The sequence below is a fragment of the Ahaetulla prasina genome, chromosome 3, assembly GCF_028640845.1.
Source record: "Ahaetulla prasina isolate Xishuangbanna chromosome 3, ASM2864084v1, whole genome shotgun sequence".
NCBI lineage: Eukaryota > Metazoa > Chordata > Lepidosauria > Squamata > Colubridae > Ahaetulla > Ahaetulla prasina.
The window spans coordinates 92,163,426-92,235,514 of NC_080541.1; the positions used below are offsets into that span (position 1 = coordinate 92,163,426).

The 72,089-nt window shown below is 39.7% G+C and overlaps 1 long non-coding RNA gene across 1 annotated transcript; it reads right to left on the reverse strand.

The window, feature by feature from the left end:
• Positions 1-14,783: 14,783 nt before the first annotated feature.
• Positions 14,784-42,913, reverse strand: LOC131195755 (uncharacterized). Its single transcript, XR_009154537.1, has 3 exons — positions 42,832-42,913; positions 26,407-26,584; positions 14,784-16,251 (listed from the first exon to the last, which is right to left on the reverse strand). It is a non-coding gene; the product is annotated as an uncharacterized LOC131195755 (long non-coding RNA).
• Positions 42,914-72,089: the final 29,176 nt, after the last annotated feature.

Consider the following 72,089-nt stretch of genomic DNA (forward strand, 5'->3'; position numbering starts at 1 on the left):
CACAAGGCTCACAACACAACAGCGTCATCTGCGAACTTCAGTAGTTTAAGAGATGGATCGTTAGAAATGCAGTCATTGGTATATAGAGAGAAGTGGAGAGAGTACATAGCCTTGTGGGGGCCCTGTGCTAATTGTACAGGTATCTGATGTGATTCTGCTTAGCTTCACCTGATGCTTCCTGTCTGTCTCATTCGGTATCATTCAAGACAATGATGAATCTGCATACAAATGGGAGGTTGAACAACTAGCCTTGTGGTGCAACCAGAACAATCTGGAACTGAACACACTCAAAATCATAGAAGTGGTGGTAGACTTTAGGAGAAACCCTGCCATACTACCACCTCTTAAATACTAGACAACATGCGGTTTGCCTCTGGGGTTACGCCAACTCCCCGACCTCTGGGCCTTCAAACGTGAACTGAAGACTCTACTATTTCATCGTGTGGGACTAGCCAAAGAAATATTTTATTGTAATTTTTTTTTTTTATTGAAAGAGTTTTATAAAAAAACAAAAACATTTTTCCCCCTTTTTTCCCCCTCCCTCCCAAAAAAACAAAAAACAAAACATTTTTCCCCTTTTTCCCCTCCTCCCCACCCCGACTTCCCGGGTCAATCACAAGGTAAAGTTATACATAAACCAAACATGGAATAAAATATTCCCTTCCAATCCAAACAACCACATCCAAAGCTTTTCGTCTCCCAACCCCCTCCCCATTACATAAAATAACTTTCTAATTATTCAAAGGCAATCTGATATTTCTTAATCTGATATCTGTTTTGTAAATAATCAATCCATTTTTCCATTCAATTAAATATCTTTCCTGCGTATTGTCTTTTAAAACGCTGAGATTTTAGCCATCTCAGCCAAATTAATAACTTTCAATATCCATTCTTCTATTGTAGGTATCTCTTCTTCTTCCAGTATTGTCCAATCAATAGTCTTGCTGCTGTTATTAAGTTCAAAATCAATTTAGTCTCAATCCCTGTACAATCCGTTATAATTCCCAAAAGGAAAAATTGTGGCAGGAACTTTATCTTCTTCTTCAGTACATTTTGAATAATCCACCAAATTCTTATCCAAAAGACCTTAATTTTCTTGCAAGTCCACCAAATATGAAAATATGTAGCATCATCACAATCACATCTCCAACATTTCGCTTGGATATTAGGATACATACATGATAATTTTTTGGGATCTAAGTGCCATCTATAAAACATCTTATAAAAATTTTCCTTAAATTCTGTGCTTGTGTAAACTTAACATTTCTAACCCAGATTTTCTCCCATGTTTCCAACATTATTGGTTCCTGAATATTCTGTGCCCATTTTATCATACAATCCTTTACCAAATCCTTTTCGAATCTATTTCAAGCAACACATTATACAATCTCTTTATATGCTCCTGGGTCTGATTTCTAATTTGCTTTATTAAATTTTCCTCCTTTGCATTATACCAATTTTTGATCTTCTTTCCATCTAGCTCTTATTTGCCCATATTGAAACCAAGTATAATTCCTCCCTTCTTCATTTAATACCTGTAATGATTTTAATTGCAATCTACCTCCTTCAGCATACAAAAGTTCTTTATATGTAATCATTTCCTGTTTCTGTTCTATATTTATATTCTCTATTGCATGTCTAGGGCTCGCCCATATAGGAATCTTGTAATCTAATTTATAGGAATATTTATTCCAGACCATAAAGAGCACTTCTCAACACATGATTCTTAAAAGCCCTATCCACTTTTTCCATAAAATAAGTACGCATGCCATCCATATAACAAGTCATAACCTTCTATATTCAAAATTCTTTCCTCTGTTAAGTTAAACCAGTCACTTATTACTGAAAGGGTTACTGCTTCATAATATAGTTTAAAGTTAGGCATTCTTAAACCACCTCTTTCCCGTGAATCCTGTATTATTTTCATTTTAACCTCGCCTTTTACCCTGCCATATAAATTTATTAATCCCACTCTGCCAATCTTCCAAATTTTTATCCTTTTAATTATAGGTATCATCTGGAACAGAAACAAAATCTAGGTAACACATTCATTTTAATAGCAATCCTTCCCAATAGGGATAACTGCAATTTCTTCCAGCCACTCATATCATTCTGAACTTTTGCCATAGCAAGTCATAATTATTCTTATAAAGTTTCTTGTTCGATGAGCTAATATAGACCCTAAATATTTAACCTTTTTTACTACCTCAAATCCTGTCATTTCCTCTAGTTTTTGTTTCTGTTGTATAGACATATTTTTAATTATCACTTTTGTTTTATTCTGATTTATTTTAAATCCTGATACCTTTCCATATTTATCAATTACTTCCAACAAAATCTACTTGAATTTATAGGATTCATTAACGTAACCACTACATCATCTGCAAAAGCTCTAACTTTGTACTCATATTGTCTAATCTTAATTCCCTCTATTTTCATTAATTCTCGTATTTTATCTAATAATGGTTCCAGAGTCAAAACAAACAATAATGGTGATAAGGGACATCCCTGTCTTGTTCCTTTCGCAATCTTAATAACTTCTGTCAAACTACCATTTACTATAATCTGTGCTGTTTGCTCTCCATAAATCGCTTTAATTATTCTAATAAAACAGTCTCCAAATTGCATTTTCTCTATTAATTTAAATAAAAAATCCCAATGCAATCGATCAAAGGCTTTCTCTGCATCCAAAAAAATAAGTGCCGCTGAAGTATTCTTCTTTTCCAAATATTCCAATATATTAATAATCTGTCTAACATTATTCCTCATCTGCCTCCCTTTTATAAAACCAGATTGATCAGTATGAATTCTTTGTTGTAAAACTAACATTAATCTATTTGCTATTATTTTTACAAAAATCTTATAATCATTATTTAAAAGTGAAATCGGCCTATAGTTACCAGGTTTAGAGCAATCTTGCTCCTCTTTCGGTATCAGTGAAATAAAAGATGTTTTCCATGACGGGGGTATTCCCACTCCTAATTGTATCTGATTAAATAATTCTTTAAGTGGGCCTAATATTTCATCCTGTGTTTTTTTATAATAAGTTGCTGTAAGACCATCTGTACCAGGGGTTTTCCCCATTTTTAATTGTTTAATTGCCTCCACTATTTCTCCAGTAGCTATCGGCCGGTTCAGCTCCTCCCTCTGTTCTAATGTTAGAATATTCACCTTATAATCTTTCAAATAATCATAAATGTCCCTATCCAATATTTTGTCTTTTGCATATAGTGCAGTATAAAATTCTGAGAATGCCTTTTTAATTTTATCCTGTTGGTATATCTCTTTACCTTTATATTCTATTTTTTGTATAACACGTGCTTTCTGTTTCTTCCTTAAATTATATGCCAACCATCTCCCAGGTTTATTTGCATTACAAAAGGTATTATGTTTAGCATATTGTATATTCGTTGCCACCTGGTCTGCCATTAACATATTAAATTGACTCTGTAATATTTTTATAGCCTCTTAAGTTTATGATCTTGTGGGTTTTGAATTAATAACTGTTGCTTCCTTTGAATTTCTTCTTCCAAATATCTACGCTGCCTTTGTTTATTATTCCTTTGCCTGTTGTCCAAGTAAATCAATATCCTCTAATAAACGCTTTGCTCGCTTCCCACACAGTTCCTATAGGTGTCCTTTGTACATATTAAAAGCAAAAAATTCTTTTAAGTGTTTCTTACAATAAGTTAGATTATCCTCATAGCTAAACAGATTTTCATTCAACCTCCATGTTCTACCACCTTTTTTGCCTTGTAATAATTCCATCCATACTGGGCTATGGTCAGTTAAACACCTCGGAAATATCTTCGTTTTCTTCACCCTAGAAAGCAAGTCATTAGAAATTAAAATAAAATCAATGCGTGAAAAAGATTGATGCCTATCAGAAAAAAAAGTAAAATCTCTCTCATCTGGATTCCGTAACCTCCATATATCTCTAAACTCAAAGTCTTCCATCATTTCAAAAGGATTTTGGTAATTTTGCATGTATAGGTATCTTCTTGGAGGAGGTTCTCTTATCCTTCTTGTATCAATTACTCCATTCCAGTCTCCTAATAAAATAAACGAACTATAATCCCAGAGGGTCAACCTCTCATGTAACATTTTGTAAAACTTTTCTTGTTGCTGATTAGGTGCATAAATACCTATCAACAAAGTCTTTTTTGCATCTATCACCAGTTCAATAGCAATAAATCTTCCTTGAATATCTGCCTCAATTAGCTTAGCTGGTATATCCTTCCTGATATATACAACAATTCCATGCTTCTTTTCCAAAGCTGATGCAACAAAATGGTTACCCAATTTTGAATTAATTAAATATTTTTGGTCTGATAATTTTATATGTGTCTCTTGCAAACAAATCACATCATTTTTAAATTGTTTCAAGTAGTGAAATATTTTCCTTCTTTTCTGAGCTGAATTCAAGCCATTAACATTCCATGACAAGATTCTATTTGCCATTACTGGCCTCCTGAAGCTTTGAAGCAGACAACGGAAGCTCCTCCTCCGGTATCTTCCGTCTAGCTCCTCCCACAGCTTCCATAATGGGATCCTGACTTTTACTTTGAGACTGTTGCTCTTCTTTACGCTTAAGGGCTCCTCTTGTCACCCTTTGCTCTTGTGGTTCCTCTAATACTGGCAGCAATAAAGGCTCTTGGGTCCCCCTTCTTCCAGAAGGCTTTAAAGGTTTAGCTGCCATTCTGTCTTCAAAAGAATCAGGAATTCAAACTTAATAACTCTCCTTCCCTCCTTTCAGTATAAAAAAACTCCGTTTGTAACAATCCACAAGTAACGCTGCTTCATCGTACTAAAAAATTTTTACTTTCACTTTTAGACGCCATTTTAAAAGTCAATTAATCAAAGACAAAGAAAGGTTTCAAGTTTCAAAAAGGGAGTCGGTACTTGCCGTGCTGATTCTGCATCAAAGTTCGAACGCTTGTGAAATTCCCGTCTGCTTGGAATATCAATCAATTTAATAAGCCTTCTAGAGCAGAAGCGACATTCCTCTCCTTTTCCCTGATAAAAACAGGGGCGTGCTGAAGTTGGAAGGAGTGGAATTCGGTGGGGTCATAAATCCAGGAAAATTCGCTCTTGAGAGCAAACCCCCTGTCAGACCTGCCACTCTTCCACAATTCTGATAACCTCTTTCACCCAGAGATTATGCTAAGCTCAGTGAACAGTGATTTATTTTCTGTTTCACTGACTTTTACAATCTTCTAACACGGAGTGCTCTGTTAGAGCACCCAACAGGAGGGTGACGTCACTGGAGCCGCCTATTGTAATTTTAAATGGGTTTTAAATCGGTCTTTGACCATTTTAGTTGATTTGGCCATTAAATATTTGGTTTTAATTTGTTTTTAAAATTGCTATTTATATTTGTATTTTAATATGGCTGTAAACCACCCTGAGTCCTTCAGGAGAAGGGCGGTATAGAAATTAAATTATAAATAAATAAAATAAATAAACACAATATAAACAGTAGAGTCCTTCAAATTTCTAGGTTCTACCATATCTCAAGACCTAAAATGGACACCTAACATCAAAAACATCATCAAAAAAGCACAACAAAGAATGTTCTTTCTGTGCCAACTCAGAAAGATCAAACTGCCCAAGGAGCTGCTGATCCAGTTCTACAGAGGAATTATTGAGTCTGTCATCTGCACCTCTATAACTGTCAGTTGGTTCTGCAACCCAACAAGACAGACACAGACTTCAGAGGATAATTAGAACTGGAGAAAAAATAATTACTACCAACCTGCCTTCCATTGAGGACCTGTATACTACAAGAGTCAAAAAGAGGGCTGTGAAAATACTTACAGACCCCCTCACATCCTGGACATAACTTCAACTCCTACCCTCAAAACAACTCTATAGAGCAGGGGTCTCCAATCTTGGCAACTTTTAGACTTGTTTTAGACTTTTAGATTTAGCTTTGCTGGCTGAGGAACCCTGGGAGTTGAAGTCCACAAGTCCCAACTCTGGGAGTTGAAGTCCACAAGTCTTAAAGTTGACAAGGTTGGAGACCCCTGCTATAGAGCACTGCAAACCAGTACAACTAGACACAAGAACAGTTTTTTCCTGAATGCCATCACTCTGCTAAACGAATAGTTCCCTCAACACTGTCAAACTAGTTACTAAGTCTGCATTATTATTAATCTTCGCATCATTCCTATCACCCATCTCTTCCCACTTATGACTGTATGACTGTAACCTTGTTGCTGGTATCCTTAAGATTTATATTGACTGTTTTCTAATATGATTTGATTGCTTATTTGTTCCCTATGACTATCATTAAATGTTGTACCTTATGATTCTTGACAAATGTATCTTTTCTTTTATGTACACCAAGAGAGCATATGCACCAAGACAAATTCCTTGTGTGTCCACACTTGGCCAATAAAGAATTCTGTTCTGTTCTGTTCTGTTCTGTTCTATTTAACAAAATCATTGCTAAAATACAAATTAAACAACCGAATGGTGTCCAATGGCACTGTGAGTGACTCTTCTGATGAATTATCCCTGGAATTCCTTGGAAAACCAAGCAGCTCTATCAAAGACTGCATAGAGAATAATCTGATCTAAGGCCCTTGTCATATGGCCCTTACATGCAGCATCAAGGCCTTCAGTCTAACAACCCACCAGACCTTCATGGAAACCCTCAAGGTCACTTTGGGGAGTCTGTCAAGGTCCACCTGGGATAGGCAGGTGGGAAGTGGCATCACTGTTAGTCAAAATGCTATAAGTCCAATGTGGACTATGCCAAGTTTTCCATAATTGATAGGTGTGGTCTTATTACACACCACTTGGCACTCAATAGCAGTAACTGGAACCCAGAGGACCCTGGGACCTTGTCACCTAGCATGGGGAATAAATACTGAAATCTGAAAGGTGGGACCCATTTCAGCTATTATTCACATTTAACCTGGGATAATCTACTTCAGATAAGGGTGACCCACTTCAGATTTCTGTAATTTCCCTTCTCTGTCTATCATGCATTTCTTTAAAACTTTAACATTTCACTTAAAAATTCATCACTGATAACTGAGCGATTACATTCAGGCAGTATATTGTATATTTAAAACCCTGGTTGAAACAATCTTTCATTTTTCAACTTAAAAAGCCTTAGGATTATGATTTTAATTTCCCCTCCAAAATATAGTATAGGGCCATGATGACGAACCTATTGCTCTGCGGGCATGCGAGCCATTGCCCCAGCTCAGCTCCACTATTATTTATTTTATTTATTTTTTATTTTATTTAATCACATTTTTATACCACCCTATCTCCCAAGGGACTCAGGGCGGTTTACAGCCTAATAAAAAATACATATAAATACAAAATAAAACACCAATTTAAAAAACTTATTAAATAAGGCCGAATATTAAAACTACAATAAGATAATAAAACCCCGTTAAAACCAAATTTAAAATTTGAAATTCTAGTCCAGTCCTGCGCAGATAAATAGATGTGTCTTAAGCTCATGGCGAAAGGTTCGAAGGTCAGGAAGTTGGCGAAGTCCTGGGGAAAGTTCGTTCCAGAGGGTGGGAGCCCCCACAGAAAAGGCCCTTCTCCTGGGCCTCGCCAGATGGCACTGCCTGGCTAATGGCACCCTGAGGAGTCCTTCTCTGTGAGAGTGCACGGGTCGGTGGGAGGCAGTCGGTGGCAGCAGACGGTCCCGTAAGTATGTGCACCTCCCACCAGGCAGTTGATTTTCAGGTCTCTGGTGTGCATGCATGGGGAGCATACGGGAGACACGCATGCATGTGTGGGGGTCACACATACATGCACAGGGGGCAGGGAGGAGTACAGGGGAGTGCAGCATACCCCCCCACAGCCCATTGTTGGTCCCAGGACGCTGTAGGGTGGCCTGCTAGGCCCAAAACAGGGCACAGGGGGTGTGAGCACATGTCAGAGGAGCACGGGGGTTGTATGTGCATGCACAGGGGATGTGTGGGGCACACATGGTGAGGTGTTGCACGCACATTGCATTATAGATGCCGGAACGCGTGCATACACGCTGTCACACACATGCGCGCTTTCAGCACAAGACGACAAAAGGGTTAGCCATCACTGGTATAGAGGAATTCAGTGAAAATTTCTGCAGGTCAATCAAAAATGTATTAGTTGTAATGTTTGAGTTTTGGGGGGAAAATCCTTTCAATCAGCTCAGGGAATGTTTTCAGGTGATGCTACACACAGCAGCAAAGTGCTAATGTGGGAGAATGATTTTAAAATGGAGAACTAGATGCTAAGGTAGACAATGACCCTTACTTTCAGGTAAACATGTGCAAACAAAAAGACTGTTCTAAACTGTGGTCTCATTACCCTGATCTTCACATATTCCCTTTCTTGTAAAGCTGTCCCTGTGTCTCTCAGCAGTGTTCAAAAGTAATTAGCACCTGTAGACTCTTAATTAATTGTTTCCTGAACTTCCAGCACCTCTATTATCTAGAGGACATGTGCTTTTTTGAAGTTGTTGGTGTTCAGCCTTCATCCTTCCATTTGAATGGAACCAAAGAATTGTGCATATCCGATAAAATAACATTAGCATTATTTAAGGTTATTTAGTGCTGACGGATGGGACAAGTGACGGGAATGGATTTTTTTTTTTGTTTGCTTTAAATCAGCCCAGAAGTATCTTAATTGCAGGAAGTATGCCATAGTGCAAATGGTGAGTTCACCCACACTTATGCAGTTCAATTAGAGTCATAGCTGAATTATAAAAGAAAATAGGAGAGGAAGGAGAAATATCTCTTTCCCATCTAAAGGAAACTAATATTCATTACTTCCAGTGGAAAAGAGCAGGACATAGTACTGTTTCTCTCAAGTTTGCAAAACATTCACCCTATTTTACAGAATATGTTCAACTTGTGTTGTTATAGAGTAAATATAGCTGGCACTAAAAATAAAAATAAAAATTATTCCCTAAGTGGTGTCCAGTTTTTCCTTTCTTTCCTTTCCTTCTTTTCTTTCATAATGACTATGAAAGCAGCAATTTGTTCATTCACAATGACACAAGTCAATACCAAGCTACATATATTCTACCTTATGTTTATGCTTCTAGTCTTCAAAAATATTTATAGCCTTCAAAATAACGTCCGATAGAGGCAGACAGACAGCAGACAGATAGATAATACTCACAATTGTGTCCTTACATTCTTCCTCTCTTGTGCAGTCACTAAATAAATCACCATTCACTGTTGTTTGTTGTTGTTGTTGTTGTTGTTGTTGTTGTTATTATTATTATTATTATTTATTCAATTTTTATACCACCCTTCTCCCGAAGGACTCAGGGCGGTGTACAGCCAAGGTAAAACAAACAGTACAATATACAATGTGTTGACCTATTATAAGACAATGAAATTCACCCATGGCTTACATATATAGGAAAAATCCATGATATATTTAAGGACTAAATGCTATCTTAGAAACACAACCTATATACATTAGTTTTGTTTTTTTAATTTTCATTATAGACCAAATGTAATTTGTGGGAAGATGAAAGTCAGAAGCTCATACTCATCCCTGAAATATTTTTGAAGATTGTGTTGTTAATAGTTTAAAGAAAATTAAATGGATCAGTCTACACTTCTCTGGTATTAATGGCATCTTTGTCTAAATATTGTAAAAAGGTGTCAGCACAAGTAGAATAGAATAGAATAGAATAGAATAGAATAGAATAGAATAGAATAGAATAGAATAGAATAGAATAGAATAGAATTTTAATTGGCCAAGTGTGATTGGACACACAAGGAATTTGTCTTGGTGCATATGCTCTCGGTGTACATAAAAAAAAAGGTAAGTTCATCAAGAATCATAAAGTACAACACTTACTGATAGTCATAGGGTACAAATTAGTAATCAGGAAACAATCAATATCAATATAAATTGTAAGGCTACAAGCAACAAAGTTACAGTCATACAGTCATAAGTGGGAGGAGATGGGTGATAGGAGATGAGAAGATTAATAGTAATGCAGACTTAATAACTAGTTTGACAGTGTTGAGGGAATTATTTGCTTAGCAGAGTGATGGCGTTCGGGAAAAAACTGTTCTTGTGTCTAGTTGTTCTGGTGTGCAGTGCTCTGTAGCGTTGTTTCGAGAGTAGGGTTAGAGTTATCAATATATGTATGAACTCTGAACAATTATGTTTTAAAATTCCTGCCTGGACACATACATCTATATCCATGTTCACCTATGCAGTGTACAAAGAAATTTGTTCTGGACCCTTCTTAAAGGTTGGGAATTATCCCCGTTCTGAAAAGAAGCATCACAAATCGATTGTGGTAAAATCAACAGTGATAAATTAAATAAATTGCCCTTTCGGAATAAATTTCCATATGCTGTTAAAAAAATGAGACCAGGAAGATATTTATTCTAACTTATTCTGATCTACTACCTAGTCATTTGTTTTTCTTAGATCTCCTAAAAATCATGATTTTGTTCCTACTATACATAAATAAGCAGTTGTGCTTGTAGTGGTTAAAGATATCTGGCAAGAACATTATTTCTACTCTGGCCTTAGGCCTGAAGCCAGTTGGATGATTTAGGGTCAATTTCCCTTAACCCTAGCAAGAATGCAATGATGAGCCAGCTTAAAAATATAGCCAAGAAAACTGCAGTGACTCATTTCAGGTAGCTTCCAAGAGTCAAGACTGACTCAAAAATCTATGGGCGTAGACAGTGCAAAATATGGCTCTAAGAATTTTAACTGAGACTTAAATAACATTCCATCAGTTCTTTCATCTAACCTTTCCTCCCCCTAAAATCTGCTTTAAGTCTTACAAAGCTTTGCATAAACTGTTGTAAAGAAAAAAACATACCTTGGAAGACTTTTTGCCATCCTGAGAAGGGGAAAAATCAATACACCGACTAGGATCCTTTAGATTAAAAAAAAACAACTACATATGATTAAATTGGGACCAGAATTTCTGTCACTAAGCAATGCAGCTGTAAAGTGGTATGTCACATTGTTTAGCAGTAGCAATGGCAATCCCAACATTCCCTGTTGCCATCATGATTTAAGAATCATGGGTCATTAAGCAAGTACTCACCCCAATCTAAGCAATTCTGGGCTTGGTCCCTTTCAGCCCTCAGACTTGGTAAGGTAGTGGTCCTCTTCAGTTCCCACAACCTGCATACCTTCCCCCCCATTTCTGCCCTTTTGACTATCTTGCACCCTGCCTTGTGGGGGTAGCAAGCAACTCCAGTACCAGGTTCAGAGGTTTCTTGCTGCCCGACAGCTCTGTAGCTCCAAGATATCCTTGTCAGCCCTTCCAGATAAACCAGACAGGAAATACAACCAGATGAGCTAAATCTACTTTACTGTAAAGCTACATTAAGCGAATCTTGCAAGTTTAAGTCTGAAGGTACAAATCACCCAGCGCCACTTTTAGCCACCTAATCAGTTAGGATGTGCCCTTCCTAACTTCCTTCCTCAGATAGTTAAGACACGGGACTCATCTTCTCTTATTTAATTGTTTTCTAGGCAGCTTGTCTTCCCTTCATTGCTCAAGGTCATTTTCACAGACCATTACAGCCTCTGAGCCATAGTGTATCATAAAGGCCAGGCCAGCAGCTTAGCATAATGCAGCCACCAGGAAGCTCTAGTGATGTGGAGTGAGGTCACCTGAGGAAGGCCCAGCAGCACTGTGCAAAGTGGCCATCCTAGAAAGCCCCAGCAGGGCCACAAAGCTGTTACCCAAGAAGCTCCAGTCACCTCAGCCCAGCAGTCTTGCTTCTTCCTCTTCATTCCTCTTAGGAATGGGGTGAGGTCAACAGTAGACAGTCTTAGGTTAAAGTTTTGGGGGTTTTGGGATGAGGCCACAGAGTCAGGTAGTACATTCCAGGCATTAACAACTCTGTTACTGAAGTCATATTTTCTGCAATTGAGATTGGAGCGGTTCACTTTAAGTTTTAATCTATTGTGTGCTTGTGTTTTGTTGTGGTTGAAGCTGAAGTAATCATTGACAGGAAGGACATTGTAGCAGATGATTTTATGAGTTATGCTCAGGTCATGCTGAAGGCGGCATAGTTCTAAATTTTCTAAACCCAGAATTTCAAGTTTGGTGGCATAAGTTATTTTGTTGTGAGCAGAGGAGTGGAGGACTCTTCTTGTGAAATATTTCTGGACACACTCAATTGTATTAATGTCCGATATGTAGTGTGGGTTCCAGACAGATGAGCTGTATTCTAGAATTGGTCTAGCAAATGTTTTGTATGCTCTGGTTAGTAGTGTATTTTACCGGAGATTATCATCAAACACGGTAGGAGCTGCAGAGTGCCAGGGCGCAGATAGCAAGATAATACAGGTAGCCACTACAACAGTTCATTTAGTGACTGATTTGTGTTTATGAAGGTTGTCATGTCCTGGGGTTATTTGATCATGTTTTATGACCTTTTGACAAGCAAAGGCAATGAGGAAGCCAGATTCAATTATCAGCTGTGTTACTAACTTAACAGCTGTAGTGATTTACTTAACCACTGTGGCAAGAAAGGTTTGTAAAACAGGGCAAAACTCTCTCACTTAACAACATAAATTTTGGGCTTAATTGTGGTCTTAAGTTGATGACTATCTGTAGACAGATAGAGGGAGTTGACGTGCACCTGCAATTGTAAATTTAGGCAGCTTGCCAAGAACCCAAGTTTTGATCATGGAATGGGAAAGGAGGGCACTGCACTGACCATAATTTTAGTGGCCAGTCATAAGTGTCTTCATTCAGCACTGCTATAACTACAAACAGTTGCTGAATGAATGTTTGTAAGACAAGAACTGCCTATAGACTTAGTGTGTTATTACTATGATGGATCTCTATTAGTGCTGTATTATAGAAAGTCTATGATTCAGCAGACAACAATAGGAAGGGCTGTAACTTCCTGGGCACCAGATATTCTCTGTGGCTAATTTGATGTAGACTAACCAACAGAATTTCCATGGTACAATAACTCATTCTGTATCAATCCATTTTATAATCTACCTACAGATGTTTCTTTGGGATTAGATGGGTCTAGGATAACTTGGTGCAGCCAATTCGGTGCAGCCAACTCACCACATCCAATTTGCCCCTGCCAATTTGATCCAGTCAACTCACGGTGGCCAACTCACTGTAGGACAACTCACCATGGCCAATTTGCCACCAGGTCAACTTGCTGCAGGAAAAGAGGGGGATAGAATCATTAAAAAAAGGAGGCAAAAGGAGGGACAAAATGAAATGTGGATGATAAAAAGTTCAACATTTTTTATAATTATCTTAAATACTTAAATTTATTTGTTGGATTGTCTTGTAGTGAATTGTCCTGTAGTGAGTTGGCCACAGTAATCCCATAGCAAGTTGGCCATGGCGAGTTGGCCATGGCGAGTTGGCCATACCAAATTGTCCCATTCTTAGATGAAAGCAATTCTTTCCTGGAAGAAGCACTAGACTTGCTTCTTATTTTGTAAAATTTTAACAGCTCAGGCACATTGTCAACCATTGGGAATGCTCTTCTGGCATGAAAACAGAAAACCAGGCATGGAGAGCAAGAAAGGAGAAGAGGAACTAACAGAAAGATGGCTCATAAGCAAGAGGTGAAGTAGAGAAGGCTGGACGCCTTGCACAAGAAATACAGAGAAACAAGTAGAACAAATAGAAGTTGAATTAATGTAAAGTGAAAACGTGGAAGCCACCTATGAGGTGAAGTTAAGAAGCAATTTGGAGATCCGACTCAAGAGGAAAAAGATGTTAGGGTGAGAGGGAGCGAGGAAAACACGTGCAAGAGGCAAGCAGCTAGAGGAGATTGGGAAAGGCAATTTGAGGTGACGTTGCTCACCTCAAATTGGAAAGACTTTGGAAAGACTAACTATTACTTAAATATCCCAGCTGTCTGTGTTGCATAGGGACATTTGGCAGGTATAAGGGGTTGTTACAAAAATCAAGATGGCGGCCAGAGAGTTGAAGTTCTACCCCTTTTGATGTATGTCATACACATAATGAATATTAAAAAAATATATAAAGCTTAATTGCACAGTCATGGTTGTCATTTTTGAAGCCCCCTTCCTCTCTCATTGGGAGAATTTTTGTTTGAAATCTCAGAGAACATTGCTAGTCATTACAGAGCTAAGCCAGATGAAAGCTATTAAAAGACAGTTTCCTATGTTTCTATCTGTTTGGTGTTATTGCCACAAAAGTTTTATCCAAATCATTAAGGCTGCTAAAATTAGAAATATCAGCAAGTATTTTGAAATGCAGACTCAACTCTGAGCTGTTAAGCCATCTTTAATGAATACACAGAGAAATCAATAAGCACAATGAGCTTCAGAGGACAGGTTCCTAAGCAGCTACATATCTGAGCACTAAATTGTCAATCAAAAGTACCCTCTTCCTTCCTAGAAAACAACTATAAATAACTTCAATCTGGAAGAAACTGCATGTGCAATTTTAATGCCTTTGTGATGGAAAATTATTCTTAGGTGGACTATTTGCAATCTAAAAATTCCTTCGATAAAGGCATAGAATTAAGCAACTCTTGTACTGCTACTTTGGCACATGCATAATTGCTGCTTGGAAGAACAACTTCTAAAACATTTATTGGGGAGCCGTGATTCTCCAACTTAAAGTTAACACAAGCTTTCCTCTCTTCAAGAATGCAACAAGTCTTCATAAAGAACAACTTCTCTTTTATTTACAGCCACTGTAATCACTGGCTCTTTATATTATTGATTAGGTAAAACATGGACACAAAATAAAGTCACATGAAATTTATAATGAGCAAGAGCAGTATATGATTATGTGTGTAAGTGCTTTCTTCAATAATTTTCATTGATGCACTAGGAGGAACAGGAAAGGCATTTGTTACCAGCTTGATCCTTGCTAAAGTTTGGATAGATGGAAATGTTGCTATTGCTGTAGCATAATTTGGTTTTGCATCAACATTGATGCCTGCTGATAGGACAGCACAGACAAGATTCAAGATATCCTTCAGAATGAATGAAAATGTTCTGTATAACATTAAAAAACTCTTCAGTACTGCAAATGTGCTTCAACATGCAAGATATATTGTCAGGGATGAAAGCCCCAGGATTAGGAGAAGCTTTGAAGGTATAAATCAGGTTCCTCACAATATATGTGTGGTAAAAATGAGGCCTTTAGGGGTTCTGTCCAATTTTTGTCAGTTCTACCAGTGGTGAAAAGAGGAAATGACACTGACATGGAGAATTCATGCATTAAAAAAAAAATCATACTTATGGAGACATTTTGTCAAGTTTCATTTGAAGAGAAACACTTGATTGAGTGAGGGAGAAGGCAGATATTTTAAATTCTTACTGGATGTTGCAGAAGACAAAATGATGAAAAGTCAAAATGATGAAATAGAATTACCCTGAAGATATGGTTTCAACAGCAAGAACTATGGAAGAAGGAATAGATTCTGTCTGCCCAACATTTGAAAATGCTACAAAACTGTTCTCAAAAAGAACTCAGTCTTATTTCCCCCTCAATCAAATGTCAAGAAAAACCAATTCCAGATGGAATAGACACTTTCCTAGCATTATAAAGAATATTCATCCTTAGTGTTGACAGTGAAGTAGCTAATGCTAATCATCTGCCAACAAAATTCTTTGATTAAATTGAGCTCTCTGTATTCTTCTTCTTCTTTGGGTATAGAGAAGATACAAAATTCTGGCTTTTGCTCTTCTGATGGCCTCAACCATTGTTAATTGATGTTGTTGCAGTGTGTCTTTGAAGTTGTTTCTCCATCTACTCATGGGTCAGCCAAGCGTCCTTTGGCCTTCTTCTCTTTTTGTATATGCCTTGTATGGTATGGAATCCCATGTTATCCTCTTCAGGTGTGCAAACCACTTTATTTGCTATTGTTGTATGCAATTTAAGATTGGTTCTATGCCAATTCTTTCTCTTATAGTATTATTTCTGATTTGATCTCTTCTGGTCACTCCAGCAGTTTTTACATAAACTGGAACTGAAATGAGAATCTCCTATCATTTTAATGAGGAATATGGATATTCCAAGGTTTTGCAGTGGAATGCAGATGATTGTGTAAAAACTGCACAAGTATCTCACTGTAGCAAGGATACAGATTAATGAGTTTAAAAATTCTCATGTTCCAAGAATTTTATCAGAAACTAAAGATGTCCCTCTTCAGATGATACAATTCCCAATATAGTCATGCTTTGCTCTCATTGCAAGGACAAGCCAAGGAGAATATGCTGATTTAGCTGGAAAAATCAGTACTCCAGCATGGTCAGCTTTCTTTTAAGCTGAAAAAAAAACAAGAAGGAAAAAGATTAAAGATGTTTTAGATCTCTTTCTACATTACAAGTCATACATAAACTCATATGCCCTGGCAACTGCTACATAGATTGTCTATCACAGTCAAATTATGTTAAATAAAATAATACATTTTAGCAATTAAACTACAGAACAGCTTGTTTTGTCAACATTATTTAATAAGTACCACCTTTCCATCCATAGATGGAAAGAAAATTGAGCACAGCTTTATCAGGCTGCATATCACATTTTGGGAACAGAAGTATTTTATTTTTAAATATTTCCTTACTTAATATTTTCCACCACAAATTTTATATTTGTGGTTGGAAAAATATTAAATATGGGAATATTTTAAAATAAAATGTTTCTGTTCCCAAATTTTATATTTGTGTTATACTCTCTAAAACCATACTGATATAATACTTATTTTCCTATTGATAGAGGATTGTTTCTACAGAGAATGAAGAGAAACATAAAAAACTGTGCATTCTTTTTCTTTCGAAAAGACTTTTATTCTGATTTCTCAACATATAAATCCCACTTTGCAGGAGAAATGTATTTCATTTTGGTAGGGGGCCTTTTGCCCACTCAGTAATGAACTGAAATGAGCAAAGTTAATAACTTACTAGATAAGGTTGAGAAGAGTGATTCACTGAACTTTTGGAAGACCTGAGAATATGTAGCTGTTATGTCCTGATAAAGGTCATTTGCTATCTCAGGGTTTAAATTTCATCAATACTCTGATAAACCCCAGAATTCCTAACTAGCTTGTGTTTTGAGAATGCAAAAGATAAATGACACAATGTATGAAGGATTCAGATTTACGAAAGGATTAGTGTTCAATTTCCAGTACTTTATATGCAGGTGTAGTTATCCTCCACCCCTTACCCTTTCTATATCACAGCATTGAAACTTCATAGTACTTAGCCACTGATTTGACAGAATGGCCTTCCATCAGTATTAAATATTGTTGTGGCCTGTTGGCTGCCGGCCCCTCCAGCAGTTGAATCAGAGGAGGAGGAGGAGGAGGCATGGGAGGAGCCAGGGTCAGCAACAAGGCAACCTGAGAGCTCCGAGGGGGAAGAGAGAATGCAGCTGCCAGAGAGAGGGGGGGGGGCAAAGCCTGGGCCATCCATCAGCCCTCAGAAGGAAAGTCAACAGCCCCAGGTCTGGAGGTAGCTGATGAGAAAGAGGAGGAACAGCTGGGTCCAGTGCCTGATGCGTGGATGTGCAGAAGGCAGAGAGGCGAGCAGTGGAAATCTGTGGGCCAATCTTTGGGAAGAAAGAGCCACCACTCCTAGCGAAGCCCTACCCTAGCTCTGAGGATAAAAGGCAGGAGGCGGAGATGAATAGATGTGGCAGACAACTATTCATCTCCCAATCAGATAGACTTGTTAGCCTGCAGTGAGAGAGAAACTTTTTGCCCAGGCTGCTGATGCTCCCAATAAAGGAGTTAACTTCAGAGGGTTTGTAGTGTTTGGGGACCTGGGTAGACACCAGAAAATATTTTTTGAGCAATGTCTCTCTAGTGCAGAGGTGTTAAACTTGCAGCGTCATGTTGTCATGTGACGTATCACATTTTCCCCCCTTCGCTAAACTGGGGGTGGGAGTGGCCAGCATGTGATGCATCCAGCGCATGGGCTGGGAGTTTGACATCCCTGCTCTAATGGGATCGGTAAGGTAAAGGTAAAGGTTCCCCTCGCACATACGTGCTAGTCGTTGCCAACTCTAGGGGGCGGTGCTCATCTCCGTTTCAAAGCCGAAGAGCCAGCGCTGTCCGAAGACGTCTCTGTGGTCATGTGGCCAGCATGACTCAATGCCAAAGATGCACAGAACTTCCTCCCCACCAAGGTGGTCCCTATTTTTTCTACTTGCATTTTTAGGTGCTTTCGAAACTGCTAGGTTGGCAGAAGCTGGGACAAGTAACAGGAGCTCACCCCGTTACACGGCAGCACTAGGGATTCGAACCGCTGAGCTGCCAACCTTTCGATCGACAAGCTCAACATCCTAGCCCCTGAGCCACCATGTCCCATGTATGGGATCGGTAACATTGAGCTAATGAACCATAACAGTCTGTCCTCTACTTTTCATGCAGTCATTCATGGAGCTCAGTTTACTCCCGCTTCTTCCCCAGGCTGAAAATCCAAATTTTATATAGGATTTCTCCAAATGTAGAAGCAAAGGTTTGCACCAGTGCTTATTTTACGCACATTGTCTGATGATTTAAAACAAAGGTAATGTTCCTAACTGTTGACAAAGCTCTGTGACACCTTTAAGTTTTAGGTTCCAGGAGATCATCATCATAATCTTCTAAACTTTAATAAACAGTTTTCACCATGAATAACATCCCCTGTAGATAGATCATAGTTCAGGGATGGGCAAGCTACGAGGTGGCATCCCCCAAGTACAATTATAGCAGCTGCCTCTGAATATAACTTCTAAAATAGTTCCCTGCCATTTTGAGGTGAGAAACACCAACAATTGCAGTGCTATAATATAAGAGCTAACAGTCTTCATTTAGATGGTAAAATAAGAAACACTTCAGATATATAAGTGTTTATATATAAGGGCCTCTGGTGGCTCAACAGACTAATGCAGTCTGTTATTAACACAGTACTTGCAATTACTGCAAGTTCAAGTCCCACCAGGCCCAAGGTTGACTCAGCCTTCCATCCTTTATAAGGTAGGCAAAATGAGGACCCAGATTGTTGGGGGCAATAAAAGTTGACTTTGTATATAATATACAAATGGATGAGACTATTGCTTAACACAATGTAAGCCGCCCTGAGTCTTCGGAGAAGGGCAGGATATAAATTCAAATTAAAAAAAAAGTCTTCCCTGAAAATTCTAAGAGAAAAAGAGTTATGATCCTTTCCTTATACATGAAGTGGTGAGAACAAACAAGACGGAAGGATGGCCCCTGCCACAAAAAAAAAAAAAGGATAACAAACATAACCTCAAAACTAGAACTTGTGATGTAGAACAATTGGCTTTGCTTCCTATTCACTAAGCACAATGTTGTTGTTGTTGTTGGAAAACTAGACAGCAGAGGTATTCAGTATTTGCATTGCCTTGAGTTATATATTTTAAAAGGTAGGATAATGTATATGTGTGATTGTATATATATAGGCATATGGTTAAGTGTGTATTTTTCTGCCTTTGAGTCAGTTATTAATTCCTGGATTAATCCCTGAAGTTTTCTTGGCGACGGTTTTTTGGAAATGATTTGCCATTGCCTCCTTCTCAGAGCTGTAAGAGAATGTCTGACCCAAGGTCACTCAGCTGGCTTTGTGCCTAAAGTGGGATTAGAACTCCCAGTCTCCCAATTTCAAAAGGCGCTGGAAGAATATCTGAAGGACAGTGAAGAAGATGCGTTGAAGCTAATATGCCATGAAGTTTACTGAATACCAGAGAATCCAAGATGGAATACAAGAAAGATCAAATGAAGAACGGAATAGTGGCATCAGAAGACAAAGCATTACATCACCATGGACATAAACTGTTTCAACTCCTACCCTCAAAACGACGCTATAGAGCACTGCACACCAGAACAACTAGACACAAGAACAGTTTTTTCCCGAAGGCCATCACTCTGCTAAACAAATAATTCCATCAACACTGTCAGACTATTTACTGAATCTGCACTACTATTAATCGTCTCATAGTTCCCATCACCAATCTCTTTCCACTTATGACTGTATGACTATAACTTGTTGCTGGCAATCCTTATGATTTATATTGATATATTGACCATCAATTGTGTTGTAAATGTTGTACCTTGATGAACGTATCTTTTCTTTTATGTACACTGAGAGCATATGCACCAAGACAAATTCCTTGTGTGTCCAATCACACTTGGCCAATAAAATTCTATTCTATTCTATTCTATTCATTGCATTAAGAAAAACAGTAGGCAAAACAGATATTCACAAGCTATGGTAATGGCTAAGAACAGCTAAATTGAAGGAAGAGATAGATGCTAATTCTGGCTATCCACCACCAAGAACAAATGCATATAAAGCTGGAATTGAGATGACAGCAACAGACAGCAAATGCCTCCTCTGCAAAGAAACTGAAGAAACAGGGCACCTAGTTAGCCTTCGCAAGAAGACTGCACAGACTGACTACAAGCAACAAGATGACAAAATAATAACAAGGGTGCACTGGAAAATCTGCAAGAAACACCATTTGCCTGAAAGCAAAAACTGGTGGGACTGTGAAAAAGACAAACTAATAGAAAATGAAGAAACTTAAAGTGCTCTGGGATGTCAGAATTCAAACAAATAACTACAAAATTACAGAGGTGGTATTCAGAAGGTTCTGACCGGTTCTGGTAGCAGAAATTTTGAATAGTTCAGAGAACTGGTAAATACCACCTCTGACTGGCCCCGCCCCCATCTGTTTTTTGCCTCCCAAGCCCCAGCTGATGAGGAGGAAATGGGGATTTTGCAGTAACCTTCCCCTGGAGTGGGGAGGGAATAGAGATTTTACAGTATCCTTCCCCTGCCATGCCCAGCAAGTCATGCCTACCAAGCCACACCATACCACGCCCACCAAGCCACGGCCACAGAACCGGTAGTAAACCGCCCACAGAACCGGTAGTAAAAAAATTTGAATCCCATCATTGCGTAATACCCCAGACTTAAAAACTATTGATAAGAAATGATAAGGAAAAAAAAATAAGCCTGAGTAGCGAATTGTGACAGCAGAAGAGAAGACAAAACAAAAACAAAAAACAACAACCTGGAGAAAAATCACAAAATACAAATACCTCCAAATAGAAGTAGAATGACTGTGGTAAAAGAAAACAAAGATAGTAGACCTCTTGGGTGCAATTCCAAAATATCTGGAGCACCATTTGAACATCATCAGTACTGACAAAAATCCTCATCAGTCAATCGCAGAAGACATTTTTACTTGGAACAGCTTGCATCCTGGGTTGCTATCTTTAACACCATCAAACAACATCTGCCTATCCTTGGAAAGGACTCAATAGGTGGATAGAAATACTAAATCCAGTCTAAACATCTGGCTGACTGTGCAACCAACCATAGTAATAACCCTGCAACATTTCCAATGCTGCCAAAAGACTGCTTTTAGCTGAAGTACTGAGTATACAAGTTAAATACAAAACTGAATTCAGTTTTAATATCCTGTGTGCAAATAATCCTCAAAATGGTATTCCTCCTCTCTTGTAAATTTATTTAGTGACCAAGATTTATTTTTTTTACAAACTACATTTGTAAAATAAAATAAACTACATTTGTTTGAGATTGTTCAGAAAATGTTTGGTAAGTATTTAAACAGCAGACTTCTATGAAATGAAACTGTGAATTAAGTACACAGGACCGATATTACTAAACTAAGCAACTTTACTTGCAAAAGCTACCTTTAGTAGACTTGGCATATAGAATCTGTCAGCTAAAATGCAATGTACATGGTCAAATATGTCTATATATTCCAAACTGGGGGATATAAAACAACAACCGTTCACTTACAACGTTGAAAAAGGTCACATAATGCAAGCTCACTTTCATGTATCTGCCAAGTATACCATTTTCTATTTCAGACAAAATTAACAGAAACGTACAAATCACAAGCCATCTGAAGCAATCTGACAAGGGTTTTTGTGAGGTCCCCCCCTCCAAGGACACAGTCATCTGCAGTTACCATTTAATATCTTCTTTCATTTATTTCATTATGGGAGAGACCTTCAAGTGGAGAGGTCCTGAAGCACAATTATGAAGGAGTTACATAGTAAGTGGCACCGATATTTATCATTCCATAGTGATTTATGCCTGTAACACAAAGTGGATGGGATAGAATTTGGTATTCAAATAATCTGAATCTGCTTTCTATATAAAACATCCATTATGTGAAGTTTCTGGCTTACTATGTTGAACTATCTGAGTGATGCCACCATGCTCCTTCTTTTTGAGTGGTGTTTAAATTCACATTAGCATTTCAAGGATGAGCAAAATACTCAGGTGGTCACTAAAAAGATATAGATTAGCAGAGATATTATCTGTGTCAGTAGCTATACATATTCATTTTTTCAATTTATTTTGTTTTTAACTTGTCCACAAACACTTCAGTAGTTGCTGGGTGAATGGCTGAATGGCTGGCAGGGTGGAGGGAAGGAAGGATGGATGGATGATTTTATATGTATTTCTGCTCACTCACATTCTCTCTTTGGAAAAAATGTCTTCTTACATAAGGAACCAAAATTTTTGGAGAGTGATGGAACAAAGTAACTTTTATTGACATATAAATCCCTGTAGGGCCAGTGATCCCTGTAGGGCCAGTGATCCCAGCCAAAAGAATACAAAAGAGCCTGAACTGGGGAAGGTTATGGCATATATCCCAAGAAATCTTACCCAAAAATAAAAACTGCGACCTTTACAACTGGAATCTAAGACCAGATAATACTATGGAATAACCTTCCTATAGCTATCCCACCAATTTCAAATTCTTCTCTATTAGTGAGAATTTAACCAACATGATTTACTGTAGGTTTAATAATACCATGCACAATGAGTAGTATTATATATTATGCTCATATACTGCTTGCTTTCACAATAAGGAAAATTCAACAATATGGTTTATTTTATCTGTCTCTTTTCTCTCCTTGATCATCAGGTAGCCTGATTTGTCTGTTTCTTTGTATTTATGTGTCTTTCATTATGCCTATGATATGTATATATCATTTTATATGTGGTTATCTGTCTCTCTGTCTCTCTGTCTCTCTGTCTCTCTGTCTATCTATCTATCTATCTATCTATCTATCTATCTATCTATCTATCTATCTATCTATCTATCTATCTATCTATCCATCCATCCAGCTAGCAAGCTAGCTATCTTCTCATCTTACACATAAACACACTCACACGTGCATATATGCCCACTGTATACTATGCAACTACTCTGACCACATGCATTTTCCTTTGCACTCTTCTCTGAAATGCTATTCATACACCATTTCCCAGCAAATATTTTGATTGTTACAAAACCTGCTGGAACGTACAGTACAGGTTTCCATCACTACAGAATGATGGAACGCAGCAGAGCCACTTCATTTCTGCTGTCACTGTGGTAGAATTCACTTTTGGCAGCCCACAACATTTCAGGTTAAAAGAAATTCATTGCAAATTTGTTTTACAACCTTGGTGATCAGAACAGATATCTATTTCCAATATAGCCTGGGAATCAAGTTTGGGGAAATGGTGGTACTAGGGCTAGCACTAATAAAGCTTCTGATGCAGGGGTAAAACCCAGAAGATTCTGACAGGTTCTGGAGAACCGGTAGCAGAAATTTTGAGCAGTTCAGAGAACCAGCAAATACTACCTCTGGCTGGCCCCAGAGTGAGGTGGGAATGGAGTTTTTGCAGTATCCTTCCCCTGCCACACCCACCAAGCCACACCCACAGAACCGGTAGTAAAAAAAATGGGATTTCACCACTGTTCTGATGTTTCATAAATTCTATAAGAAAAAGCAGGAATGCATTTTTACCCTTCCTTTCAAGTATTTTAGAAAATCCTCTATTAGTAATTTCTCTTTTTTTTCCTGGTTATTTGCTGAAAAGTGGAAAGTAAAGTGGTACTTCTTTTTTGACCAGTTGATGACACTGAAATATGGCTATTATGAAAACCTTGTGATTATTAAGAAAGGTCCTGCACAGTGGTATAGCCCATGAAGACTAGAGGGATTTGCATTATCTTCCCAAGCAATGGCCTCCCCAGATATTGAGCAAACCAAAAGCTGTAACGATACAGCAGCATTCTCTATTTAAAAGCATGATCATGTATGGTAAACTGCAAAGTAAAATAACTTGCTAGAGAATACTATGAATATACTAAACAATGCATATAAACAAAGCTCTGCTTGAAACATTGATCCACACTATATTACACATGTTTTATTGTCAGTCCCAGATTATTGTCCTTCTCTTATATTTTCATTAGGCTAATTCACATTCCTGGGGTGATGACCGAAAGCCTTTTTAGTTCCACCAAATTTCACATGACTGTGGATTCCAGGCTACTTCAAAGTAGGTTTACATTTTACATAGACTGCAGGCAATGCACTCTAGAAAACAGATCCTTAACAATATTTTTAATTGAACGAATTTTCAAGAATCTGCCTAAAGATTTTCTCACTTTTATCCACTATGCACATTGATATTATTTGTTTATCAATTCTAGAATTGCAGGAACTTTTATACTGTCTTCACCAATTATTGAAATATTTGTGAATCATTTCTTTCTAAAAAAGAAAAATGCATCAACATTTGATGTAGTTTCATCAAATCAATCAAGTATATAAATATTCTGCTTTAAGAACCATGTGTGCTTCCAATTTGAGTCCAGAAAAATATCGCATTTTACTAGTAAGTCTATAGATACCATAATATCAAGTTTACTTTGTGCAAAAAAGTTATCAACTTCTCATAATGGTACACAATTTGAACAGGGACACAAAAGGAACAATAAAGATTATACACAGAACAAACATTATACTTTGTTAAATAGTATTACCTTTAAATTACATTTCCTATTTTCATTGTATGTATATCAGACAAAACAAAAGGAGGATGGCTGAGATGGTTAATATTAGCAACAGACCAGAAAGACAATCTATGGTGGACCATCTCATTAACTTTCTGATTTAAGATTAGGACAATAGAATACAATCAATCAGTGAATAATGTTAGTGAAAAAGGTGAAACATTAATCTTGTCACTTTAGGAGACAGCACACATCATGAGATTTAATTCATACGTACATAAATTAATTTATTGGACATGTTATAAAAGTGAATAGTGACAACTTGGATTTTCAGAAGTGGTACTTCTTTCTGAGCCTATTCTTAACTTGCCAGAATTTTAGCAACATATGAAACAAAAGAGAGCAGCAGTGATCAAAGAAACAACAACAATGAGAACGACAACAAACCCCACCCACATTAAAAGAATAACCAAAATAGCAGAAATAATGATTCTGGAAAGCAATTTCATGAATTTGCTTAAAATGTTCAAATCCAAATTTATCCATCCATCCATCCATCCATCCATCCATCCATCCATCCATCCATTCTTTGCATCATAAACTAGATGGGAAAGAATGAATTTACTAGAACCAAACAGTGGCATATGTAAAAGAGCTGTGAGATGGATCAAAATGGTCCATCTGTTGCTAGCACAATATACCTACAGCTGCTGAACATTTGATACTATTAGAAAGTGGGCATAGCTGCTTATAGAAGGACTGTTCACTGTGCAAACTTATAACTGAATCCTCTGCTTGTATGCTTGATCCCAATACACATATATCAACACATCTTATGGAATGAGTCATATGCACTTTTGTAGGTGTTGCTTAATGGATCTGATCTCTCTGCCACATTCTATAGAAGTGCGAAGACTCAAACCTAAATTGTGTTTTTAATGTTACTGCAATGAATAAAGATCACTACTTTGAACTTCCACTTCAAGAACTACATAAAAAAAGTCTTAATCATAAGCTGCATTTATGTTTGCAGATAAAAATGGTGACTCTGTGACAAAAGCAAATCTATCATGGATGATGCCTTATTTGTCTATTGAAGTGTTAAATCTTCAGGGAATATTTTCTTTAGAAAATAAGAGTTTTAAACTTTATGCCTAATAACTCACCAGCTGCTATCTGATCTCCCATCGCACCTTTAATTAGCAGCCAAGGAAGTATATTAATTCATGTAATGCCATCTACAGAATATTAAGTAAATGTGAACAACAAAGAAATCCATTTATTTCTATAATGCTTGACTAATAACTATTAAATATTCTTGCTTGGACACACCACTTATCTCAATAAAATATGCTCATTGTAGTAATGAATCACACAATTTTAAAAATGCTTCACAAGTTCCTTTGGAGGGACCTATTTTTCTGCACCAGAATATCACTATTATATATGAATATTCTTTGCCTTGACTCTTATCTGAACGACATATTAGAACAGCTTTCCTCAATAGATGCTTGACATACAGTATCAGGACAAAAACCCTCAGAATTCCCAGCCTGCATCATCAAGCTGACCTGGAATTGTGGGCACTGTTGTCAGATGTAACTAACCAGGCCCACATGTTCAGAATTTGAGATATCTACCTCATTATGTTTTGCCTAAAATACAGGTATCTCCCCAGGATGGCAGTATACTCCTGGGAACAATTAGATAAGGTTTCGAGAAACTGGAGCAGATGTGGTCAGCCATAGCTCTTTTGCAGTTGTGCAGTGATTCCAGGTTTGGTCTGCACTTGACCCCTCCTCTCTCACAGGTTGGATGCTTCCCAACATAGAAAAGAAAGAAGAAAAGAAAGAGATAAAGAAGTGGCTTTTGATATTCTTCACAGTGTGTATAAGTACCGATACATTTTAACGTCTCTTTCTAAAGTTACTTCAGATTCTTCTTCTTTCTATAATCTGTACTGCCTAATTATCAGGACTATAAATCATACATTCCTTTTCTTCATTTGTATGCAGAAAGTTCATAAGGGTTTTCCAGGCAGCAAATAAAAGAGTTATTGTCTTTTCCATGGTCAAAGAAGTCAATTTAGCCATTTCAGCAAGTTCCATCATCTTTACCAAATATTATTTCATTGAGGACAGTGCTGAATCTTTCTATCTTTGTGCACTGCCCTTATTGTATACAAAAACAAAGCTCCATGACATTTTCCCAACTATTTGTCTATCAATCTCAAAATGATAACCCCCTGGTCTCAATTGTGTATTAATCTTATTAAACAATAACAGTCTTTATTGTATATTAAAACCTTACCCTAACCCTAATCCTTTGAATCAGTGTGTGTATTTGAACCCAGAATTTTGTAGATTTTTTTTTTTTACATATCCCTCCATATTTTTTTTGAAGGCACCAGTAATGGGTAGAGAACAATGTTTCAGACAATATTTGCCACTTGACATTCATAGTGTAACTTCTTTCCAAACAGCCTTGACTTGAGAATGAAACCATTTTTTAAAAAAATTAAAAAATCACTAATATGATAGAGCAGGAGTCTCCAACCTTGGTCTCTTTAAGACTTGTGGACTTCCCTGGCTGAGGAACTCTGGGAGTTGAAGTCCACAAGTCTTAAAGGGACCAAGGTTGGAGACCCCTGTGATAGAGAACAGAAAAAGCTGAGAAATATCAATATGGATAAGTGGCTTGTTTTTCTAATCCAATAACTTAGTAAGAAAACCACTATTAGAGTCAAGGTGTTTGTCTAATGATATCCTTGTTTAAATGGGAGTTAGAGCTATATTTTAGCCTCTATCTTATTTAATCACTATTTAAACTGTCTAGCAGACAGTCTATCCAATTTAAGTTTCCATCGTTGCAAGGTTGAATAAATCTAATTTGTTTATAGGTTGATGAAATAGCTATTATTTCACTAACATGAGGAAGACATCAACAAGTTCTCCAAGCCTTTACCCATTACTACCAGGAGCATCTTTCAGTAATCAACAAGAAGAAAATTAAAGTTGTGTATATTGCTAGGATACTTAAGAAAATTAACTGGGCCATTGAGCGAAATTGAGCAGGTTAAAAACATCAAATATTTCAGAGTAGCACTGTACACATAGTACCTAGAAGATGCACATTAACCATATTGTATTATAGTTACGAAGGAGTACAGAACTATTATGATATTCACCACAGAAAAACACCCAGAAATATATATTAACAGCATTGAAACTTTTTTGTAGCAAAATGCCTGGCTCAAATAGTCTATGGTGCTCAGCAACAATGCTTCATTTTATAAATGTCTTCAGAGTACAGAAAGCAAGTATTTTCCCTTATTGTTTCAAGCACCTAGATATATATCAGGGCCAGGGATAGGGGTTATTCCTCTGCCTTGGTCCTATTAGACCTCTCAGCGGCTTTTGATACCATCGACCATGGTATCCTGCTGCACCGGTTGGAAGGGATTGGGAGTGGGAGGCACCGTTTATCGGTGGTTCTCCTCCTATCTCTCTGATCGGTTGCAGACGGTGTTGACGGGAGGGCAGAGGTCGACCCCGAGGCGCCTCACTTGCGGGGTGCCACAGGGGTTGATTCTCTCACTCCTCCTGTTCAACATCTATATGAAGCCGCTGGGTGAGATCATCAGTGGTTTCGGTGTGAGGTACCAGCTGTACACTGACGATACTCAGCTGTACTTCTCCACACTGGGCCACCCCAACGAAGCTATCGAAGTGCTGCCCCGGTGTCTGGAGGCCGTACCGGTCTGGTGGGGAGAAACAGGCTCAAGCTCAATCCCTCCAAGACAGAGTGGCTGTGGATGCCGGCATTCCGGTACAGTCAGCTGCAGCCGTGGCTGACTGTTGGGGGCGAGTCATTGGCCCCAATGGAGAGGGTGTGCAACTTGGACGTTCTCCTGGATGGACGGCTGTCTTTTGAAGACCATTTGACGGCCGTCTCCAGGAGAGCTTTTTACCAGGTTCGCCTGGTTCGCCAGTTGCGCCCCTTTCTAGACCGGGATGCCCTATGCATGGTCACTCATGCTCTCGCGACATCTCGTCTGGATTACTGCAATGCTCTCTACATGGGGCTCCCCCTGAAGAGCACCCGGAGGCTCCAGTTAGTCCAGAATGCGGCTGCGCGGGTGATAGAGGGAGCCCCTCGGGGCTCCCATGTGACACCTCTCCTGCGCAGACTGTACTGGCTACCTGTGGCCTTTCGGGTGCGCTTCAAGGTTCTGTTAACTATCTCCAAAGCGCTCCATGGCATAGGGCCGGGTTATCTACGGGACCGTCTGCTGCCACTGATTGCCTCCCACCAACCCATGCGCTCTCACAGGGAGGGACTCCTTAGGGTGCCGTCAGCCAGGCAGTGCCGACTGGCGACACCCAGGGGAAGGGCCTTCTCTGTGGGGGCTCCCACCCTCTGGAACGAACTTCCCCAGGTCTTCGCCAACTTTCCGACCTTCAACCTTTCATGAGCTTAAGACACATCTATTTATTTGCGCAGGACTGGACTAGAATTTTAAATTTTAATTTGGTTTTAATGGGGTTTTATTATTTTAATGCAATTTTTAACATTCAGCCTTATTTAATAAGTTTTTTAAATTGGTGTTTTATTTTGTATTTATATGTATGTTTTTATTAGGCTGTAAACCGCCCTGAGTCCCCTGGGAGATAGGGCGGTATATAAATGTGATTAAATAAATAAATAAATAAATAAATAATTCTCAGACTGGAAGCAGCACAGTGAAATCTGGTTGACCATAGTTACTGTGCTTTGGGGGAGTCAGAAAAGAATGGAAAGAGAATCTGCAGCTGAAATTGCGGTGGGGACTTTACAATGACGAAAAACTTGCTGAAGTCAAGAGTTTAGGAGAAGCTGGCCAATGACAAAGTCAGTCAAAAGAAATATAGTCTTGAGAGGCAATTTGTAGGTAAACTCACAAAAGTTATTAGTTTGTAAAAAATAATTAGCTAAAGTTGTAAAATTTATAGCAGAAGTGGTGAAATGTTTGAATGTATTTTTTTTAAATTCCAGATTCTTATCCCATCATATTCCCAAAGCAGAATGGGATAGGTGCCTAGAGTTCTCTGGGAGGGCCCACAACAAGTCACCACAACCAACTTGCCATGGCCAACTTACTATGGCCAGCTCGTAACGAGACAACTCACCGTGGCCAACTCATCACAGGACAATTCACTGTGAGACAATTCAACAATTCAATTTAATTATTTAAAATAGTTTAAAAAATATTTTAACTTTTGTCATTCACATTTCATTTTATTCTTCCTTTGGCATCTTTTCTTTAATGATTCTATTCCACTATTTCTTTGATATTAGTGTAATTCTTGTCCCATGGTGACTTGTCCTGTGGTGAGTTGGCCATGACAAATTGTCCCATGGAGAGTTGGCTGAAACGAGTTGGCCATGGTGAGTTGGCTGTGGTGAATTGGCTGTGGCGAATTATCGCAGACCCTCACAAAGAACTCTAAACTGACATCACAGAAAGTATTCCAATCTCTGTTTTAGATAATACCAGTTTGCAGTTGCACCACTTCAAACAGAGGCAGAAATGAACACCTTTAAACTGGAATGTTTCAACCTCAAATGTTTTGCAGATCTCTAGTTTACAGTGCATCTTGAAAAATATACCTTTGAATAAATAAATCATCAAAGGCTCACAGTCTTAATGAGCATACACAGCTCAGATATATTTCCCAATCCTTTTTGAAAGTCATTTCATCATAAAGCATGTAAAAAATTCATTGCAATATTTTCTTGGGGTTCTCCTGACTCAAGGCTTTATGAAAGGCCGCAGAAAATAGTGGCTGAAGGAGTCTCCCTTTACTAACAATAATTAAAATGCAAAATGTTCAGACTGGTCAGCAATTAAAAGAAAATCATAGAAGGGGTCATTGTGGCAGGGAGATTAGTGACTGAGATTATATTGTGTAGCTGGAATGCAAATGAATGCATTTGAATTCCCCATCAGTAGCAAGAAGAGCGTCAATTTCTAAAGAGAAAAGGATCTATGTGGTGATTAAGGGCAGATCATCAATGCAGGCCACTCAGTGCTTCCTGACTGCAGGGATAGATGATGTCATCCTATTTTTATTCTCAACCTAATACTAATGCATCCCACACCCATTTTTTTTTTTTTTGCTTGAGTTCAAAACTGCTGTTTTCTAAAATGAACTCCAGAGCAATGTCCTCCAGTGATTCTTTCTGATCTAACAGCAGCCCCAGTTCTAATCGGTTGTAGTGCTGGCATGCTCCCCCCCCTTTTTTTTTTTTACAATATGGAGATGGTTTAAATGGTAGTCCATTAAATTTATGAACCATCTTCAACCGTAGAAGTCCACTATTTTGGTCTCTGCCCTTGCTGATTGAAGTATCACTCCACACCTATAATACTATAGTATAGTATAGTATAGTATATTATAGCATAGCATAGTATAGTATAGTATAGTAACAGATTCTCTCCCAGCCCCCAGCTTTACACACCTTTCATTGCAATGTAGGAATGTAGCTACTTTCCTTTTGGGAAGCTATCATTTCCCTTATTCCTGCAAAATTTCCATGAAACAAAAGAACAATTTGTTCCTTATTACTTTGATCACTGTTGAATCTCAGCAATGCTGAAACTATAAAGGGGGGGAAAAGGTAGGGGGAGGAAAACTGTGTTAATGCTGAAAGAGATAATGTGAGGAGTGAATGGAGATGATGGCATGTACAGGTATTTGTAAAAAGAATTGGAGACCAAAGGAAGATCATGGAGATTAGTGAGGAGGGAATAATTCCTAAAAGGGAAAGACAAATACTAGTAGACTATAGATCTATGGAGATTTTCAATCATTCAGGTCATGGTTATCCCAAACCTGCTTTCCAAAAGGCAACTGGAATTTCTTTGAAAGAAAGAATGTCCAGTTCAGTGGTGAATTCCAAATTTTTTTACTACCGGTTCTGTGGGCATGGCTTGGTTAGTGTGGCAGGGCAAGGATACGGCAAAATCCCCATTTCCACCCCAGTCCTAGGGGAAGGATATTGCAAAATCTCCACTCTGGGGCCAGCCAGAGGTGGTATTTGCCAGTTCACTGAACTACTCAAAATTTCTGCTACCAGTTTTCCGAACTGCTGAAAATTTTCCCCAGAACCTGTCAGAACCTGCTGGATTTCATCCTTGGTCCGGTTGCTTTTTGGAAAGTTGCTTTGGAACTACTGGTAGACTAGTCTGTACAACAGCCTTGCCAGAGATACTTACCTTTCTACTCAGATGGGCAAGACAAGAAACAGGAAAAAAATCAATCCTGTGTTAGCCTTATTATTCTGTCCCCCCACCTCAGTCCGGGAGCCACGAGAAATGACTCAATTAGCCGGCAATTGAGTCCACAGCAGCTATCAGCTCTGGCAGCAACCCAGCAAGCGTCTGCCAAGGTTTTTTTGTTATCTTTCTTGATGCCGGTGTGTCAACCAGGAAGTCAGGAATAAACAGCACTTCAGCTCAAGTTCTCGCCAGGCAGTTTGATTTGTTCGTCACGAAGCAGTATAGCATCCCCTCCTGCTTTTATACCCTGTGGGGTGTGCCTCCATGACTCAGCACTTTCCAGGCCTGCCCCACCCCTGCTTCTGTTGTTCCCGCCTTTCTTGTCTATGAAACCTGGGATCTAACCAGGACTGATTGTCCTCAGCTGGGTCTGGAAGCATTTCTTGGGCGAGGGGAGATACAGGAGACAGAGGCCTCATTACCTCTTCCACCTGGCCTGCCTCTGGCTCCTGGAGCTGAGCCAGGGAAGCTGGCCCTCAGAAGGAAGCCCTGATGGCCCTTCCCCCTCACTCTCTGAGTCACTCTCTGGCAGGGGGCCAGGCCCAGGGTGGCGGGCTGGAGCCACAACACTTATCTGGATTGAGCACCAACCTGGACCCATTGCCAACCCACTATTTGGAACAGTATGGTAGCAGTAAACTAGCAGCTTAGTTTGCAGTGCAAAATGACTGCCTTGATTTGGATGTGTATTAAACTTCACAATCCCTTGCATGATGTATTTCTGGGAATGTGGGGAACAAACTGATTCATGCTTGCACTATTAAGGGCAATGGGTCAGGACTTTGAATGGAGAAAACAGAGGCCATTGGAGCTCCTTATTCTAGGCAGACCTTCAAACATTTAAAGGAAAGCACAGCATGGAGCAGAGTAATCTTTTTCTGCAAAGATATTGGATTGCAACTGCATAAGCTTCCATCTGATCCCTGTTTCTGTCATACATATGCTAATTCACTTTAGGAACCATTGAAATACATGAGACCTGGATAAAGCTTTTGTAACATATATATATATATATATATATATATATATATATATATATATATATATATATATATATATATATATATATATGTAGGTCTTGGTTATTCGGGTTTTCTCACGAAATTGAAGTGTCTTGGCGGGAGAAACCGAATAACCAAAGACCTACATACAAACACCAAAACCTCAGAAAACAAATATATATATATATATATATATATATATATATATATATATATATATATATATATATATATATATATATATATATATATATATATATATATATATATATATATATATATATATATATATATATAACATTCTGAAGGATAATATTAAGTCTCTGTAAACTTCTGCTGATCTTTACATGTTGTTAATTTTCTTTTTCTCAATTGAAAGGCCAGATAAAGTCTTTTTTTCTGGCTAGTACTGTGTTAAAATAATATCAATAACTGTAGAGTAATGGGTGTAACACAAAATGAAAATGGGTTTGTTACAAAATCAAGCACATTTAAGCGAACCGTTTTGCACATCTCTTTAAAAGAAAGTGAAGCCTTTATCTTATTATCCTGCATGATATCCCGTTTTAAATTCTCCTCCTCTCGATTGAAGCATGGAACTCATATTTAGTACTTGCTGTCTTCTTAGAACAAGTCCCATGGTGCGCTTTTAGACCTTCTCTTAATTGCAAGTTTATTTGCACAATTAGCTTAGTGATGCAATGCTTTTAACACTAAAATTTGGGCGGACAAAAGATTGACTATTTTAGATGAGGAAGTTGAGATGGACAGGTGAATCCCAATGTAGCTGTGTTCAGGATACAGAGAGGGATTTATCTTTATCCTATGGGAAATGTTATTTACTCTTCTTAGTCAACTGCTTGGAGCAAGTGGCATAATTCTTCTCCAAGGACATTTATGAGTACTGGGTGTTCTATAAAATGACAAGTTTCACTGAATCCCATTCCAGTTTTCCTAACTTATTCTAACCTAGCTTCTATAAGAAAGAAAAATATGAAGAATGTCTTCCTAATTAGTTAAGAAGGGAGTTTTGTTCCAAGATTACACGAGTACAACAACATCCATTTCAAAGTGTAACATACACTTTTGAAATCATTAATGCAAGGATTCTTCAGGCTACACTAAATATTGAATTCCAGAAATCTTGCCTCTAGAGATGGAGCAAATCCTGCCATATGTAAAGTCTAGAGACTTCTTCAGAACATGAATAAAATGTTTAACATCCCAACTTTAATTATTTAAATGTAGTAGCATATAAAATCATTTGCTTCACTATCAAGGTAGGAAGACCGTTCTAAGGTGTTAAATTGAAAGTAAGGGTACAAATTCATACCAGGCAGAATAAAATCCACTTCCCTTTGGTTAATAACTTTTTTAAAAAAAAAACAACTTTACATTTACATTCACTTTCTTTACGTACTTTACATTTATTTAATCTTCCAAATAAATATTCTCAATAGGAGGATTCTGTTTCATCTACTTTTTTCAGAATGCTAATTTGACCAATAATTAGGGAATCCAATGATCTTTAGGGTTTATGTGATTATTATTTAAAAATAAATACGTGAAGGGCCTTGGCCATTGTGGATAAAGAATTGATATGATATGATATTGCATTATGTGCTTAGCTATTATTCCCCACTTACTTGATATACTTTATTTATTTATTTATTTATTTATGTATTTGTCAAGAACTTATTAGGTAATTTACATAATTATAAGCATGAACTGAACACATAAATCGATACAAGTAGAGGAAACATTAGGACAGGGATGGTAGGCATGCTGGTGCTGTTATGCACACCCCTTTCAGACCTCTTAGGAATGGGGTGAGGTCAACAGTAGACAGTCTTAAGTTAAAATTTTGGGGGTTTGGGGATGAAACCACAGAGTCAGGTAGTGCATTCCACGCATTGACCACTCTATTGCTGAAGTCATATTTTCTGCAATCGGTTCACATTAAGTTTGTATCTATTGTTTGCTCATGTTTTTGTTGTGGTTGAAGCTGAAGTAGTCATTGACAGGTAGGACATTGTAGCAGATAATTTTATGAGCCATGCTTAGGTCATACTGAAGTCGATGTAGTTAAAACTATAACCCTTTTACATGCATCTCATGCAAAATATACATGCAAAAAGAGTGGGGCTTTGACTGCATAGCCATGGCCTACATCTTTTTTGCAATCCCACCCCACCCCACCCACGTCATGAATCCAACATTTTGTTATAGTTTTGTGTATTTAAAATGATATGGGATTATAATAATAGTAGGAAGGAATCCAAAGGTGCTTTTTTTCCCAAGACAACTGGACTTTTGTTCTTCCTTGAAGACATTTCACTTCTCATCCAAGAAGCTTCTTCAATTCTTTTCTTCAGAACTGAAGAAGTTTCTTGGATGAGATGTCAAATGTCTTCCACAAAGAACAAAGAAAGTCCAGTTGCCTTTTGAAAAAGCACCTTTGGGACAACCATGACTTGGATGACTGAGAATCTCCATAGACCAGAGGTCTTCAAACTTGGCAGCTTTAAGACTTGTGGACTTCAACTCCCAGAATTCTCCAGCCAGATATGCTGAGGACCCCTGCCATAGATAATAGGAAGGAATGATCTTTTGGCTCAGAGGCATAATTAAAACAAGCCATGACAATCTGTCACAAAGAAACAACACTCATAAACTAGGAAGGCTAACTTTGGATACTTTTGATTGGCACCTGGTATTCTTGCAAGGCAAGGCAAAAAAAAGTTGGAATGTGAGCCAGAGACAAAGGCTCTCAATCTTCTAAAGGCCAAGCATCAAAAGTAATGTTATTGGAGGTGAAATAATGTAAAAGTTAATTTATTCAAGGAAGTGTCTACTTTACTTATAGCAGGCATCAAAATGAAGAATATCAGAAACATTAAAATGTCTGATTGGCTTGAAATATACTAGTCTAGTTCCAGTTCTCCAAAGGCTCCAAAACTGATGAATACGCAGAAGGAATTGTCAAATGCCAATATGAGATAGACCTGGGGTGTCAAACTCGCATCATCATGGCATCATCAGGTGATGTATCACGACTTTTCCCCCTTCGCTAAACTGAGCATGGGCATGGCCAGTGCTTGATGTATCCAGCCCATGGGCTGCAAATTTGACAGCTCTGAGATAGACCATTTGAAGAGGTCCTTTAGAAATTCTACCTCTTATGAACCCTGTAAGCTGCAAATCTTACTAAGTTTTGTTTCTCCCCTAGATGTTGAGAATAATAAATTCTGATCCAGTGGGCCTAAAATTGCACTTCTACATACAAACCCCAGTATCTAATCAATTCAGCCTATCCTATTGACCTTACGATTCTCTAAGCTCACAGCTGCCCCTGGAGATCAAGCAATACTGGTCTTCTGCTGATACCATAGTTCCTATTTATCAGTGAAAAGACATCAGAATTAAAGCCTTACAGCTCATGAAGCTTTGGAACTGCTGCAGGCATTTTAAATGGAATCCTATGAGTCCACTGGCTTTTATAACATTGTAGCCTAAGCTTAGACTCTATTTGATTAATTTGGATCATTCTCATATTATGCCTGCCAAGGGCAAAGCAATGGTAGAGATGAAAGCATCTGTAATAGTCTTGTTCAAGAGGTATACTGGGGAGGGGGAGCAGTTTCCCACTGTCTAAATGAGCACAGAGGGGGGAAACGGTGCCTTCAACTTGAACAGCATAAGAGGAACAGGCATCTTGATCCTTTGCTCCATGGGCTGGGAACATGCTGGGAAGATCTGATCTTTTTACTATCCTACTTGGAAAGATTTCATTCAGTAATAAGTAATACGATGAGTTATCGGTATTTTTTTTTACCTCCCAGCTATTTAACAAAGTGAGATTATTATAGTTGGTCAAACAGTCAGCCGGGTGTTTGATGATTTGGTATTTTATCCATCTATTAAGTCCCTCACAAGTACCTGGGATAGGCAAGTGTGGTTTGATGATGTTAAAGATATTGACACAGGATATAGGCTATTCTATGTAACACTCTCTTTGCAATCGACTGATGATGATTTTGTCAACGACAATGGTGTTTAAGCGTTGTTCCATATGTTTTGGAATTGCACCCAAGACATTTATCACTATTGGTACCATTTTTGCTTTCTTTTGCCACAGTTCTACTTTTATTTTCAGGTATATGTATTTTGTGATTTCTCCAGTTTTTTTTTTCCTCTTCTACTGTCACCAGGCACTGCAACATCCACTATTTGTTTTCTCTTATCTTTCTTATCAATTTTTGTTAAGTCTGGGTTGTTATGCAGCAGGTGCTTGTGTGTTTGAATTCTAATATCCCAGGGCACTTTAGAGTTGGGTTTTGTTTTTCTTTTGTTTTTTCATTTTTCTATTACTTTGTTTATTTAGTGGCCCCACCAGTTCTTGCTTGCAGGCAAATGATATTTGTTGTGGCTGCCAGTGGCCAGCAGAGCTGGCAGCAGATTCAGACAGTGAGGAAGTTGGGGAGGAATGTGGGTCATTCTGGAGTCTGGGGAAGGCTCGGACAATGACTCTGAGTCGGAGGCAGAGAGGGGGTGAAGGCCATGTGGTAGTTCTTTGCTGCCTTTGGAGTCTCTGGAGTATGACAACAGTGATGCAAAAGAACAGCATGAGTCTGTTCCCAGTGCGCACATGCACAGAGCTGCCAGGGAACAGGAATAATTAAGGAAACAGGGTCAATTTGGGAGTAAGGTTTGGAGATGATTGGTGCTTCCCATAAGACATAAAAGAGAAGCGAACAGGACGTGAGCTTTTGCAGGAAGCAATTAGTTTATCTGGCTGATTCAAGATTTGAAACTTCTGTTTTGTTTTGTTTTTAATTTGCATTTATATCCCGCCCTTCTCCGAAGACTCAGGGCGGCTTACACTATGTCAAGCAATAGTCTTCATCCATTTGTATATTATATACAAAGTCAACTTATTGCCCCCAACAATATGGGTCCTCATTTTACCTACCTTATAAAGGATGGAAGGCTGAGTCAACCTTGGGCCTGGTGGGGCTTGAACCTGCAGTAATTGCAAGCAGCTGCTGTTAATAATAGACTGTCTTAGTAGTCTGCGCCACTCAAGGATCCCTTGTTTGTGACTCTGGGCCAAGTTTGGCCTTTCCCTGCATCTTGAAATTAGCTCGTTGGCAGCGTTCCACATGAGATAGGTGGGTGTTGATAACCTTCCTCTGAAAGACTGTTTATCAATCCTTACGGACTGTAAATTTTTATTTATTTATTTATTTTTATTTATTTATTTATTTTATTTGTCATAACATCATACATAAGCACAAATATGAAGCAACAGTAGGACAGGAACAGTAGGCACGTTTGTGCTCTTATGCACGCCCCTTATAGACCTCTTAGGAAAGGGGTGAGGTCAATAGTAGACAGTTTTTGGTTGAAACTTTGGGGAGACACCACAGAGTCAGGTAGTGTATTCCAAGCATTAACAACTCTGTTACTGAAGTCATATTTTCTGCAATCAAGATTGGAGCGGTTAACATTAAGTTTAAATTTATTGTTTGCTCTTGTATTGTTGTGATTGAAGCTGAAGTAGTCTTCATCCCTCACCGCAGGGCCCTTCCCCTGGGGCTGATGGTCGGGATGCAGTCGGGCTGGGTTCTGCTCGTGGAAGGCCTGCACCAGATCCAGGACATGGACGTCGGAGGCATCCACCCAGGAGAAGTCAGTCCCATACCCCTTCCATGCGATCAGGCACTGGAAGCGCCCCTTTAGCCAGCAGGAGTCTCGAACGCTGTGCATCTCGTATTCCTCAGTTCCGTCCTCGGCAACAGTGACGGGCGGCACCGGGCACTGGAGAAGACACAGTGGGGCCTCAGGGATCAGACGGGACCGGTGAAAGACAGGAAGGATCCGCATGGATCGCGGCAGGGTAAGTCAGTAGGCCACCAGGTTGATGACCTCCTCGACGGGGAACAGACCGATGGTCCGGCTTCTTCATGGGGCAGTCGGACGGGAGGTGTTTCATGGAGAGCCACACCTGGTCTCTGACCGCCAGCAGAGGCATCGCCCATCGGGAGTGGTCGGCGACCCGTTTGTAGTCCTCTTTCGCCCGATTCAGCTGCCAACGCACCAACTCGCACCAACTAGGGCCTCTGGTGGCTCAACAGACTAATGCAGTCTGTTATTAACACAGCTGCTTGCAATTACTGCAAGTTCAAGTCCCACTAGGCCCAAGGTTGACTCAGCCTTCCATCCTTTATAAGGTAGGTAAAATGAGGACCCAGATTGTTGGGGGCAATAAAAGTTGACTTTGTATATAATATACAAATGGATGAGACTATTGCTTAACACAATGTAAGCCGTCCTGAGTCTTCGGAGAAGGGCGGGATATAAATTCAAATAAAAAAAAAACTGCTGGACCGCGTGCAACTCCGTCAGGAAGGTCTGCGTCTCGGGAACAGGGGAGTCCAGTGGTGCCAGAGGGAAGAGCCGTGGATGGTACCCCACATTGGCAAAGAACGGGGTCATCTGGGTGGAGGTGTGCTGGGAGTTATTAAAGGCAAACTCCGTCAGGGACAGGTACTCGGCCCAGTTGTCCTGCTGCTGGTTGACAAAACAGCGGAGGTACTGTTCCAGGATGCCGATGACCTTCTCTGTCCCACCGTCAGTCTCTGGATGGTGTGACGACAACAGGCAAGCTATGTAAGATTAGGTTTACATCTCTTAATGCCTTTTTTGTAATGTAGTTGCGGTGGGCTTTGGCACTTAGGTCATTGCATATGAAGACTCCAAGGTCTTTGACAGGGTGGAGGTCATCTGTAAGATGATGTCCGTTGAGTTTGTATTTAGTGTTTAGATTCTTTTTTCCAATGTGTAAGACAGAGCATTTGCTGGTTGAGATTTGGAGTTGCCAGGTTTTAGACCATTCTGACACAAAGTCAAGGTCTTTTTGAAGGGTAGCTATATTGTTGGTGGTGTTAAATAGTTTGACATCGTCAGCAAAGAGAACACAATTACTTTTAATATGGTCGCAGAGATCATTAATGTATAATATGAAGAGTGTTGGTCCAAGAACGCTGCCTTGGGGAACGCCGCTATTGACAGGAAGAAGTTTTGATAGGGCACTGCCTATTTTGACCACTTGTCTGTTTGACAGAAACGCTGTTATCCAATTGTGGAGGGGTCCAGAGATGCTGTAGGATTTTAGTTTGAGGAGAAGTTTGTCGTCTACCACTGAGTCAAAAGCTTTACAGAAGTCTATGTAAATTGCATCTATTGTTTTGCCTTGATCAAGATTAGTAGTCCATATATTTTTGCAGTGAAGAAGTTTTTAAGTTACATGATAATTTTTTTCTGAAACCAATTGTTTATTAGAGAGTAGGTTGTTTGTTTCTAGGTGGAGGGTAATGTATTGGTTGATGATGGAGTCCATAACTTTATAGGTAATGCAGCATAGAGAGATTAGTCTGTAATTTTCAACTAAGCTGGGGTCTCCTTTTTTGAAGACAGGGATGACCGTGGCTAGTGACCAAAGTTTGGGAAGGGAACTGGTCGTGAAGGCTTTTTCGAAGATTATGCTTAGGGGTTCTGCTATATAAGTGGAAAGCTTTTTTAAGAAGTATGAAAGTAATTTACAGCTATATAAATTAAAGAGATTTGCCAGGACTAAGTTTGTGCTGTTTAATTTCTAAGGAAGCCTAGGCTAGAACAAATATTTCTTGCAGGTCTTCTCAATGCACTATTGAGCTACTTTGTTATGCCATTGTTTGTAGTCATCCTGTGCAATCTTCTTGGGTTTCACAGGATTCATCAATGTCTTTGCAGAGGAGGCATTTGCTGTCTGTTACTATCTTTTCAGTTCTGACCTTTGATGCACTTGTCCTTAAGTCTTGGTGTTGTACAGTCCAAATTAGCACCCCTCTTTCTTTTTTTTTCTTTTTTCCCCCCATTTCTTTTTCTCATTTTTAACTATTGCCAAGTCTTCTTGTCATCTACTTTGCCTGTTAATTTTTTTTAATGTACTGGCCATGTAATTCTTTGCCTTTCCATGTCTCCTTTCTACTCTTTATTTGGTCTTTCTTGTGGCCAGTTTGGTCTCTCCAGTATTCAGTAAGCCTGCATGATGTACTAGCTTTAGTGCATCTTCTTAACTGTCCTTCAGATATTCTTCCAATTCTTCAACTGTCTGATGTACTTGCAACACTCCATGCCTACCTATTTTCCTTGGTAAATAGAATCTGTCACCATCGCTGTGTGGATGAAGGGCATGTTTCACTATTCTTATTTTTCTGGTCTTCCTCTCCAGAGTTTTTAGCTCTGCTTGAGCCCAGTCCAGAATTCTAGTTGTGTGTCTAATGACTGGAACTGCAGTGGTGTTAATTTCCTTGATGGTATTTCCTCCACTGAGTTTGGATTTTAAGATCTTCTTTGCTCTCGTGATGTATTGATTATTATCCTTCTTGACTTCACTGTGTTTGATATTGTCAGAATGAAGGATGCCCAGGTACTTGTAGTGATCCTCTTCATGCAGATGCTTGTTGTTATTTCCATTTCTTCCATTTTCACTATTTTTCTCCTACCAATGATAAGGGTGGCACATCTATCCAGTCCAAACTCAATTGCAGCATTTTGGCTGTATATACAAAGAAGTTGAATAGTGATTCTGTTTCAGAGGGTGTTTTTCAATACAGCTTCAGATTGTGCACATAAAAAAGGTGGGATAATCTAGCAGGTGTTTTTCATATTTGACAGTCATGAGCTGACTTGTTCAGTATTGTTGACAGAAGAATCAACACAATGATAAACAGTAGTGGTGACAATGAGTCTCTTTCGATTCCTCTTTTGATATTAACCTTTTGCAGTGTATTATTATCCAGCAACTGTGTCTTCCATTGTGCTTTTGCTCAAAGCTTCTGATGTTTCTATTGACTCCTGTTATTTCTGTCTTCTTCTACCTTGTCAAAAGATGATTAAGGACTGGGTGCTAAAACATAAGAATAATGATTGCAGCAACTGGGTGTGTCTAGTTTAATGAAAAGAAGGACTAGGGATGAGATGGTAGCAGTATTCCAATATCTAAGGGTCTGCCTTAAAGAAGAGGGGGTTAACCTATTCTCCAAAACATCTGAAGGCAGAACAAGAAGCAATGGATGGAAAGTATTCAAGGAGAAAACCAACCTAGAATTAAGAAGAAATTTCCTGACAGTTAGAACAATTAATCAGGGGAATTACATGCCTCCAGAAGTTGTTGGTGCGCCAACACTGTAGGTTTTTTTTTAAGAAGAATAAGCATTTGCCTGAAATGGTAGATGGTTTCCTGCTTGAGTAGGGGGGTTGACTAGATGACCTCCATGATCCCTTTCAATTCTGTTATTCTGTTATTTTGGACAGTTAATTATACAATCATGTGAGAGGGAGTTTAATATGTTCTTGCAATCAACCCAATCTACGTTCAAATGGATCTTCCTCTCCTTGTAGTTTTCAAAAACCATCTTGTCAACTAGGAACTGATATTTTGTTCCTCTGCTTTTTAGTCAGTTCATGTTACTTAGTACTGTAAACAAACAGCCTGCATTTGTTTTGCTTATGTGATTTCTACCGCTAAGCATTAGATACATTATAAAACTGGAAGAATACTGATTTTTCTGATGTATTCCTTTAGCAGTTCTAACCATTTTCAAAAGTAATAAACTGCCATCAAATTATTATGGAGTCAATATTCAAGACAGAAGACAAGATCATCCAATCTGAAGACATCTGTTAATTTTACTTACTTATAACAAACTCCAGAGGATGGCAGAGGACAGGAAGACCTGGAGGAATGTTGTCCATGGGGTCGTGATGGGTCGGACATGACTTTGCAACTAACAACAACAACAATAACAGAATAAAAGTTGCAAGTAGTTTCCCCCTGAAAATACAAAATCCCTCCCTCCATGAAAAAATGAACACCTTTTTTGAGCTTCACATGGAGGAATGTTTTGTAACACAAAATTGGCTTTACTAGGAGCTAGAACAGAGGCAGAAACAATAAATAGGGGGAATATCATTATACATATTTCTATATAATATACTAGCTAGATGTAAAGATTAGATGTTGAAAAAGGGTGACGCTATGTATGTTTTAATAATATCGTTATTAGAATGGTGGACTAAAATGCTGAACAACTAAATAATGAAGGCTTATATTTTAACACAAATATTACAATTTTACACAATATTACACAAATTTAACATTAAAATTACATAAGTATGATCTAAGTAACAAATAATATTAATACTATTACCACTTGTATCCAAATGAATGATACCCAGATGCCTCACCGTTCATGTATTGATATTGATGTATATTCAAAACTTTTAAAAAAAAACTTTTAAAAAATAATCTATTTTATAGGGGGGGAGTTTTCTGTTCCTAACACAAATATGGCGTACCAGAAAGCTTTTGACAAATATACAGTAATGCATGAATGAAACTGACTGATCCAAAAACATACAAGCTTACCAGATACTGTATTTTGCATGATTTAGTTAGAAGGGGCACTGAGAAAAGTCAAGATGACATTTGCAACTGCATGATCACATTGCTGCCTATTTGTGTGTGTGTGTGTGTGTGTGTGTGTGTGTGGTTTAAGTATGTGTGCTTCATGTGGCTACATAAAAGCAGTGCTTGTTAACCTTGGCAACTTTAAGAACTGTGGACTTCAAGGTTGAAAAACACCATACAAAAATATTCACTAATATTTTATAGGCTATTTACAACAAAGTTTTAAACACATAAGAAGAGTTTGCTTTGGTGCCAAATAATCGTATGTTGAAGTGTTTTGTTTTTTTCTTCTAATATAGTTCTGTACCTAATCTTCCATAACATGGGTAGTTTTGTAAGCTATTTTCCCTAAAGTACATTTTTTAAAAAAATGTAAGCATATTACACTATATGCCTTTTTGTCATGAGGTTTCCTAATTTGTGATTCTTGTGACAATTTACAAGTAGAAAATGGTGGCTGCTTGCAGATGTTCTACTTGCTAGCTAACTAACTGATCTACAAGGGAATGTGAATAACATTTTTCTTTTTGCTTCTATTATAGAATGACTCTACCAAAGGGGTAAAACTGAGGTACATAGAAAAGGTCAAGTTGCCTGGGCAAATTTGCTGGCACACATTTTTTCTAAAAGATGATGATCATTACAGAATGACTGAAAAGCACTTATATATTGGCTAAATATTGTAGCTCAGATTCCTGAGAAAAGTTGAATGTCAGGAAGTTGAGCCAAAGTGGTGGAGGAGGAAAACAGCATTCTGTTTAACCTATTTCCATTAATGACCTGAATAATAGTTCTGATTCTACACTTGTTGCTGAATACACAATCTACACAATCCTCCACAATACTGGTCGTGGTGGAATTTGCAAAACTGTTCTTCAAGTTGGGCAGAGTTCACTTTGCTTCCGGCAGAAACACATATCCAAATAATCCACATTCGCAAGCTAATAAATCTTATCCAGAGAACCTTCTAAAAGTCTGAGCTTTTATAAAAGGTAGAAAGCAACACCTTTAACTTCTATCAAAACGATTCAGAAATTTCAGTATGGGAGAAATGCCAAAATCAAATGCATGTCAAATGTTATTTAACATAGTGCTTTTTTTTTTCTCCAAGCAAATCTATATCTGAGAAATAAGAGTCTAAGACAATATTGCTACAACCAGCACTACTCAATAATTTCATTTCAGAATTTGGATTGCTCATATGGACAGACAAGCTCCAGGAGATGTAAAAGTGAGGCCCAGATTGTTTTAAAAACAATATTTTCTCATATGGTTTCTTGATTTCTGTAAGTGTGCTTTTAAAAAGAACAAAAATTACACACACACACACACACTCACACACACACACACACACACACACACACACACACACATATATATAAATAAAAGTTTAAGGAATCTATGGACTGCAAAATGTTATTCAACACATATTTCCCCTCTGATTCAAGATAATTTGATGGATTTCAGGTTTACATTATTTTGTTTCTAACAAGTGTTCCAAGCATGACTTGCTGCTATACATGGCCTAGCAAACATATAAATAATTGTTTGCTTTAGTATCTATAAACAATTTGTTTGCTTAACATATCTAAAATAATTTGATGTATTATAGTCACAGCTACAGCTGTCATCTGGTTTCTTCAGTAAGCAAGATATATCTTTCATGTCCTCCTCCCAGAGTCATTTTTTTTAAATCCATGCAGGTATTTTATCTCTCTTGTTAATGTAATGTAAAACTTTCAGATTTTTGGGGGGACATACATACAAATTTGTAATCTGCAACAAGATAAGTGACTTCAAAGAAAAGGTAAAGGCTTGATGGGAAAACAGTACAAGATAATACATATAAGCCTACACTGAAATTGATAAAGCATCTCAAGTAAAAGTTGAACAAATTTTTGGACCTAAGAGAATCATACTTGTATGTAGAACATCTGATCTCAAGAATACTTTTTTGAAATAGTATATTCATACCAGAAGTTAAAACTGAGAAACTTTTGTCTATATTACTTCCCTATAGATAACCTGACAGATGTATATTGCTTTCTCTGCATAAGCTAGAAAGAAATAATGCTTATTTCTCCAGTACAATTTTAAAAATAGAAATATAGATCTTGCAAAACACCCTTCAACAACCTCAGTTCTGTTAAGTGGCACATTAACAGGTTCAAAAAATGTGCTTTTGGCCTACATATGGCTCAATTTAAGTGAAAATAGATTCCTGGACTCCTGGAACATAGACACGATGTGATATGAATTCTTTAACTTTTAGAAGAGCTGCAAAAAACAAAAGGAGAAAATCACATCACATTTTTAGAAGAACATGGGTGTATAACAGTGTAGCACCATTTCTTTGAAAAATAGCCCTATGTTTAGGTATTCTTCATCTTTCTTATCACTGCTTTTTTAATACATGCATATTTCAAATGGATGAAGTTTTTAAATGAGCAAATGCAAAGATTGGTGTCTTTTTTTCTCTCCAATATTAAAAAAAAATCCATGTGGAGATTTTGCAGTATCTTTCCCCTGGAGTGGAGTGAGAATGGAGATTTTGCAGTATCCTTCCCCTGCCATGCCTACCAAGCCACACCCACCAAGCCACACTACACCCACCAAGCCATGCCCACAGAACCAGTAGTAAAATAAATTTAATTTCACCAATGCCACTAACTTATAGTAGAAGGTGGAATCTATGCACTTGGCAATGGATCACAAACCAATTGAATGCAATAAGAAAGTGAAAGTAACAGTTTCAACCTACCACCAATGAAAACTAAAAGCATACAGTGTAACTGCCCTTACTGTTTAATCAGTCCTTGTCCTATACTCATGCCAGCTTGACTCCAGCCATCTTAAGAAAATCCTGGCCAGACAGACACTTTAGCAGCAGCTTGCAAAAAATTAATTTCAGACTATAAACTACTTGCATCCTCTCAATGGAAAATTCCAGGTCTGTCTTACCCTCTCTTCTTTCACTTCCAGGAAAAGAATAAACACGCAAGCTACATATGTATCCATACAAAGTGAAATCAAATTTAAATGTACAAAATTAAAATATCAAAATGTGCATATATGCATGTGCGCACGTGTACACGCGCACACATACAACCCTTCTTTAGATTCTGTTCTATTGTAATAAATTCTATAGTTCTTTTTTTCTTAGTAGATATGATATAACACAGGGACATTATAATAATCTTATTATTTCCCATAATTGGTACAGTCTCAGTAGAGGCTTGCTTTCATCAATAGCAATTCTATGAAATATCCCCATAGAAATGTATTTTATTAACACAAAAGGGCTAGGTTTTTCTTGCTAAACTCATAGTATATTAGTACTATCTTCCTCTCACTGGAGTTTCCCTCTTTGGGTACCTGACCTGAAATTTTGATGTTATTCTTAGAAGATTTTTTTAAAAAATCTTCCATTTGAAGTGATATATCTGCTTTATGAAGAGAGGTCCATATGAATTGTGTAAAAATATTGATTATATTTTACAATATCCTTGATGGGGGGAAAACACATTTTCCTATAACCTAGAGAGGAGTTCTCACATGTGCCATTGGTGAAAGCCAAGCTGCAAAAGATGGCACCAGTGAATCCCAGCGATGGGATTCAAAAATTTTTACTACCAGTTTTGTGGGCGTGGCTTGGTGGACATGGCAGGGGAAGGATACTGCAAAATCCCCATTCCCTGCCCACCCCACTAACCTGCTTTCCAGCTCTATTCTCTTGTGCAGGGCAACAAAAGAAAACCCAGCCAATCAGCTGGGAGGCAGCAACAGACGAACCACGGCAATCAGCTGGGTGGCAGTGAATATATCGATTGGGTGCTCCAGCCTTACAAGCTAGGCCTCCTTGCAGGCCCCTAGGAGCCAAAATGGGATGTGTGGGGACTCCTGGAAGGGGTGAGGAAGGTGGGGCGGGGCCAACCAGAGGTGGTATTTGCCAGTTCTCTGAACTACTCAAAATTTTCACTACCGGTTAATCAGAACTGGTCCAAACTGGGTGAATACCACCTCTGGATGGTGCACATTGGATTTAATCCAGGGCTGGGATGAAGACAGTTCAATGAGGGATGAGCACTGACAACTATGCCTTGGCAGTCAGGAATCTATGTCTACAGGAATCTATGTCTACAACAAGTGTGTTTTCTCTCAAGATGTCTTGCTGAACGAAGTAGAAACAGGGCTGAAAATATGTGAGCACAGGCACCAAAGACTTCATTGGATTGAGACTGAAAAAATTACCCATATTAGAGGTTAAAAGTCAACATTCCTCTTTGTGCTCTACTTGAGGATGAGTTACACTGCTCCAAGGATAACACCCTACATTTCAAAATGTTCACTGATTAAACATATATTGCCATGTCTGCTATTACAATGTGTCCCATATGTTGGAGCTTGCAATGCAGCAACTTAATTTATGTTTGTTATTTGTCATTTGCTACCAACCTGATACCTATGAACACCTATGATTTAGACTTAAAGTGTTTAAATTATATGATGCTACACTATAGATATTTCTAAATTTTCTTATGTATTCAGCAAGTAAGGCAAAAGTTCATCATGTTATGAAGTCAGTTTTGGCAGCACTATCTAATTTAAGTAAACACTTATTTCCCCAAAGCATTAAGTTTCATCATATACCTTGACTTCATAAGACTTAGCAAAACAATGTTATATTCATATTGAAATCATATTACAGATACACTGCCTCTATATATTATGCCTAGTTAGACTAAGCATGAGAGGCTAGTAGTTGCATTTTACAATACAAATATTAAAGGCAATGCTGACCTAGTCTGTTGATCTGAGAGTTTTGTATGATATGTCAATGGTGACACTTCAAAAAATGTGTAGCCTCAGGACCTGAGGGTACTTCACTGCAATGGAATTATATTATTGATTTAAGCCTATGCACGTAAATCTATTTTATTCCCAAAATTTGTCCAATCTTCCCAAAACATAGATTTAAAAAGTGGCATGACGTTTTGGTTCAATCCTTTGAAATGAACAACCATGAGACAGGGATAAAAGTAAGATGAAAACATTGGTGCATCTGAATGTGCAGGACCCCGAGCCAAAGAAAACAATGAAAAAAATATACTGGTTCAATATCTGGATTCTTGTGTGAAATATAGCAAGCTACATTTTATTTTACATTCAGTGTTGTGGTGGCTCAGTGGCTAAGACACTGACCTTGTTGATCAAAAGGTCGGCAGTTCAGCGGTTCGAATCCCTAGTGCCACATAACGGGGTGAGCTCCCGTTACTTTTCCCAGCTTCTGCCAACCTAGCAGTTTGAAAGCACATAAAAAATGCAAGTAGAAAAACAGGGACCACCTTTGGTGGGAAGGTAACAGCATTCCGTACGCCTTTGGTGTTTAGTCATGACAGCGACATGACCACAGAGACATCTTCGGACATGCTGGCTCTTTGGCTTTGAAACGGAGATGAGCACCGCCCCCTAGAGTCGGAAACGACTAGCACATATGCAAGGGGAAACTTTTTCTTTTACCTTACATTTTATAATTGACCAGCCTTATTAGAAAAATGCCCATTAGAAAAATGTCAAGCTCCTTCTCTGTATTTTTCAATCCCCAGCTGGCTGTTTCATGTATTCCAGAACACATAAGCAACTGACTTCACCATGCATATATTTTATTTCTACCAATTTGAAGCCCAAAATAGCTAAAGTAAAATCACACTAAAGATAAGAATGTCATCCTACCATGTGGTAGCAATGGAAACTGTGTTTGAATGTAGAAAACATTATACCTTAGTATAAAAATATGTTTGTTAGGAAAACTGAATATGCATTGAAATATTTATGGAAAACTGAAAAACTAAGCAAACCAACAAATACGGCCAACTCTGTCAGGAAATATTATATGACCTGATATATCTATATTCCATTCAATGAAGGATAATGCATAATAGTGCATTTGCATAATACACCAAGAAAAAACTCCTGGCTGTTTGTTTATACAATCTATATGGGTTCCTATCTCTCTGAAGTAATTCTAGGCAATATACAATGTTCTCTATTTTGCAAAATCGCCAAGGATCAGAAAATCTAATCCCCATTGGACAATCTAAATCATCCAAGGTAGCAAATTTGTCTGTGTTGAAGGAATAGGAAAAGTTTATCAGCACTAGATCACCGCCATTCCACCCCAGACAGAAAATCTATTCAGAGCAATACAGATTCCAAATGAAATAGATTCATGGATGACAATAAGTTATTAACTACTCCCAAGTAGGCAACCTCAAAGACTAGTATCTCTTCACCAGCCTAACCTACTTTGCAGGATTGTGCATAAAATGAAGGAAATTTCCGATGAATGTTGCTTTCAACTCCTGGAGGAAAGGTGAATGAGAAATCAAATAAATGCCTCTGAAGGCATTTCTCAGCACAATAACTCAACATGACTACAAATCTATACATATATAACCACAATTGGTCAGAGGGAAAATCATAGCATTATCAACAAAGACATACTATAAGCAATTTTTTTCTATCGTTCATTTACCTGAAATTTTTGAGGAAGCCAAACTGAGAAATGGAATGTATGCCGAATACCAGGCAAATATTGGGTTTTTTTCCACTGAATGTTGGACAACAAAATAGCCAGATTCTCTGCTGCCATGGCATTCAGGCTACTGGAAGTTTTTTAAACTTTTATTATAAACCATCTATGAGAATTATATATACCGGTAAATAATGGAGAAGACATGAAAACAACTATGCCCATCAGCGGTTGTGGTAAATCAAATTTTAAAAGCTATGTTAAAATTGAAAAAAAAATTCAAATCTAAAATCAAGTTTATTGTTTTAAAAGACTTGGCTTTCAATTTTGTAATATTTGGGACTAGTTGCATAAACTAGTCATGTAGCTAGTCATTAACTCCTTTAACATCAACAATTTAGCACTCTACTGTGGAGCTGGGCCATCCCAAAAGAAGCAGGTAGGTAAAATGAGGACCCAGATTGTTGGGGGCAATAAGTTGACTTTGTATATAATATACAATATATAATATACAAATGGATGAAGACTATTGCTTGACATAGTGTAAGCCACCCTGAGTCTTCGGAGAAGAGCGGGATATAAATGCAAATTTAAAAAAAAGCAGCAACATTATTAATAAAATGCACAGGATGTTTTAATAGTAGAAGGCCAATATATTCTAAAGACATCCAATTTTCTTCAGTACAAAGTATTCCTGCTCTCAAATATGCAAACATGAACAACTGCAATATAACAGCTTTATCTAACTGTACTTCTGCAGCAATTTTAAACATTTGTATGTAACAGTGGGATTTTTCCAGAACATTTATTTATACTAGACCCAAAGTAGATTATTTATATTGTAGATCCTTTAATTTACATATCCAGTTCTGCATTTATTGGTAGAAAAAAAAAGCATTGCAAGCTACATCTCTCCTTTGAGTCAAGCTTGATTCCTGTAGATTTCTTGGCACCAGTACATAATTGGCTTATTATTGTCTTCGTTTACATTTTTGTCCCTTGACCTCTCAGTCTAAAATACTTCATGTTCTTTGGTGGTCTCCTTTCAAAATGCTAATCAGGCTTGACCCTATTTAGTTTTAGACCCTAGACAAAGTCAGACAGATAATGCCACCTGCTGAGATTAAAAATGTTTCATATTTTTAAAATAATTTTTAAAGTATCATGTTAATGATTTTTTTCCTTTCGCTATAAATCTGAATTTGGGCCAACACATGCAGTAGACTAACAGTGTACTGAATATGATTTATAAAAAAAAATCTGCCTTCTTTGTCCTGCCATTCAGAACAGATCAAGCAAGACATTCCATTTGGCATAACTATCCTCTAAATGAAGTTAGCACATATATTGACTCCAAGGGTTTTACATGGCACCAATTTTCCACATCTCTGCACCCATAGAAGGATCTCTCTAAATGAATTAAAAAATTTACTCTTCTACTCAGCAACCACAATGGTCATTTAAAGGCCAAGATTTTTTACTTTGATTGATTGATTTTAATTCCTAGTGACCACATAGATAGATTTTTCTCCTTGGCAATCAATCCCTAACCTGGTCTTTCAGGTCTCCAATGATTCGCTCATCATCTGGTGAGATCTAGTGGGATTCTACAATTTAGATACTCCAGAGTAACCTTTTTCTGTCAAGTGAAAACAAACTGCTGAAATGCTATTTAGTATACTTCTTCCTAGAAAGTGGAATATAATTGCTGTTCCCTCTGGTGGCCAATGAGGATCAGTTTGGTATAATCATTAAAAGCACTGGGCTAGAAATTGGGACATTATGTATTTTAATCCTGCCTTAGGCACAAAGCCAGCTAGTTGACCTTGGCCCAGTTACTTTCTCTCAGTCTTATGAAGAAAGCAATGGCAATTTTTTTTTAAAAAAAAGGGCAAAAAACAAACAAACCCCTGATTGTACTGAATCAAAGGGATGGATGAATGGATAGAGATAGACAGAAAGAGAGAGAGAGACCGAGACACAGAGAGAGAGAACAATAGCACTTAGACTTATATTCCGCTTCATAGTGCTTTACAAACCTCTCTAAGCAGTTTACAGAGTAAGCACATTGCCTCTAACAATTTGGGTCCTCATTTTACTGACCTCAGAAGGATGGAAGACTGAGTCAACTTTGAGCCACTCAGAATCAAACTGCTGGCAGTTGACAACGCTGCATTCTAACTATTGGAAACCATGGCCCCTAGACATAGATATAAATACAGGCATATTTTTTTCATTTCTATTTTTTTAATGAATTGTGATAGAATAGGTTGTACGTAGCTGACTTCTTTTTGTTTTCCTCCTCCTCACATTATGTTTCAATTTGTATTTTCAATAATAATATAATATTAAAAATAAAAAGGAGAAGGAGGAGGAAGACGAGAAAGGAGGGGGAGGGGAGGACAAAAACATACATAATTTCTGCCATAGAAATAGTCATTGTTATCCAAATCAGCAAAAATTAAGACATTTTTAATATATCTTTTAGTTGGCGAAATAAAATAGCCTCCAAAGCAAATCTAAATATGTAACCTGATATGTCTTTTCTTGAAGGCAATGATAACAAGAAGCTAACCTAAGCAGTGACTTTTACTCAGCCCAAATATGGCACCCAGTATTCTCAATATGAATAGAATATATTTGTCAGGCAGAAGGCCTGAATCATCAAGCTCATATGAACAAAGATAATTTATTTTCCCAGAGATTCCATCTGTGTTATGTGGATATGAAGCCAAGAGCACATCAAGTGGTCAAAAGGAATAGCTGTAGATCTGATATGTTTATTCCATGTAGATATGTAACATTTATGGTTTGATGTTTTAACTGCATTATCCAGGGAAATATGCTTTCAGCAATGAAAAAAAGTTTTCAAATAAGAATGCAGAAAATAAAGAATTATATTACATGTATACAATGCATAATATAATTACATTATATTGCCTATTTAACAGTAACAGAGTTGGAAGGTACCTTTGAGGTCATCTAGTCCAACGCCCGCTCACGCAGAAGACCTATACTAGGGATTCAAACTACCAACCTTTCTGATCGACAAGCTCAGAGTCTAAGCCACTGAGCCACCTAAACAGGCCGATTTCATGATGATATTTAGATTGAGCAGTATTAGGAAGATTTTATCAACAATAGCTCCCTACCTGAGATCAGAACCTGTTTCGAAAAGTAGCTAAATCTTAATCTGAACTGACACAGATCAAACATAACTTATTTACTATCATTATAAAATGCCAGCAAATTATAAATCAGGTGTTTGTATGTAGGTCTTTGGTTATTCGGGTTTTCTCCCACGTAAAATTGGAAGTGTCTTGGCGACGTTTTGATGAAGTCTCATTCGTCATCTTCAGGCTTCAGCTTCGTGCTTCTGGGAGCAATGTGTGATTGCAGCTGTTTCTTCCTTTTTAACTGCTAGTGGGGATTTGAACTGATTGGGTGGGAGCTTGGCTGTGCTCTGATTAGATGGGGTTTTTTTGTGCTCTGATTGGATGGGGGGGTGTCCTGTTTGGGAGGGGGCTTGGTTGTGCTCAGATTAGTCTGAGTTGCAGGGGGATTTGAGCTGGTGAGCTGCACTGCTGCTGTTTGGCTTCGTGGTCGTGGTCGTGCTACATCTTCGTAGTGGGTGTCAGTCTGCTGCATGTATGGATTGGAGGGGTTTGAAATGGCTAATGTTGCAGCTGCGGTCTGGCTTCTGGTCCTTGGTCGTGCTTCCTGATCAGTGTGGGTTTGGGTCTGCTTTCTGGGTGGATGTGTGGTGGTGACATCCTGTGTGGACCTCGTGAGTGTGGGTCTGGTGTCATTCCTCGTGTTAGGGACTCGTTTGTCAATAAGGGCGGGTTTCCAAATGGCTGGTAGGCGGGAGGTATCATCTCGTTTGTTCATGCTGTGTGGGCGTTTTTCTATCTCGATGGCTTCTCTGATTATTCTGTTGTTAAAGTGTTCAGTTTTGGCGATAGTTCTGGTCTTTTTAAAGTCAATATCGTGTCCTGTGACTTTAAAGTGTTGGACCAGGGAAGAAGTTGGTTCCTCTTTTGAATGAGTTCTTGTGTTCTTCAATGCGTGCACTTATTCTTCTGTTGGTTTGTCCGATGTATGTGGTAGGGCAGGCGGTGCATGGGATTTCATATACTCCTTGATTTTCTAACTCAATTTTGTCTTTGGGGTTTCTTAGGATGGTGGATATTTTTTGGTTTGTGCAGAATGCTGTCTTGATGTTATGTTTGTGGAGGATCTTGCTGATTCTGTCTGTGGTGCCTTTTATATATGGGAGGAGGGCTGTGCCGTTTTCTTGTTCTCTGTCTTGGATTTTAGTGGGGGGTTCTTTTTGGATTAGTTTGGTAATCTTATTTCTCTAGAATCCATTGGATGTTAGTACGTTTGTGAGAGTGTGTAGTTCGGTTTTTAGGTGTTGTTCGTCAGCTAAGCATTTTGTTCTAGAGATGAGTGTCTTGGCTACGGAGTTGATCTGTGCTGGGTGGTGGTGTGAGAGTGCATGCAGATAGCGGTTTGTGTGTGTTTTCTTCTGGTAGATGGTGTGTCCTAGGGAGCCATTGGGTTTCTTGTAGACTAAGACATCTAGGAAGGGAAGTTGGTTGTTAACTTCTGTTTCCATGGTGAACTGTATTTTGGGGTGTAGGCTATTGAGGTGTGTGAGGAAGTTGTCAAGTTTTTCTTTCCCGTGTGGCCAGATTATGAAGGTGTCATCTACGTATCTGAGCCAGAGTTTGGCTTTGTGATCAGATTTTTCTAGTGCTTGGGTTTCAAAGTGTTCCATGTAGAGATTGGCAATGACAGGTGAGATGGGTGATCCCATGGGTGCTCCTTCTATTTGTTTGTATTTTTGTCCGTTATAGATGAAGTATGTGTTGGATAGGCAGTGGTTGGTCAGATCTAGGATGTGCTTGGGGGGGTTATATTTGTTTTGGATAGCTGTCAAGGCTTCTTTGATTGGCACTTGGGTGAAGAGGGATATGACATCAAAGCTCACGAGTAGGTCGCTGGGCTGTAAGTTTTGTTTCTTTATGATCTCTATGAACTGGAATGAGTTTTTTACGTGTGAGGCGATGGATTCTGCATAGGGCTGTAGTTTTTTGGCAAGAAATTTGGCTACGTTTTGTAGAGGTGAGCCTATGGAGCTGATTATGGGTCTGAGTGGGGTTCCTTCTTTGTGTATCTTGGGGAGGCCGTAGAGCTTATGGCATTTGGATGATTTCTCTCTGGGAATGATTCTTTGTTGGATTTCTTCACTGATGGGGGAGGCTTTTATTTTAGATCTAGTGGTTTTTTCTAGGTAGGTGGTGGGGTCTGTTTTTAAAGCCACAGGACACGATATTGACTTTAAAAAGACCAGAACTATCGCCAAAACTGAACACTTTAACAACAGAATAATCAGAGAAGCCATCGAGATATAAAAACACCCACACAGCATGAACAAAAGAGATGATACCTCCTGCCGACCAGCCATTTGGAAACCCGCCCTTATTGACTAACACGAGGAATGACACCAGACCCACACTCACGAGATCCACACAGGATGTCACCACCACATGTCCACCCAGAAAGCAGACCCAAACCCACACTGATCATGAAGCATGACCAAGGACCAGAAGCCAGACCACAGCTGCAACATTAGCCATTTCAAACCCCTCCAATCCATACATGCAACAGACTGACACCCACTATGAAGATGTAGCACGACCACGACCACGAAGCCAAACAGCAGCAGTGCAGCTCACCAGCTCAAATCCCCCTGCAACTCAGACTAATCTGAGCACAACCAAGCCCCCACCCAAACAGGACACCCCCCCAGCCAATCAGAGCACAAAAAAACCCCATCCAATCAGAGTACAGCCAAGCTCCCACCCAATCAGTTCAAACCCCCACTAGCAGTTAAAAGGAAGAAACAGCTGCGAGCGCACATTGCTCCCAGAAGCACGAAGCTGAAGCCTGAAGATGATGAATGAAACTTCATCGAAACATCGCCAAGACACTTCCAATTTTATGCGGGAGATATATATAAATATACATACATACATATGCAAGGCATTACATATATTTATTCTGAGCTGGAACCTAACTTCAGGAAAACTTCTCAGTGCATATATTTTGAAGAGAGTGAAGTTACTTGAGGATGAGCTTCAGCATGAGTCCAAAAGCTTGGAAGAATAAGCCTCAGTCTCGTCCAATATCAACTCAGATTGGACTTTATATTTTTTTACGTTATGTATGCTTCTAATAAAACATTTTTTCTAGGATAGCTTTAAAGGCAATCTTTGTAAATCAATGAATGTTACTCTTCTTATCAAGTAGATTACACACACACACATACACACACACACACACACACACACACACACACACACACACACAGCCTAATTTCAGTAATTGCTGTAGATTAGTTCATGTATCAACATTATAATTACATTGGAAGAAGAAAGGAGGTCTAAAATAAATGTATGGTTACAAAAACCAGCTCACCAGATACCGTACTGTTGAAAAAACCCATAGCTACACCAACTACAGGGAGGTCTTAGATTTCTTGTGACACATTTATTTTAGTTTGTTAGGCAGTAACTGGGAAAATGAAGTGTAAATACAAAGCAAGACATCAACACAAATAATAGTGAGGTACAAATCAATCAAGATATGACTTGAATTATTGATGTGCTATAAAAGGCAAATATGTTTGTCCAAAGGCCTATTGAACAGACAAATGATCTTGAAAGCACCTGCTTTGAGGCATTAGATTCATTTACCATAATAGGGTGTGTCAGGTTGAACCAGTGCTTTCCTTCTGGTACTTTGAATACTTGAGGGTTGGAATAAAGGGCAACTTGAAAAATAGGTCTCCTTGGTGCCACCATTTAATATTATGTGGGAATGAGCTTGGGAGACAGAAGGAAGAGCGGCTTTCTAGACAATGGTTTGATAGATTAAATTTGAGTCCAAGAAGGAGGGGTGGCAAAAATTCTGACTTGCAAGATTGTTGTTAATCTTGCAAGGTGGTCCAGTCAACCAACCCAACCAGGGGTAATAGTTCTATCTTTATGGTAAGATTGTATTAACATAATCTTGCAAATCTAAAGTGCCCCTCCTTTCCTTCATGTTTACTCTCTCAAAAACTAGGGAGGGTCCCTTCTAAGATATTTTATCTACTACACCAAACCCTATTTTGACTCAAATTTCATTTATCAGACCATTTCTCACCTGTGGCTCTGTTTTCTATTTCTCAAGGACATTTCCACATACCTCTCACCACCAACCACTTTCACACTTCTACTGCAGGCTTCTCGAAGAACCAGAAGAGGATTGAAGAGAAAATCCTCACTCTACCTAGGTGTGGCTAAAATATGGGAAAGGAAAATTGAAGAAAACTTTTGGGAGCCAGTAACTCAGCCAAATTGAGGCAGGTGATAGAAGGTCCCCCATCAGCTCCAGAATTCACTCAAAACTAAGCAATTTTATTAAAGGAAGATAAGAAAAAATACTGAATACATATGAAAAAGACCTAAAATACAAAATATCTAACAAGATCCTAGCCTTATACTCCAAACTAAATCTATATTTTAATCTAGTATCCAACATCTTATTTGAACTAGAAAACAAGAAAATGAATTCTTCATTTTTCAGCCTTGTCTGAGGTAAATTTTATCATCCAGGACACCGAACATATAAATAAATTATTTGCTTGCTCCAAATCTGACAGAAACACCTTCTTTTCCTCTACTGGCTCTCTGCGGTCAGATGAATATCTCTGTTTTGCTATTTAAGGACCCAGCTGTTCTGCCATACACTTGCCAATTCAATTCAATGGAATAATTTAAGGGATTCTTCAGACTGATATTTTTCATAGTCATAACTGATCTAGTCAGCTGCACCATTCTTTCTTACAGCTGTATGTTCAAACTCATCCTGCCTCTTCTACTGAAAACCGATTCTGTGCTCTCAGAAGTGGCTTAATATTTTGGGGAAAGATGATATATTCAGTTCAGGGTGGAAATGCACTCATCCTAATGTTCTTTGAGATCTATTGGTTTTCATGAAATTCTCATTATGCTACTTCCTATCTTATACTTTATTACTTTAAGAGTGAACAAGGAAGCAGAATTAGGAAACAAGCGGGGGCCAAGTCTCAATCTGACTATCATAAATAATTTGGTTCTCTTTTAACTTCAAAAAATACTTTCCTTAAAAGTTTCAGCCAAAACTCAAAGCAAAAGTTTATTTGGTTTGGAATCTCTTTATACTTACTGCAAAATTCAGTTCGTTGGTGGATTATATTCAGAAGTAATACAATTAATGAAAGTGTTGATTTAACAGCTAAGCAAGATGCAATCTGACATACTCAGCAAGTGTCTGACATTTTACTCAATTAAATAATTCTGCTCCCAATTTCTTTTTGCAGCTCTGTGAAAAGTAGTGTACACAGAGGAGCAAAATACAAAAATATATAATTATTGAAGGAGATAGGGAGAGAGGGAGGGAGGGAGAGGGAGGGAGGGAGAATGAGAAAGAATGAGAATGAGAATGAGAAAGAAACAATATTCATGTTTTGCAGAGATAAACAACTGTCAAATACAATCTGTGGTTTTAATAATGAACCTACCTAGCTTGGAACACCTCTTTTTGAAACCGTTTGCACATCACTTAGTGCTCCATTTATTACAAGAGCACCATAATAGATTTGTGCTCTGCAGCTTTTTATATTTATGCCACATTAGGTCAAGGTATTCTTTTTACAACTTATTAGTACAGTAGCATCTCGTGAATGATATGCATGACATTGCATTTGCCACTAAAAAGTTACTGTTCTGCTTATGCATGTCCTTTTGTTTCATCAACAATTAATTAAAAAAGCCTATTTGATTGCTTGGGAAATTGACTCTAGAACATTTCTGCTCAAAATACTTCACCGTTCTATTTTTATTCAGCATTGCAAGGTAAATGTTTTGAGACTAATTCAGGCAGTCGCAAGAATTTTTTAAAAAGCATTCACACTTTCCCACTACCCATACTGAGCAAAATAAATAAATAAATAAATAAAATGTCCTCTGGAGTACCCACAGGAGATCTATATATCTATATATCTATATATCTATATATCTATATCTATATCTATATCTATATCTATATCTATATCTATATCTATATCTATATCTATCTATCTATCTATCTATCTATCTATCTATCTATCTATCTATCTATCTATCTATCTATCTATCTTTCTATTCTCAATTTTTAGGAGCAAATAAATTATTAAAAAATAAATGTAGAGGATTTTCTTGCTCGGACAATGTAAAGTCACTAGTTCAACCAACTTGTTTACATAAATATATTCAAAATACAATTCAGGCAATAGATATGACACTCCCACATTTTTTTCCTTCACCCCAATAATCCCAACAAGTTTTAAATTCACTAATTATTCATATTCCCCAACCAACACGTGCTTGTTTGATTGGCCATTTCTGAGGAACTCCCTGAATTTTGGAGATTCCACAGCTTCTTTGAGACAATGAATGTTTTTTGAAGGGGGGGGCACTAGAAATACTTATCTAAGTTCCAGACAACAATTGCTTTTAAGGTAAGGCTTCCAACAAAGAGCTTCATCTGGATGATCCCTCTTGTTGGTCATTTCCTTCTATGGCTAGGAGATAGTTTTTGCATAAGCAGTTAGTTTCCTGGCTCAAGCTTTTTTCACAAGGTAGATCTCAAGCTAAACATACCTTTCTTGATCTGCAAAACTCCTAGATGTAAGCAATGGGCTACAGACAGACAGACAGACAGACACAAGACAGAGAGGGAGGGTGGGTGGGAGGGAGGGAGGGAGGTGGGATTCACTTACCTCCCCTACCAATTCACAAATATTATTTATTTATTTATTTATTCAAATTTATATACCGCCCTATCTCCCGAAGGACTCAGGGCGGTTCACAGGCAGATAAAAAACATATATATACAAATTAAGAAAACCATTAAGAAAACATATTCAGAAAGCCTAATTATTAAAAATAATATAAATATTAAAACCAATTAAAACCCCTATAAAATTTAAAAAATTTAAAATTTAAAAAATTTAAAAACTAGTCCAGTCCAGCAGATAAATAGGTGTGTTTTAAGCTCGCGACGGAAGGTTCGGAGGTCTGGAAGTTGACGGAGTCCTGGGGGGAGTTCGTTCCAGAGGGTGGGAGCCCCCACAGAGAAGGCCCTTCCCCTGGGCGTCGCCAGACGACACTGTCTAGCTGACGGCACCCTGAGGAGTCCCTCTCTGTGAGAGCGCACGGGCCGGTGAGAGGTATCCGGTAGCAGTAGACGGTCCCGTAAGTAGCCCGGCCCTATGCCATGGAGCGCTTTAAAGGTGGTTACCAGAACCTTGAAGCGCACCCGAAGGCCACAGGTAGCCAGTGCAGTCTGCGAGGATAGGTGTCATACGGGAGCCACGAGGGCTCCTCTATAACCCGCAGCCGCATTCTGAACTAACTGCAGTCTCCGGATGCCCTTCAAGGGAGCCCCATGTAGAAACATTGCAATAATCCAGGCGAGACCTCACGAGGGCGTGAGTGACCGTGCACAGGGCATCCCGGTCTAGAAAGGGGCGCAACTGGCGCACCAGGCGAACCTGGTAAAAAGCTCTCCTGGAGACGGCCATCAAATGATCTTCAAAAGACAGCCGTTCATCCAGGAGGACGCCCAAGTTGCGCACCCTCTCCATTGGGGCCAGTGACTCGCCCCCGACAGTCAGCCGTGGACTCAGCTGACTGTACCGGGATGCCGGCATCCACAGCCACTCTGTCTTGGAGGGATTGAGCTTGAGCCTGTTTCTCCCCATCCAGACCCGTACGGCCTCCAAACACCGGAGCACACATACACAAATATGAGCACACATACACACGGCCTTCTGCACATGCACAGTAGTCACACATTATGTCCGGGCAGGTGGGCAGAGCCTTGCTGCCAGTTCATGCAATTCAGAGAAACTGGCTGAATCCCACCATTATGTGTATGTATATACTGGTAGCACCTCGTAAGGGCCCCTTTCCAGGGTTACAGGAGAAGGTGATCAATGGTTTTACATAGCGGAAGAGGGCTTTATGCCCCACAGCAGATAAAATGGCAGAACCATCTTCTAGGAGAAGAGAAACTCTGATTACAAACCTCCACTGCCTTGTGGCTAAATCTACGACTAGAAAAGGCTTCAGGAGTTAACCTCAAGGCAAAATCTGGAACCGGAATCCCAGAAGCAGTTCGTGATTGTATACAATCACATTCTGATAACTTCTTTGATGTAGCTGGAACTAAGTGCTCTGCCATTCCATTTGACTACTCCAGCAACGTGGAGAGGAGAGATCTGCTGTTGGGTAATAGTCTATTAATATATCCAGGCTTCAGTCCAGCTTTGCATACAGCATTGAAAGAGGTCATCATACCTCATTGGGCAGCTACTGCCCATCTTAAACTGGGCATCCCCCAGCCAGTAAAGTGTAAGGGGTTGCCCTGCCATAGTCTGATAACCTCACAGGGTGTGTGGGGTTTAGGGTCAAAGCCGACAAGCAGATCAATGACTTTGCACCATGCAACAAACATACCTTTCTTGGTCTGCAAAACTCCTAGATGTAAGCAATGGGCTACAGACAGACAGACAGACACAAGACAGAGAGGGAGGGTGGGTGGGTGGGAGGGAGGGAGGGAGGTGGGATTCACTTACCTCCCCTACCAATTCACAAATATTATTTATTTATTTATTTATTTATTCAAATTTATATACCGCCCTATCTCCCGAAGGACTCAGGGCGGTTCACAGGCAGATAAAAAACATATATATACAAATTAAGAAAACCATTAAGAAAACATATTCAGAAAGCCTAATTATTAAAAATAATATAAATATTAAAACCAATTAAAACCCCTATAAAATTTAAAAATTTAAAATTTAAAAATTTAAAAACTAGTCCAGTCCCGCAGATAAATAGGTGTGTTTTAAGCTCGCGACGGAAGGTTCGGAGGTCTGGAAGTTGACGGAGTCCTGGGGGGAGTTCGTTCCAGAGGGTGGGAGCCCCCACAGAGAAGGCCCTTCCCCTGGGCGTCGCCAGACGACACTGTCTAGCTGATGGCACCCTGAGGAGTCCCTCTGTGAGAGCGCACGGGCCGGTGAGAGGTATCCGTAGCAGTAGACGGTCCCGTAAGTAGCCCGGCCCTATGCCATGGAGCGCTTTAAAGGTGGTTACCAGAACCTTGAAGCGCACCCGAAGGCCACAGGTAGCCAGTGCAGTCTGCGCAGGATAGGTGTCATACGGAGCCACGAGGGCTCCTCTATAACCCGCAGCCGCATTCTGAACTAACTGCAGTCTCCGGATGCCCTTCAAGGGGAGCCCCATGTAGAGAGCATTGCAATAATCCAGGCGAGACGTCACGAGGGCGTGAGTGACCGTGCACAGGGCATCCCGGTTCAGAAAGGCGCAACTGGCGCACCAGGCGAACCTGGTAAAAGCTCTCCTGGAGACGGCCATCAAATGATCTTCAAAAGACAGCCGCTCATCCAGGAGGACGCCCAAGTTGCGCACCTCTCCATCGGGCCAGTGACTGCCTCGACAGTCAGCCGTGGACTCAGCTGACTGTACCGGGATGCCGCATCCACAGCCACTCTGTCTTGGAGGGATTGAGCTTGAGCCTGTTTCTCAGCACACATACACAAATATGAGCACACATACACACGGCCTTCTGCACATGCACAGTAGTCACGCATTATGTCCGGGCAGGTGGGCAGAGCCTTGCTGCCAGTTCATGCGATTCAGAGAAACTGGCTGAATCCCACCATTATGTGTATGTATATACTGGTAGCACCTCGTAAGGGCCCCTTTCCAGGGTTACAGGAGAAGGTGGTCAATGGTTTTACATAGCGGAAGAGGGCTTTATGCCCCACAGCAGATAAAATGGCAGAACCATCTTCTAGGAGAAGAGAAACTCTGATTACAAACCTCCACTGCCTTGTGGCTAAATCTACGACTAGAAAAGGCTTCAGGAGTTAACCTCAAGGCAAAATCTGGAACCGGAATCCCAGAAGCAGTTCGTGATTGTATACAATCACATTCTGATAACTTCTTTGATGTAGCTGGAACTAAGTGCTCTGCCATTCCATTTGACTACTCCAGCAACGTGGAGAGGAGAGATCTGCTGTTGGGTAATAGTCTATTAATATATCCAGGCTTCAGTCCAGCTTTGCATACAGCATTGAAAGAGGTCATCATACCTCATTGGGCAGCTACTGCCCATCTTAAACTGGGCATCCCCCAGCCAGTAAAGTGTAAGGGGTTGCCCTGCCATAGTCTGATAACCTCACAGGGTGTGTGGGGTTTAGGGTCAAAGCCGACAAGCAGATCAATGACTTTGCACCATGCAACAAATATAAGAAAACTTTAAAGTTGGGCTTGGAATATTGGACAATGACGCCCGGACTTTCAGATGACTTACAAGAAATAGATGATGTACGCAAGACAGCTATCATAGACATGGCACTGAGCAGACTGCAGATTGATATCATTGCCCTTCAAGAGACAAGGCTGTCAGACTCAGGAACTTCTCATTTTTCTGGCAGGGAACCATCAAATGAGTCTAGGGAATATGGGGTTGGCTTTGTAGTCAGAAACACCCTACTAGGACTTATTGTTCCACCTGCTTCAGGGAGTGAAAGAATTCTGTCCATGCAGCTCCACTCATTAGCAGGGCTGGTTACTCTTATCAGCCTATATGCACCAACATTATCATCTTCAGCAGAATCCAAAAATAAATTTTACGATGATCTGGCTGTTACTATCAAGAAAACCTCTGAGAAAGAATCACTGTTTATTCATGGTGATTTTAATGCCAGAGTTGGAGTAGATCATAGTTCTTGGCCCACCTGTTTAGGTCAGTTCGGTGTCGGGAAGATGAATAAAAATGGCCAATGCCTGCTGGAGTTGTGCTGCTACTATGGTTTTTGTGTTAGCAATACACATTTTAAAACAAAGCCTCAACATAGAGTCTCTTGGAGACATCCAAGATCAAAGCATTGGCACCAGCTCAACTTGATTCTTACTAGGCACATCAGCCTCCCCAATATTACAATCACACACAACTATCAGGGTGCTGATTGTGATACAGACCACTCCTTGGTGTGCAGCAGAATAAAACTGCAAACTAAGAGATTGCATCACTCAAAGAAGGAAGGAAGATCAAGAATTGACATCAACAAGACCCACAATCAGGGCAAAGTGGAGGAATTTGCACAAGCACTCATTCAGCCAGGCCTGGCTGAAGCAAATGCAACTGAACAATGGGAATATTTCAAGAATGCTGTTTATAACACCACCTTATCGGTATATGGTAAGGAGACCAGAAAGACAGCAGATTGGCTTGAATCCCATTCCTAGAAGCTGATGCCAGCCATCAAGGAAAAAAGGAGAGCTCTAATTGCATATAAAGCCTGTTCCAGTGAGCACAACCTACAGGTTCTGTGAGCTGCTCATAGCAAAGTCCAACAGACCAGGAGATGTGCACATGCTCATGGCGGTTTTCTTTATTAGGTCCAGAGGTTATGGGGAGAGCGTGTTCCTATTTGTGAGGGTGGTTCTATTGACACGGTAAGTGGGAGAGGCAGGTATGGCGGGCGAGGGGTCATATCAAGTTTCGGGAGCGCGTGCTCGATGTTTGAAAGCGATCACGCTCCGACCTGGACTTCACCCGTTCCCGGATGGTCAGGATCCTCAGAGCTTGGGCCTCCGGCTGATGTTGTGCAATGCCGGTCCGTGGTGAACAAAGCCCCTCGTTTGTGACCTTATACAGGGGTTCGCGGACCTTATGGGCATTACGGAGACCTGGTTGGGCACTGAAGGGGCGTGCCCTGGTTGAGTTGTGCCCGCCGGTTTCCGTGCATTCCATCAGCCGAGGCCCAGGGTAGGGGTGGGGGGTGGCGGTTGTGATTAGAGAGAGTCTAGAGCCGAGGGAGACCACTGTACCTCAGATTGCCGGGTGCGAATCCTCTTGTGAGATGGGGTCATAGGTGTCAGATGGGTATGCTGATCACGTACCTGGCTCCTTGCTGCGTGACAGCTGCCCTGCCCGAGCTCCTGGAGGTGCTGGCTGGGTGGTAGTTGAGACCCCAGACTTTTAGTCATGGGGACTTTAACTTGCCATCGTCCGCCTGCCATCGACGGCAGCTCGGGAGTTCATGGCTTCCATGACGGCCTTGGACATGACCCAAGTAGTTGATGGCCCTACTCACATTGGGGTGGCACCCTGGACCTGATTTTTCTCTGGTCAGTGGTTGAGAGATCTGGACTTAAAGGAATTAGTCATTGAACCTTTGTCATGGTCAGATCACTCTCTTCTTCGCCTGGACTTTCTGACCGCCATTCACCACCGCAGGGAGACGGAGCCGACACGCTGGTTCCGGCCCCAGGCGCCTGATGGACCCGGATGGGTTCCGGACGGAGCTTGGGCCATTTCCTGAGGGTCTGGCTCACGGCTCGACTGAGGAATATGGGTTGGCTTTGTAGTCAGAAACACCCTACTAGGACTTATTGTTCCACCTGCTTCAGGAGTTAACCTCAAGGCAAAATCTGGAACCGGAATCCCAGAAGCAGTTCGTGATTGTATACAATCACATTCTGATAACCTCACAGGGTGTGTGGGGTTTAGGGTCAAAGCCGACAAGCAGATCAATGACTTTGCACCATGCAACAAATATAAGAAAACTTTAAAGTTGGGCTTGGAATGTTGGACAATGACGCCCGGACTTTCAGATGACTTACAAGAAATAGATGATGTACGTAAGACAGCTATCGTAGACATGGCACTGAGCAGACTGCAGATTGATATCATTGCCCTTCAAGAGACAAGGCTGTCAGACTCAGGAACTTCTCATTTTTCTGGCAGGGAACCATCAAATGAGTCTAGGGAATATGAGGTTGGCTTTGTAGTCAGAAACACCCTACTAGGACTTATTGTTCCACCTGCTTCAGGGAGTTAACCTCAAGGCAAAATCTGGAACCGGAATCCCAGAAGCAGTTCGTGATTGTATACAATCACATTCTGATACCCTCACAGGGTGTGTGGGGTTTAGGGTCAAAGCCGACAAGCAGATCAATGACTTTGCACCATGCAACAAATATAAGAAAACTTTAAAGTTGGGCTTGGAATGTTGGACAATGACGCCCGGACTTTCAGATGACTTACAAGAAATAGATGATGTACGTAAGACAGCTATCGAGACATGGCACTGAGCAGACTGCAGATGGACATCATTGCCCTTCAAGAGACAAGGCTGTCAGACTCAGGAACTTCTCATTTTCTGGCAGGGAACCATCAAATGAGTCTAGGGAATATGGGTTGGCTTTGTAGTCAGAAACACCCTACTAGGACTTATTGTTCCACCTGCTTCAGGAGTTAACCTCAAGGCAAAATCTGGAACCGGAATCCCAGAAGCAGTTCGTGATTGTATACAATCACATTCTGATAACCTCACAGGGTGTGTGGGGTTTAGGGTCAAAGCCGACAAGCAGATCAATGACTTTGCACCATGCAACAAATATAAGAAAACTTTAAAGTTGGGCTTGGAATGTTGGACAATGACGCCCGGACTTTCAGATGACTTACAAGAAATAGATGATGTACGTAAGACAGCTATTGACATGGCACTGAGCAGACTGCAGATGGACATCATTGCCCTTCAAGAGACAAGGCTGTCAGACTCAGGAACTTCTCATTTTCTGGCAGGGAACCATCAAATGAGTCTAGGGAATATGGGTTGGCTTTGTAGTCAGAAACACCCTACTAGGACTTACCTAGTGGCATTGAGGAAGCGGTAGCTCGCCTCCTCCCTCATTGCATCGGCAGATAACCGCCCAGCCGCCCTGTTTGGTGACTCGCTCCCTCTTACACCAGGGGCGGGATGACCCGTTGCAGGGACGTGCTGAGGAGTTTAACGGTTATCTATACGATAAAATCGTTCAACCGGGATGGTCTGGACCAAGATTGCAGTGATACGGGCGAGATGCGAGGTGGTCTTGGTGACATTGTGTGGGATGAGTTTGACCCTGTGGCTCCCGAGGACATGGACAGGTTGTTGGGTAGGTTGAATGCCACCACGTGTTTACTGGACCCGTGCCCCTCTTGGCTGGTGCTGGCCACCGAGAGGTGACACGAGGCTGGCTCCAGGCGATTACGACTGCTTCTTTGGTGGAGGGTGTCTTCCGCCGCCTTTGAAAGAGGCGGTGGTGAGGCCCTCCTTAAGAAGCCGCCCTGACCCGCTGTTTTAGGTAATTATCGTCGGTCTCCAACCTTCGCGCGGCGAAGGTTGTAGAGAGTATGGTGGCATATCAATTTCCCTTGCACCTGGATGAAACTGTCTATCTAGACCTGCTCCAGTCCGTTTTCGCCCGGTTACAGCACGGAGACGGCTTTGGTCGCTGGTGGATGATCTCTGGAGGCCAGGGACAGGGGTTGCTCCTCTGCCCTGGTCCTATTAGACCTCTCAGCGGCTTTCGATACCATCGACCATGGTATCCTGCTGCGCCGTTGGAGGGATTGGGAGTGGAGGCACCGCTTATCGGTGGTTCTCCTCCCATCTCTCCGACGAAAGACAGCAGATTGGCTTGAATCCCATTCCTAGAAGCTGATGCCAGCCATCAAGGAAAAAAGGAGAGCTCTAATTGCATATAAAGCCTGTTCCAGTGAACACAACCTACAGGTTCTGCGAGCTACTCATAGCAAAGTCCAACAGATCGGTAGGAGATGTGCTAACGACTATTGGCTGCAGCTTTGTTCACGGATCCAGATAGCAACTGACACAGGCAACATCAAGGGGATGTATGATGGCATGAAGTAGGACTTAGGTCCAATACAGAAGAAATCTGCCCTTCTGAAGTCTGCTGCAGGTGAAGTTATCCAGAACCAAACACGCAGATGACACACTGGGTGCAACATTACTCTGAGTTATACTCCAGAGAAAATGTGGTAACTGAAGAAGCATTAAATAACATTGAGTGCCTGCCTGTCTTGGAGGAGCTTGATAGTGAACCAACTTTAGAAGAACTAAACATGGCCCTGGATTCTCTTGTCTCTGGCAAGGCAGCCGAGAAAGATAACATCCCTGCTGAAGTTCTGTAGTGTTGCAAAGAGAACATCTCCACTGAATTGCATGAAATCTTCTGTCTTTGTTGGAGGGAATGTGGAGACCACAGGACATGAAGGATGCAATATTGTAACACTGTATAAGAACAAAGGCAACAGGGGTGACTGTAACAACTATCAGGGTGCTGATTGTGATACAGACCACTCCTTGGTGTGCAGCAGAATAAAACTGCAAACTAAGAGATTGCATCACTCAAAGAAGGAAGGAAGATCAAGAATTGACATCAACAAGACCCACAATCAGGGCAAAGTGGAGGAATTTGCACAAGCACTCATTCAGCCAGGCCTGGCTGAAGCAAATGCAACTGAACAATGGGAATATTTCAAGAATGCTGTTTATAACACCACCTTATCGGTATATGGTAAGGAGACCAGAAAGACAGCAGATTGGCTTGAATCCCATTCCTAGAAGCTGATGCCAGCCATCAAGGAAAAAAGGAGAGCTCTAATTGCATATAAAGCCTGTTCCAGTGAACACAACCTACAGGTTCTGCGAGCTACTCATAGCAAAGTCCAACAGATCGGTAGGAGATGTGCTAACGACTATTGGCTGCAGCTTTGTTCACGGATCCAGATAGCAACTGACACAGGCAACATCAAGGGGATGTATGATGGCATGAAGTAGGACTTAGGTCCAATACAGAAGAAATCTGCCCTTCTGAAGTCTGCTGCAGGTGAAGTTATCCAGAACCAAACACGCAGATGACACACTGGGTGCAACATTACTCTGAGTTATACTCCAGAGAAAATGTGGTAACTGAAGAAGCATTAAATAACATTGAGTGCCTGCCTGTCTTGGAGGAGCTTGATAGTGAACCAACTTTAGAAGAACTAAACATGGCCCTGGATTCTCTTGTCTCTGGCAAGGCAGCCGAGAAAGATAACATCCCTGCTGAAGTTCTGTAGTGTTGCAAAGAGAACATCTCCACTGAATTGCATGAAATCTTCTGTCTTTGTTGGAGGGAATGTGGAGACCACAGGACATGAAGGATGCAATATTGTAACACTGTATAAGAACAAAGGCAACAGGGGTGACTGTAACAACTACTGCGGCATCTCTCTTCTTAGTGTTGTAGGGAAGCTGCTTGCCTGTGTCATATTGAAAAGGCTCCAGGTGCTTGCAGAGAGAGTCTATCCAGAATCACAGTGTGGATTTTGAGCCAACAGATCCACTATTGACATGGTATTTTCCTTAGACATCTGCACGAGAAATGCAGGGAACAAAGACAGCCACTTTTCATGGCCTTCATAGATCTTATGAAGGCTTTTGATATGATTTGATTTGATTTGGTTAGTAGGGATGGCCTTTACAAAATTCTCCTCAAGATTGGATGTCCACCTCAACTCCTTAACATTATTAGGTCCTTTCATGAGGAAATGAAAGGCACTGTAGTTTTTGATGGCTTAACTTCAGATTCCTTTGACATTCGAAGTGGAGTGAAGCAGGGCTGTGTCCTTGCACCAACTTTATTTGGGATCTTTTTTGCTGTCATGCTGAAACGTGCTTTTGGAACTACAACAGAGGGTATTTATCTCTGAACTAAATCAGACAGAAAACTCTTTAATCTTTCTAGATTGAGAGCAAAGTCCAAAGTCCAGTTAATTTGTTTATGAGATTTCCTCTTCACTGACGATGCTGCCGTTACTGCTGACACTGCTGAAGACCATCAACAACTTATGGACTGTTTTAGCAAGGCCTGCCAAGACTTTGGGCTAACAATCAGCCTGAAAAAACACAAGTCATGGATCAGGATGTGGATTTATCTCAATGTATTACAATCTCTGTACAAGAACTGGAGGTTGTCCATGACTTTGTGTACCTCAGTTCAACCATATCCGATACTCTCTCTTTAGATACTGAGCTGAATAAACGTATTGGTAAAGCGGTCACCACATTTTCCAGACTTACAGAGTATGGCTTAATTAGAAGCTGAAGGAACATACAAAGATCAAGGTCTATCGAGTCTGTGTCCTGAGCACACTCTTGTACTGCAGTGAGTCTTGGACCCTTTATACATGGCAGGAAAGAAAGTTGAACACCTTTCATATGCGCGGTCTCTGACGTATTCTTGGCATTACCTGGCATGACAAAGTTCCAAAGAACGCAAACTTGGAACATGCTAGAATTTCTAGCATGTATACATTACTGAAACAGCGACATCCATGCTGGCTTGGGCATGTTGTGAGAATGGCTAATGGTCAGATTCTGAAAGATCTTCTGTATGGAGAATTAGTGCAGAGAATTAGAATTAGTGCAAGGAAAGCACCTTAGAGGGAAACCATAGCTGCAATATAAGGATATTTGCAAGAGGGAACTAAAGGCCTTGGGAATGAACATTAATGACTGGGAAACCTTGACTTCTGATCATTCAGCTTGGAGGCTAAAGGTGCAGCATGGCCTTTTTCAATTCAAAGAGACACTTGTTCGGAAGGCTGAGGCAAAGAGGCAGTCCCAGAACCAGAGAAATCTGGGGGCTGGGCAGGGGGCAGAATATATCTGCCTTCAGTGTGGGGGGGATTGCCACTCTTGGATTGGCCTTTCTTATCACACCAGATGCTGTTTTAGGACCTCTTTCCAGAGCACGATACCATAGTCATTTGAGACTGAAGGTTGCCAATGATCTCTCTCTATATATATATTTCATTTGGAATATGTTTGGAATTTACAAGCACAAAAATTGTCTCCTTTCTTCAGGTTCTACATTGTAGTAGAGATGACATGTTTTCACTAGGCTTCCCTTCATAAATATACAGTATTTATATTTATGGGGAGTCTCTCTCTCTCTCTCTCTCTCTCTCTCTCTCTCTCTCTCTCTCTCTCTCTCTCTCTCTCTCTCTCTCTCCCCCACCCCCATTGCCCAGTCACCAGTTTAGAAAATACAGGCAGGTAGGCAAGCATACATAAGCACAAGACACAAACTGTCTTCTTATCACAATAGGTGATAACTACAAATCTCGATCAGGGCAAAGACACAAATAGACTTCTGTAAAGCTTTTGATTCAGTGGTATATGACAACCTACTTCTAAAACTAAAATCCTATGGCATCTCCGGACCCCTACATAATTGGATATCTGCATTCCTGTCAAACAGACAAGTGGTCAAAATAGGGAGCACCCTATCAAATCCTGCACCTCTTAATAGCGCTGTCCCCCAAGGCAGCATTCTTCATACTATACATAAATGACCTTTGAGATCATATTATAAGCAACTGCGTTCTCTTCGCTGATGATGTTAAACTATTCAACACTACAGACAATGCAACTACCGTTAAAAAAGACCTTGTGTCTGAATGGTCAAACTATTGGCAACTCCAAATCTCAACCAACAAATGCTCTGTCTTATACATTGGCAAAAAGAACCAGAACACAAAATACAAGCTGAGTGGACATGACCTTATAAATTACCCTCACTCTGTCAAGCACCTTGGAGGACTCATATCTAATGATCTAAGTGCCAAAGCCCACTGTAACAACATTGCCAAAAAGGCATTAAGTCTTTTTGCTCCAAACTCAATTGCAGAAAATATGACTTTAGCAACAAAGTTGTTAATGCCTGGAATGCACTATCTGACTCTGTGGTTTCATCCCAAAACCCCCAAAATTTTAATCTAAGACTGGCTACTGTTGACCTCATCCCATTCCTAAGAGGTCTGTAAGGGGCGTGCATAAGAGCACCAACATGCCTACCGTCCCTGTCCTAATGTTTCCTCTATTTGTATCTATTTTATGTATCCAGTACATGTTTATACTTATTACCTAATACGTTATTGACTGACTG